Genomic DNA, 72,089 nt, shown 5'->3' on the forward strand with positions numbered 1-72,089 from the left:
GTTTGCATCATATATACACATACACACACATTTATATATAGAAGGTCAAAAACCGTCCATCCATGGTGCATGTAAATGTTTTAACACAAATTTATTGGATGCACAAACAAACAGAATAGGATGGGATCACGTACCAGAATGGGCGGTATGAGAACCGCACACATACGGCGTAAAACGGTGCAGGGACATTGAGAATTGTTAGAGCCGGTTACACTCACTGCTCCTTCCTTGTAGTGACGTTGCTAGGCCACGATCCTCAAGCGAATCGCAGGAGGGCTGCGGGTCGCGGTAGGCCAGCGAATCGCGGCGGGGGGGGGGTGGTCGCGGGTGTCTGGTGGGGGGGGTTTGCTGGCAGAGAGGGGGGGGGTGGTGCGGAAGTAATGGTGGATGGTGGCTGTGGAGAAATGGTGGATTGTGTGCGTGTACTGTAGTCCTAGCTGGCTGGGGGGAGGTGATGTCAAGGGGGTGGGGTGAGTAGAACACTGGTCTTTTCCCTAGGGGGGCGGGTTTGTGTATCCCACTGGGCGGGAACGTTATATACACAGGTGATGAGTGACAGATCTGGCTAAACATATAAGAGATATATTCTGGTTACCACCTCATCCCTTTAATTCCAGACACATTAATTACACAGGTGTAATTCCATTAGGTACAAAACGCTCTCTATCTGAACTTCCTTGACAGTGACAGTTACAGAGGTAGGACTGCACCACTGTCCAATATTCAAAAAGGGGAACCACACCTACTGCCACCTCAAACATCACTGTCCTGGACTCACTGACAGTTGATGTGACCCCCCCCCCCCCCCGCTTTGAATTCTGGACTGTGCTGGAGTCCCACCTCTGTAACTGTAATATATATATATATATATATATATATATATATATATATATATATATATATATATATATATATATACACAATTGGATAGAGGGGATATTTCCATTAGAGCAATGAACATTTATTGCTGAATATATGAGATGATCCATCCTTAAATTAATAATGTATTTATTTATTCATTTTATCTGTCACCTGCAGACATGATGAAAGATATTCTAACTGCTGAACCAATCACAGAGGTATGAGATGAAAAAAAAAAAAGAATCATATGTATTATGACATCACAGTGCAGTGATGTCACATGCTCTTGGTGTTGCTATATAAACTCCCCCCCAAGGCAAAGGCCTCAGAGCTGTTATGAAGAGGATGAGGATGAGGATGACAGCGACTGTGTGTGTGCGAATCGTATACTGTGAGTATAACAACCTGGTATAAGTAACATTATATTATATTTGTCAGGTAACCAGATAGATCCCGGCGCATTAGCCATCTTTCTGTACATAGGTGACGCCTATTCCTGGGATAAATACATTTTATAGTTTGTCCCAGAATATCCCAGACCCCTGTGTATAATATCCCAAATCTCAGCATGTTCCCCTGTAGTCATGCAGAGAGCACAATAGTAAATGATTAGAGAGTACAGTTATATGTTCTCTGTTTGTATATAGTGGAAGATATAGGTGAGGGGGCGGTACAGGAGCGTGGTGACCGAGACTCATCAGCGTAACCACACCCACTGCTATATAGTTCAGCGATTAGTGGGGGGGCGGGGCTAGGATGACGTTTGATTTAATCTATTGTTTTTGTATTTCAGTTATTGCGTTATTGCCATTGATATATGGTCAGATTCCTGACATGGAGGATCTGAATGTAAGTATAGACATTTAGTTTGTTCACAATTTTGTTTATGTGAGTCACAATGTTATTTTTGTATCTTTATAGCTGTGTCGTTGCTTAATACTTCTTTATCTTTTATATTATAGAATACCGAATTACCACCAGGAATACAAGTGGAAAGTGACATCGGGGAGATCACCGACATCTCCGGCTACATGAAAGAGGATGAGGACCTCAGCGCAGGAGTAGCAGCGCCAAGAGTGCACAGCAGCAGCATGCTGAATGTGGATGAGGACCTCAGCGCAAGACTGGGAGGAGTGCTCAGTATGCCGGAAGAGACCAGCGCCACACCGGGAGAGGCCATTGAACCCACTGCCAGACTGGGAGAGGCCATTGACCCTAGTGCCAGACTGGAAGAGGCCAGCACCCCCAGCACCACACTGGAAGAGGCCAGCGCCCCCAGTGCCATACTGAGAGAGGCCACGTTTCCCAGTGCCTTATTGATAGAGGCCAGCACCCTAAGTGCCTTACTGGTTGAGACAAAGCCCTCCAGTGCCAGACTGGAAAAGGACAAAACTAGACTGGTAGAAGCCAGCACCAGCCTGGAAGAAGGAAGCACCAGACTGGGAGAAGCAAGCACTCCCAGCATTACCATCGGAGAGGCCAGCACCCCCAGCACCAGTGTGGGGGAGGTCAGCACCCCTACTGCCACCAAGGAAGAGGCCAGTGCTTCCGCCATGAGGATTATATTATGTGTGTTACTCGCGGTGCTTATCATCAATTTAATTATTATGTCGTTATTAACGTATCGCATGAAAAATCAGCAGAAGGAGTGCGATATCGAAAGTGGGGATCTGTGATTGTCTCCCCATCATCAACGTAGGAGAAGTCAGGGTCCCCATCAGCATCTGACAAACCCGCGGGCCCCCAGCACCATCTGAGGGGCCAATAAATAAAATCTGATGTATTTAGTAACACAATTCTGTTTTCCGCATGTTATTGGTATTGTGAGCGAGTGGCGCGGAAGCAGTTACATCGCTGACAGTTATACTGGGGGTTTTATGTCATATAACATATATACATATACGTGATATGGGTTTTTTACTTAAGAATTTAAGGGGGGGGGGGACGACACACCATGGTTTCGGGTTAATACAGGCATGTCCAAACTATGGCCCTCCAGCTGTTGTGAAACTACAAGTCCCATCATGCCTTGCCACAGTTTTGCTATTAAGGAATGCTAAAACTATGGCAAGGCATGCTGGGATGTGTAGTTTCACAACAGCTGGAGGGGCATAGTTTGGACATGCCTGGGTTAATACCTTTGCAGTGTCCAGATAGACAGTGAATAAGTCGACACCAAAAAGTTGGCGAACAATAGGTCAACAGGGTGAAAAGGTCAACATGAAGAAGGTTGACATGTAATCGGTCGGCTTGGTCAAAAGAAGGGGTCTGAACAGTGGCGTAGCTATAGCTCCGCAGCCCCCGCGGTGGCGGGGAGGCGCAGAGAACCTGTGGGCGCCGGGGGTCTGCGGGGCTATAGCTACCACTTACCCGCTGCTGTCTGGTGCCCTGCCGTCACGGTCCCGTATCTCCCGGCGCCGGCTCCTGCTGCTATAATGAAAACGGACTCTTAGAAAATGGCTGCCCCCATACTGCAGACAGTTTTCTGTCTGCAGTATGGGGGCAGCCGTTTTCTAAGAGTCCGTTTTCATTATAGCAGCAGGAGCCGGCGCCGGGTGAGACGGGACCGTGACAGGCAGATGCGGCCGGGCAGGTACGTCGAGGGGAGGGAGGGGGCCGAGGGGAGGGGAGCGCCGAAAAATATGCGGCGGGGGGGGGGGGGGGGCGACAATTAGGTAGTTACGCCACTGGGTCTGAACATTTGCAGCCTAGCGAAGAGGTGTGAATCAGCCCCTTTATCTCTCTCCAACCAAGGCTAAGTACAGAGACCCCATTGACACTGGTTCCCCACAAGGTACTGTATGCCAATTCATCCTGCTACACCAATGCTATAGAAGGTTCTGAGAAAAAGGTTCTATATTAATACAAATAATTAAATACATGTTTAGGAAACCCAGGTCCCTGTTACATTGTCACCTCCCTGTAGCCACTGTCACCAATATCTAAATACAGGGGGACATTTACTAAGATGGGAATTAGACTTCACATGTGATGTTGCTATGGGCAACCAATCAGATCATGTCTACTATGTTCTAGAGCAGGCATGTCCAAACTGTGGTCCTCCAGCTGTGAAACTACACATCCCAGCATGCCTTGCCATAGTTCTAAAATTCTTTATTAGCAAAATTGTGGCAAGGCATGATGGGATTTGTGGTTTTACAACAGCTGGAGCGCCTGTTTAGAGCCTTGATGGCTAACCTTGACACTCCAGCTGTTGTTGAACTACACATCCCAGCATGCTCTGCATCAGATTTAGCATGGCCAAATAGCAAAACTGAAGCAGGGCATGCTGACATGTGTAGTTCAACAACAGCTGGAGTGTCAATGTTAGCCATCAAGGGTATAGATGGTGCTAAATAAATAAGAAGTAGATTCTAATTGGTTGCCCATAGCAACATGTGTTCTCCATGACTCAGAATCCAGACAAGTCAGTGCAGCAGTGGATGAAAGATGCAAGGGTCTTTCAGGAGACCAGAAACTCACTGACCATTTATACACACAGACTGATTACAAGCAAACAGATCACAGGTGAGGATGGTTACCTTTAGTAGCCATTCAAACCCGTTTGTGTCAACTTGTGTGCATGTTATCAGGCCAAAATCCCCAGGAGTAAACTACAGAATTTGTCAGAATTCTCTGACAAATGGCCAGAAAATCACAAATTCTGCTAGGGTATGTAAACTTATGAGCACAACTGTATATGTGTATATAGATTGTTTATCTACGCCCTTACGACTATCCATAAATTACATCCATCTTTCACTTGTTCTTCAGTTTGTGTCCGATAAGTGTCCTATGTCCCCCTTTCCTCTTCCCATGATGCTGAGAGTCAGTGAGTGGGATGGGGCAGGAACGGGTGAGGCTCAGAGACTTATCTGGGTGCTAGAGATAACGTTTGCTAGTCAGTCACCCAGCTGAGGGGTGTGTGGGGAGCTCACTGTCTCAGCACTTTGTGTGACAGACCGGGGATAGCACTGTTTAACCCTTCCCCTGCCAGGGAGCTGGTCGGTAACTGTATCTATTAATCCTTCAACCGCTGCAGCTCCGCGTTACTTGTAGGGATGTGCAACGGCCACTTTTCGGGTTTTGGGTTCTGATTACCTTGAGGTTTTGGGTTCTAATGGGTTTTGCCAAAACACCTCCTAAATGTTTTGTGTTTGGATTTTTTGGGTTCTGATTTTTTTGTTAAAAAAGCATAAAAACCGCTAAAATCGCAGAATTATTATTATTTTTTTTTTGCTCCTACGCTATATTAACCTCAATAACATTCATTTACACTCATTTCCAGTCTATTCTGAACACCTCACAATATTGTTTTTAGGGCAAAAGATTGCACCGAGGTAGCTGGATAACTATGCTAAGCCACACAAGTGTGCGGCACAAACACATGGCTCATGTAAGAGTGGCACTGCAGCGCTAGATACGGCAGTACTAGGCACCAGACAGGTAGATACGGCAGTACTAGGCACAAGACAGGTAGATACGGCAGTACTAGGCACAAGACAGGTAGATACGGCAGTACTAGGCACAAGACAGGTAGATACGGCAGTACTAGGCACAAGACAGGTAGATACGGCAGTACTAGGCACAAGACAGGTAGATAAAGCAGTACTAGGCACCAGACGGTAGATACGGCAGTATTATGCAGTGGGCCCCAGACCAGACGGTAGATACGGCAGTATTAGGCAGTGGGCCCCAGACCAGACGGTAGATATGGCAGTACTAGGCACCAGACAGGTAAATACGGCAGTACTAGGCACAAGATAGGTATATACGTCAGCAATACTAGTATGTGCATCAGCAGAATTTATAATAATTAATTTTATTATTAGGTAGTGGCACACGTCAGTGCACCAGCAGCATGGAATTATTTTTTACAGTCCCACGCAGCACAAGTATTATTTTTTTATTAAATTATATATAGCAGCCTAGTATGTAGTTGTACTACTAGGTAGGTACCCTTAGGCAGTAACACTGCCAGTGGCAACAGTGGACTGAGTAAATAATACTGGCAACCTCTATTCACAGTATTCAGTGCAGGCAGCACCAGTGGACTATATATAATTCAATTAATTAAGTATTAATAATATAGCAGCCTAGTAGGTAGAGAAAATAAACTACTAGGTAGGTAGGCAGTAGCACTGCCAGTGGTCACCACAAAAGGTAGTTACACACCACCAGTAGCTTTTGTAATTGTAAATTGTAAATTTCTCCATTGTGAGACGAATAAAGGAATTCTATTCTATTTATGCAGTGCACCAGCAGAATTTATAATAATTAATTTTATTATTAGGTACTGCTTGGCAGTGGCACTCAGTGGCACACGTCAGTGCACCAGCAGCATGGAATTAATTTCTACAGTCCCACGCAGCACAAGTATTATTTTTTAATTAAATTATATGGTACTTTTGTAGTTTCACGGCGCCAGCATGGCGCCGTGCACCTGAGTCCCCTTGCGGGGCTCGCTTCGCTCGCCCACGCTGCGGGCTCGGTGGCTCACTACGCTCGCCACGCTATTTAAAATCAACTCCATGCCAACATGGATAGTGGAGGTATGAACTATCCATGTTGGCATGGAGTTAAGTTACTTTTTTTTAACATAGTTTGTGGCGAGCGTAGAACCGCTGGCACTGTGAAACTACACAAGTACCAATTATATATATATAGCAGCCTAGTATGTACTAGGTAGGTACACTAGGTAGGCAGTAGCACTGCCAGTGGCAACAGTGGACTGAGTAACTAAATAATACTGGCAGATTCAGTGCAGACAGCACCAGTGGACTATATATAATAGAATTAATTATTTATATAATATATATCACAGCACAGCTCCAGAGGTAGGCCCCAGCACAGAGGAGACAGTAGTACTACAGGTACACAGTTAGACTGTCCTCCTTGCTAAGGAGAGCCCACCCTAAGCAGAGAGGAGAACAGAGTACACACAGGGGCGTAACTATAGCACCGCAGCCCCCGCCACTGCGGGGGGGCGCTGTGCATGTGGGGGCGCCGGGGGCTGCGGTGCTATAGTTACCCCCCCAATCCCCCGCAGACTTACGTATCTCGCTGGTCCCGGCGGCTCCGTTCTTCTGATGAGGACCACCACAAAATGGCCGCACCCATATAGCACACTGTTCTCTGAAACTGTCTGCTGTATGGGGGCGGCCATTTTGTGGTGGTCCTCAGCAGAAGAACGGAGCCGCCGGGACCAGCGCGATAGTTAAGACTGCGGGGGAGGGGGTTAGCATGGGCGGCGGGGGGGGGTGCTTGACGGGGCGGCGGCGGGGGGTGGGTATGGGCGCCCCCCCCTAACGGCGGGGGGGGGGCGCTTAAAACGTAGCTACGCCACTGAGTACACAGCAGCACTGAGAGAGACAGCCCCAGCGAATAAAATAATTACAGCACAGCACACCAGAGGTAGACCGCACAGAGGTCTACCTCTGGTTCCCATGTGCAATGGGGTGCCCCACGCCCCTCTCCGCCCCCTGTCTGCACACTTGGGTGTTCGCCGTGCACACACGCACCCGGCACCCACCATCGATGCTCTTACACATGTTCTGGACCATGCAAACGGACCAGACTAAGGGCTATAGTCAATATTGGCTTGTCTGCATGTCTATTTATTCATGTGATATCGACCTTGTGGGGCCGCGTATCCATATCCAAAGCAGGGTTAACGCGGTGCGATTTGGCCAACTTACTATATGATTTTGACTATATAGACACATTGTAAGCCAAAATCTCACCGTGTGTACGCACCTCAAGGCTTTAAAAGTGAGAAAGTATCAGCTCCTAGCTGCCAAGTTAAAACGCCAGTAAAAAAAGCGGTAAACGCCGCCCAAGCCACGCCTCCTCCCCCCACCCCTGTGTGCACCGCTGTGAATGTATTTGCAGCCATGCACACAGGGGGGAAAATCGCTCACTATCAAATGATTTTTCCCCTGCTCGCAGCGCTGAGTACTAGGTGCTGCGAAGGCCGTAGGGAGTAGGGGGCTGCATCTGACATCTGCAGCCCTCCCAAATGCCGGGGAACTCCTACATCGGCTCTATGACAGGTGCAGCTTCTCCCGGTGATCTGGCCTCCTATTTCAGTGGCCACTTTCACCAATGCACCCAGCAGTCAAACAGTTTTCGTGTGTACTTCTTTCTACCTCCTAGTCAATGTCCAGCAGCGCCCATTGCTTCCTTAGGAAGGTTCATAAAGTTTTGCGCAGTTGCAAAAAATTGCTGAACTACGTAAATATTGATGTCAATACGCGTGAATTACATGCAACACAGATCCAAACCCTAACAGTGATCAGGTGTACGCTTTTCTGGTTTGTAAATGAAACCTATGGGGGGGGGGGGGGGGGTATTGAAATGTTTCTGGCAACAGGTGTGTACATATCTCTTCAGCTTGCTAATCCCAGGGACCAGGGGGTAGCGAGCTAAAAGACCAGAAAAGTCACCTGTTTAGACACCCGTCTTTTCGCATTGCGCCCATTAGCTTGTTGGGTTTAGGCACTTTGCGCACCTATACCCGACCTTAATGGGCATCATATATACGTGATAAAATTCATCGTTTGACTATTGCCCCGTGATCTCCCGATACTTTAGACAAGAGTTTGGGCGCGTAAAAACGTTTCGTAATAGGGCACTGCAGATCCCTGGTTCTCTGCCCCCTGATACGTATGTCAGTGCCGCCTGCTGATGCAGCTATGGCTATGTGCCCTGTACTTGTCCTCTATTGTATACAGCTGTAAGTCACTGTCTCCTGGGTTATATACTCTGTAATAGGGCACTGCGGATCCCTTCTCTGCCCCCCTGATACTTATGTCAGTGTCCTCTGCTGATGCAGCTATGGTTATGTGCCCTGTACTTGTCCTCTATTGTATACAGCTGTAAGTCACTGTCTCTTGGGTTATATACTCTGTAATAGGGCACTGCGGATCCCTTCTCTGCCCCCCTGATACTTATGTCAGTGTCCTCTGCTGATGCAGCTATGGTTATGGGCACTGTACCTGTCCTCTATTATATACAGCTGTAAGTCACTGTCTCCTGGGTTATATACTCTGTAATACGGTGCTGCAGATCCCTGGTTCTCTGCCCCCTGATACGTATGTTAGTTCCGCCTGCTTATGCAGCTATGGTTATGTGCCCTGTACTTGTCCTCAATTGTATTCAGCTGTAAGTCACTGTCTCCTGGGTTATATACTCTGTAATAGGGCACTGTGGATCCCTCGTTCTCTGCCCCCTGATACTTATGTCAGTGTCCTCTGCTGATGCAGCTATGGTTATGTGCCCTGTACTTGTCCTTTATTATATTCAGCTGTAAGCCACTGTCTCCTGGGTTATATACTCTTTAATAGGGTGCTGCGGTTCCCTTGTTCTCTGCCCCCTGATACTTATGTCAGTGTCCTCTGCTGATGCAGCAATGGCTATGTGCCCTGTACTTGTCCTATATTGTATTCAGCTGTAAGTAACTGTCTCCTGGGTTATATACTCTGTAATAGGGCACTGCGGATCCCTCAATCTCTGCCCCCGATACTTGTGTCAGTGTCCTCTGCTGATGCAGCTATGGTTATGTGCCCTGTACTTGTCCTTTATTATATTCAGCAGTAAGTCGCTATCTCCTGGGTTATACACTCTGTAATAGGGCGCTGCGGATCCCTTGTTCTCTGCCCCAATACTTATGTCAGTGCCGCCTGCTGATGCAGCTATGGTTATGTGTCCTGTACTTTACCTTTATTATATACAGCTGTAAGTCACTGTCTCCTGGGTTATATAGTCTGTAATAGGGCGCTGCGGATCCCTTGTTCTCTGCCCCCTGATACTTATGTCAGTGCCACCTGCTGATGCAGGTATGGATATGTGCCCTGTACTTGTCTTCTATTGTATTCACATGTAAGTCACTGTCTCCTGGGTTATATACTCTGTAATACGGTGCTGCAGATCCCTTGTTCTCTGCCCCCTGATACTTATGTCAGTGCCGCCTGCTGATGCAGCTATGGTTATGTGCCCTGTACTTGTCCTCTATTGTATACAGCTGTAAGTCACTGTCTCCTGGGTTATATACTCTGTAATAGGGCACTGCGGATCCCTTCTCTGCCCCCCTGATACTTATGTCAGTGTCCTCTGCTGATGCAGCAATGGCTATGTGCCCTGTACTTGTCCTATATTGTATTCAGCTGTAAGTAACTGTCTCCTGGGTTATATACTCTGTAATAGGGCACTGCGGATCCCTCAATCTCTGCCCCCGATACTTGTGTCAGTGTCCTCTGCTGATGCAGCTATGGTTATGTGCCCTGTACTTGTCCTTTATTATATTCAGCTGTAAGTCGCTATCTCCTGGGTTATACACTCTGTAATAGGGCGCTGCGGATCCCTTGTTCTCTGCCCCAATACTTATGTCAGTGCCGCCTGCTGATGCAGCTATGGTTATGTGTCCTGTACTTTACCTTTATTATATACAGCTGTAAGTCACTGTCTCCTGGGTTATATAGTCTGTAATACGGTGCTGCGGATCCCTTGTTCTCTGCCCCCTGATACTTATGTCAGTGCCACCTGCTGATGCAGGTATGGATATGTGCCCTGTACTTGTCTTCTATTGTATTCACATGTAAGTCACTGTCTCCTGGGTTATATACTCTGTAATACGGTGCTGCAGATCCCTTGTTCTCTGCCCCCTGATACTTATGTCAGTGCCGCCTGCTGATGCAGCTATGGATATGTGCCCTGTACTTGTCCTCTATTGTATACAGCTGTAAGTCACTGTCTCCTGGGTTATATACTCTGTAATACGGTGCTGCGGATCCCTTGTTCTCTGCCCCCTGATACTTATGTCAGTGTCACCTGCTGATGCAGCTATGGTTATGTGCCCTGTACTTGTCCTCTATTGTATACAGCTGTAAGTCACTGGGGCGCATTTATCATTATATTGCGATGCCGGCGTGATGACATCGCCGGGCATCGCATTGCGGTATCATCTAATACCGCCGAGATGTATCAATATAGGGACACAGGGACAGGGCTCCAAAAGGAGCCCGTCCCTGCGAAGCCCTGACCCGGAAGCTGGGGGGTCTGCGCATGCGCGGTTATGCTCTGACCCCCGCCGACCCCTGTGACCGCACTGCCCCGCTCGGCAGTGCGATGTGTAGCCATAGGCTACAATGGGCTATCGCCATATCAGAATGGCGATAGCCCAGGGGTGCGATGCCGGGCTATCCGATGTTGATACATCGGGCAGCTTCGCATCCCCCATAGAAACCTATGGGGGATGTGGCCGGCGGCGGTGCAGGGGGGGATCACAGCAGGGATCGGAGATTCCTGCTGCGGTCCCCTTTAATACATTTCGGTGATACATAATATTTGCGGTTAACCCCCGAAAACGGGTGTTTTCGGGGATTTAGCCGCAAATGTTACTTGATAAATGGGCCCCACTGTCTCCTGGGTTATATACTCTGTAATAGGGACCTGTGGTTTCCTTGTTCTCTTCCTCCTGATACTTATGTCAGTGCCGCCTGCTGATGCAGCTATGGCTATGTGCCCTGTACTTGTCCTCTATTGTATTCAGCTGTAAGTCACTGTCTCCTTGGTTATGTACTCTGTAATAGGGTGCTGCAGATCCCTTGTTCTCTGCCCCCCTGATACTTATGTCAGTGTCCTCTGCTGATGCAGCTATGGTTATGTGCCCTGTACTCGTCCTCTATTGTATTTAGCTGTAAGTCACTATCTCCTGGGTTATATACTCTGTAATAGGGCACTGCGGATCCCTTGTTCTCTTCCTCCTGATACCTATGTCAGTGCCGCCTGCTGATGCAGCTATGGATATGTGCCCTGTACTTGTCCTCTATTGTATACAGCTGTAAGTCACTGTCTCCTGGGTTATGTACTCTGTAATAGGGTGCTGCGGATCCCTTGTTCTCTTCCTCCTGATACCTATGTCAGTGCCGCATGCTGATGCAGCTATGGATATGTGCCCTGTACTTGTCCTCTATTGTATTCACATGTAAGTCACTGTCTCCTGGGTTATATACTCGGTAATAGGGTGCTGCGGATCCCATATAAATAAATGATAATAATGTAAACCCTGCTTTTGCATGGCTAAATTATTAACCTGTTAAATTTACCGAATAGAAGTACTCCTTCAGTCTGTGCTTTCCACCAATGTCTTCCTATCATCAGCCTGCCCTATTTATTCCTTTTGCCCATGCGTATGTTACAGAGCTGATATCCTGATACAGTGAATGGAGTACAGATCAGTGCTTTATCATTTCCACTTGCAATTGCAATAAATATTACTGGAGGATATCAGTGCCAGGCTGAAAAGCATAGAAAAGCGATAAAATCTGCCCTTGTGCCCGTGGAAGCCATTATATTTGTATTTCATAAGAAGTTGGAAGACACCTTTTGATGTGAATACCCCCAAAGGGGTATAATCTACAGTGGACACACTAGTGATCACCTCACCCTGCTATCCTGGAGCTGGACAAGCAGAAAATGTTCTGCAGCTTTGTGGTTGTTGCCATTCCTACAGTCCCGGGAGAACGCAGAGAAGACTTTATTCCACCAAAGATGGTCAGAGCGTTGTCCCTGCAGCACAGAAAGGGTTAATTGTGCTGCTTGGGGCTGTCTTCTGTGGCTAGGCCAGTGGCTGGTCCCTTCTCCTCCCAGCTGGCTGCTCAGCGGTGATAAGATGCTATCTGATTGCTAGAGACATGTTTGGCACAGACTGACATCAGTTACAAGAGGAGGGTGTTGCGGGGATGAGAGGAGGGAGAGCAGGGTGAATGTCTAAAAGTGAGACCAAACCGCTGCAGAACGGGGGCAGTTTGCAGAGCGTTGGGCACTGTGGAAGGCTGGCATCCAATGGGGGTTGTAGTAGTTGTCTGTACTCGGAACCCCAGAACATTTCTCCTGACACAGTATGCCCAACAAATGCATCAACCAACCACCCTCACAGCCAGCACCACCTGAATTAACCCTTATTCTGCCACGTTCCACTTCTCATGCAGGATCGTTCAACTTTAACTCCTGTCCTGCCAGAGTCCTCCATAGCGTCCCTGAGGCCTTGTGACGGCTCTTACGGTGCCATCTCCTTCTGCGCCCTATGGTCAATGACGGGGGTTACAGGGAGATCATATGCACAGCCCCATACTTGCGCCATTGCTAACCAGAATGCCCACGCCCCCTTCCGATTGCTCATTCCACATCGATATTAAATTGCACACTGCGTAATGTATCATTAGAAGATCCAGGGTCTCGTGCCCTTGGCTGTCACAGAAGGAAATACATTTTGGGGTACAAAGCCTGTATAGGTGTCATGGTATTAATGCCAGGGTGGTATATGAGTCATTATACTATAAGGGGGCATATGTGTTACTGGCCCCACCGCCCCAGCCCCAGACAGCAGGACGTTGCTATGACGAGGGCGGAGCCATGGGTGGGATCTGCTTATATCATCATGGGACATTATTGACTATAAGGGCTCAGGGTGCGAGAGGGAGAAGTAGTGAGGCATCGCAGGACCACTGGTGACCAGAGATTAATAGTCGTTAAAGGGCAGTTAGTGGCATCCATGAGAAGGAGGGGGGAGCGCCAGTACCAGAGGGCACCAGAGTGTGGGCGTAACACCAGAAATTTGGGGTGAGGGCCAGAGAAGGAGTTTGACAGCTGTCCCCCTGCAGTAGGTGAGTTATGGAAGTTGTGTGTGCATATATCTATCTATCTATCTATCTATCTATCTATATATATATATATATATATATATATATATATATAGATAAATCTAGATAGATATATCTATATATATATATCTATATCTATATATATATATATATATATATATATATATAGTTATATCTATCTATCTATCTATCTATCTATCTATTTATTACACATCTCTTTTATTACCCAGTCTTGTTGCATTATTTTCATGCCTTTGCGTGTACTAGAATCCTCGGCTGTATATAGATCAGTGGAATTGCTCATTATTACAGGACTGTACACCTGTAGACACAATGCATGCTGCCACCCTCACCCCTTCCATAGTCTCACCCTGATCATTGGCATCTTGCTCTGTTACTGCCCCAAACTCTATGCCCAACATTGCACCTCCTGCACCAATAGCCGTGCACTCTCCTCCCTGGGTATTTGTAATGGAAACGATTTATTTAATGGAAGGGGAGTTTACCCCACGGTGTACCTTTCTGGATTTATCTGCATGCATTTAGCTTGTGCAGGGGTCTAGTAGTGAAGAATAAATACAATTCATTGTATTGAATATAACTTCGATCCACTGTCCGCAGATGCAGTGCCTTTGGAATGCTGCCACAGAGTAAATTGCAGCAGATAGTATGGTGTTAGTAAACTGCAGCCTGTAGTACGTGTTAGTAAATTGCAGCCCCTAGTCTGGTGTTAGTAAATTGCAGCCCGTAGTACCGTGTTAGTAAATTGCAGTCCGTAATCCGGTATAAGTAAATTGCAGTCCGTAGTCTGGTGTTAGTAAATTGCAGCCCGTAATCCGGTGTTAGTAAATTGCAGCCTGTAGTACAGTGTTAGTAAATTGCAGCCCATAGTACAGTGTTAGTAAACTGCAGCCTGTAGTACGTGTTAGTAAATTGCAGCCCCTGGTCTGGTGTTAGTAACTTGCAGCCCGTAGTACCGTGTTAGTAAATTGCAGCCCGTAGTACCGTGTTAGTAAATTGCAGCCCGTAGTACGGAGTTAGTAAATTGCAACTCATAGTATAGTGTTAGTAAATTGCAGCCCGTAATCCGGTGTTAGTAAATTGCAGCCCGTAATCCGGTGTTAGTAAATTGTAGCCTGTAGTACGGTGTTAGTAAATTGCAGCCCATAGTACAGTGTTAGTAAATTGCAGCCTGTAGTACGGTGTTAGTAAATTGCGGCCCATAGTACGGTGTTAGTAAATTGCAGCCTGCAGTATGGTGTTAGTAAATTGCAGCCTGTAGTACGGTGTTAGTAAATTGCGGCCCATAGTACGGTGTTAGTAAATTGCGGCCCATAGTACGGTGTTAGTAAATGCAGCCCGTAGTACGGTGTTAGTAAATTGCAGCCTGTAGTACGGTGTTAGTAAATTGCAACCCATAGTACGGTGTTAGTAAATTACAGCCCGTAGTACGGTGTTAGTAAATTGCGGCCCATAGTACGGTGTTAGTAAATTGCGGCCCATAGTACGGTGTTAGTAAATGCAGCCCGTAGTACGGTGTTAGTAAATTGCAGCCCGTAGTACGGTGTTAGTAAATTGCAGCCCATAGTATGGTGTTAGTAAATTGCAGCCCGTAGTACGGTGTTAGTAAATTGCAGCCCATAGTACGGTGTTAGTAAATTGCAGCCTGCAGTACGGTGTTAGTAAATTGCAGCCTGCAGTACGGTGTTAGTAAATTGCAGTCCGTAGTACGGTGTTAGTAAATTGCAGCCCATAGTACGGTGTTAGTAAATTGCAGCCTGTAGTCCGGTGTTAGTAAATTGCAGCCTGCAGTACGGTGTTAGTAAATTGCAGCCCATAGTACGGTGTTAGTAACTTGCAGCTCGTAGCACAGTGTTTATAAATTGCAACTTGCAACCAAAATACCGACAAGGTCAAAATACCGATATTTTAAAATGTCGACAGGTCAAGAAGTATACACACGTTTTTCATATTTTTTTGGGTCTGTATGTTGACATAGGTCGACATGAACCCAGTATGAGTGTACTGCATACGCTCGTCATGCTTCAGGCAAGGCACTATTATATCCACCCCCCCCCCCCATATCCACTGGGATGGTAAAGTATGAACAAGTCGGTTTCAATTAAAAATATCCTAAAAACACATGTCGACTTTTTGACCTGTCTCCTATCGGTATTTTGACTGTGCTGACATTTTAAATGTCGGTATTTTGACAGTCTGGATTTTGATTGTATTAGACCCAGTTGACTTCAGCCTGAGATCTCGGAAGGAATGATCCACGACATATAGCTGCAAAATATCAGGGGGATTTTTGAGCATTAAGGTCTTGATTCTGGTTCACTTGCAAAAGCAAATTCTCTCTCTAATAGACAAAACCATGCTGCACTGCAGGGGGGCAGATGTAACATGTGCAGAGAGAATTACATTTGGGTGCGGTTTGTACTTCAAACTGATATCTATATTGCAGTGTAGAAATAAAGCAGCCAGTATTTACTCTGCACAGAAACAAAATAACTCACACATCTAACTCTCTCTGTACTTGCTACATCTGCCCCCCTGCAGTGCAGCATGGTTTTGCCCATTAGAGAGAGAATTTGATTTTGCAAGTGAACCAGAATCAGGCCCATCTATCAGATAACGGTGTATGTCGTCAGACCTCGAGGCACGCTGACAGTCAGACATGTTTTAAGAGTAGTCTTGTTTGAGCAAAGATAGTTAAATATTTGCTCAAACATGGCACTAATTCAGGGGGCGATTCTCTAAGACAGAAATGCGGTAAAAACCCTGTTATCGGGTTTTTACCGCATTTCTGTATGCTCTAACCCCCCCTCGGCAGTGGCAGCGCTGCGGAGGGAATCGCCAGCAAAAGCTAGCAATTCCCTGCAGAAGCCTATGGGCTTCTTACCGCAGCGCTGTTTGAGGGATCTGTCACGGATCCCTCCCAGCATGCCCTGCGGCCGGCGCGTCTCACTGCGCATGCGCCGATGGACTCCCGGGTCACAGACCCGGAAGTCCAGTGCCGGCACCGCATCGCAAGGGACAGCTCTTATCGCAAGAGCTGTCCCTTGCGTTAATAAGCGCATATGTTAGAACATATGCGGTTATTAATAATGCGGTGGCCGGCGAAGGGGGGCGAACAGGGCTGCGGATGTTACAACATCCCGCCGTAAGCCACCTGAGCTCCAGTAGGACTATCCTTAAAACCTGGACAGTTAGGGGCAAATTTACTAAAGCTTCTAAAAATGAAAAGAGGGGATGTTGCTCGTAGCAAGCATCTAGCATGCTAGAAAATAATAGACAGAGGGTCTGATTCTAATTGGCTCAGTAAGGAGCGAAGTTTGGGGAATATATGATCATTTACCTTTATTCTCACATATTAATGGCTAAATGTATATATATAGATTGTAAACTTGGGTGCAGGACCCTCCGACCTCTTTGTCTGTAACTGCCCTGTTTGTTGTATCACTGTTTCCAATTGTAAAGTGCAAAGGAATTTGCTGCACTATATAAAAAACTGTTAAATAATAATAATAATATATTGCTCGTATCAATTCCAAATAATAATCTAACTGGACAGTTTTAAAATTGCACTCAACTACACAGTAAACCTAAAGACGAGCTATTGCTCTCTGTTATCAATTGTGTTTTGGATACTGATGACTCTGGCTGTATTGTCCTGGGGCCGGAAGTCTGCTGTGTGTATGGAAAATATCTCAGTACTTTATCTACAGCATCTACAGTTCTGATAAGCTCCCAAAACGTATATATATATATATATATATTGGATAACGGATTATTCCTTATTTCGGAATATTTTTATATTTCGATGAGGTATCTTGCATTTATGATGTACAAACACATCAAACACATGAAATACACACTAATATAAAATATTATTTGTGCATGAAACAAGGTTTTAAAAAAGATGAAACAAAGTTTGTATAAAATCTCAGACACTGAATTTGAATGCCAAGCAATCATGTCCTTGCATATATTTAGTGCCAGTTACATGTTATTTCCCCAGTAGTGCCAGTTACATGTTATTTCCCCAGTAGTGCCAGTTACAGAGGTTTTTAGCAAAAAAAATAACAGTACATTTTGGATACTATGGTTTTCGGAATAATTATCTATCTATCTATCTATCTATCTATCTATCTATCTATCTATCTATCTATCTATCTATCCGATTGGTAAAATGATTTCTGTATCAGTGCATGTAACCATTCTTGGAATGTAATATGAGATATTTGATATATGAATATTTGTGACATCACTGGAATTACGGGTGATGTCATCTTTTGCGGGTGACCCATGTAATCATTTTTTATATATTTGGCATGATTTGCAGCTGGCTGCAAAGTGACGCAGCACTCATATTTACTTATACTATGGGGCTGATTCAGACACATTTGGACTGGCTGTGAATTTGTACGTTCAACGGGGAAGCAGAGACCTGCTCGCTTGGCTCCAAACACTCGCAGCAGTGGACTGAATCAGGCCATATATGCCTATGACCATCGGTTAGACATTACAATTTTAAAGTGTCAAGATAGAGAGTCAATCGGCGACACCAAAATGACAACATGAATAAGGTCGATATTGACCAATCATCGACGTGGAAAATGTTGACACATTAAAGGCCAACATGAGTTTTTCAGGTTAATTGGTGTTGATGTCGACATGTGAGCACGTGCACCCCCGATTAGTGTAGCCCATACCGGTGTCTCACTGCGATTGCCACACTCTTTCCATCCACGTGCTCTCTGACTGGGATCAATAAAGTTATGGAAAAAAAATAATATGAGCAAAAGAATCATGAAACTAATGTCAAACTTTTCAGATGTCAACCATTGTCATGCCAACCTTTTTGTTTGTGTCGACCTTTTTTTCAATGTCTACCTTCTGCATATTGACCAACATGTAGGTTAACATGGGGTGCCGGACGGGTTCCCGACAGTCGGGATCCCGACAGTCATTTACCCGACGTCGGGATCCCGACTTTCAAAACGCCGACAGCCGGGTGCCCGACGGCCATCCGCTATTTTCCCTCGTGAGGGAGAATAGAATAGGTGGCTCGTGTAGCGAGCCACCGTGCCCGCAGCGTGGAGAGCGCAGCGAGCCCGCAAGGGGCTTTTTTGCGCTCACCATGGTGTCTGACTCCGGGCAGTCGGGATAATGACTGTCGGGATCCCATACCACACCCGTTAACATGCACATGTATTTCCTGCTGCCGACTGAACAATATAGTGATTTAGTTCTAATAAAACGCAGACTCAGACAACTTCATTTTCTACAGTTTCCCGGGGGATTTCTTCACAATTAGTTTTACGTTCAATTCCTCCGAATTCTGAGGTTGGCTGCGCTCCCACTTCCCTTTTCAGACGCTGTAGGTAGTTTGTGTAATATCTTTCCCTCTTATTTGGTACTTTGCAAAAACTGCGCAATTGTAATTCTTCGTTAAATTTTAGCAACAAAACAGGACATTTGAGAAAGAATAGCAGCGCTGTATTGGGAGGCGGAAACATCCACAGATCGAGGGAGATTAATGTGAGACTCTATTACACGGAAGGCGGGGGGATGTGGTACAGAGACGGCAGGGTGGGGAATGTGGTACACAGAAAGCAGGAGAATGTGGTACACAGAATGCAGGGTGGGGAATGTGGTACGCAGAAAGCAGGGGGGAATGTGGTACACAGATGGCAGGGGCAATGTGGTACACAGAAAGCAGGAGAATGTGGTACACAGAATGCAGGGTGGGGGAATGTGGTACACAGAAGGCAGGGTGGGGAATGTGGTACGCAGAAAGCAGGGGGGAATGTGGTACACAGAAGGCAGGGTGGGGAATGTGGTACACAGAAGGCAGGGTGGGGAATGTGGTATGCAGAAAGCAGGGGGGAATGTGGTACACAGATGGCAGGGGGAATGTGGTACACAGAAGGCAGGGTGGGGAATGTGGTACGCAGAAAGCAGGGGGGAATGTGGTACACAGATGGCAGGGGGAATGTGGTACACAGAAGGCAGGGTGGGGAATGTGGTACACAGAAGGCAGGGTGGGGAATGTGGTACGCAGAAGGCAGGGTGGGGAATGTGGTACGCAGAAGGCAGGGTGGGGAATGTGGTATGCAAAAAGCAGGGGAATGTGGTACGCAGAAGGCAGGGTGGGGAATGTGGTACACAGAAGGCAGGGTGGGGAATGTGGTATGCAGAAGGCAGGGGGGAATGTGGTACACAGAAGGCAGAGTGGGGAATGTGGTATACAGAAGGCAGGGTGGGGAATGTGGTACACAGAAGGCAGGGTGGGGAATGTGGTATACAGAAGGCAGGGTGGGGAATGTGGTACACAGAAGGCAGGGTGGGGAATGTGGTACGCAGAAGGCAGGGTGGGGAATGTGGTACGCAGAAGTTAGGGGGAATCTGGTACACAGAAAGCAGGGGGAATATGGTACACAGAAGGCAGGGGGATGTGGTACACAGAAGGCAGGGGGAATGTGGTACACAGAAGGCAGGGTGAGGAATGTGGTACACAGAAGGCAGGGTGGGGAATGTGGTACGCAGAAGGCAGGGTGGGGAATGTGGTATGCAAAAAGCAGGGGAATGTGGTACGCAGAAGGCAGGGTGGGGAATGTGGTACACAGAAGGCAGGGTGGGGAATGTGGTATGCAGAAGGTAGGGGGAATGTGGTACACAGAAAGCAGGGGGAATATGGTACACAGAAGGCAGGGTGGGGAATGTGGTATACAGAAGGCAGGGTGGGGAATGTGGTACGCAGAAGGCAGGGGGGGATGTGGTACACAGAAGGCAGGGTGGGGAATGTGGTATACAGAAGGCAGGGTGGGGAATGTGGTACGCAGAAGGCAGGGTGGGGAATGTGGTACGCAGAAGGCAGGGTGGAGAATGTGGTACGCAGAAGGCAGGGTGGGGAATGTGGTACGCAGAAGGTAGGGGGAATGTGGTACACAGAAAGCAGGGGGAATATGGTACACAGAAGGCAGGGGGATGTGGTACACAGAAGGCAGGGGGAATGTGGTACACAGAAGGCAGGGTGAGGAATGTGGTACACAGAAGGCAGGGTGGGGAATGTGGTACGCAGAAGGCAGGGTGGGGAATGTGGTACGCAGAAGTTAGGGGGAATGTGGTACACAGAAGGCAGGGTGAGGAATGTGGTACACAGAAGGCAGGGTGGGGAATGTGGTACGCAGAAGGCAGGGTGGGGAATGTGGTACGCAGAAGTTAGGGGGAATCTGGTACACAGAAAGCAGGGGGAATATGGTACACAGAAGGCAGGGGGATGTGGTACACAGAAGGCAGGGGGAATGTGGTACACAGAAGGCAGGGTGAGGAATGTGGTACACAGAAGGCAGGGTGGGGAATGTGGTACGCAGAAGGCAGGGTGGGGAATGTGGTATGCAAAAAGCAGGGGAATGTGGTACGCAGAAGGCAGGGTGGGGAATGTGGTACGCAGAAGGCAGGGTGGGGAATGTGGTATGCAGAAGGTAGGGGGAATGTGGTACACAGAAAGCAGGGGGAATATGGTACACAGAAGGCAGGGTGGGGAATGTGGTATACAGAAGGCAGGGTGGGGAATGTGGTACGCAGAAGGCAGGGGGGGATGTGGTACACAGAAGGCAGGGTGGGGAATGTGGTATACAGAAGGCAGGGTGGGGAATGTGGTACGCAGAAGGCAGGGTGGGGAATGTGGTACGCAGAAGGCAGGGTGGAGAATGTGGTACGCAGAAGGCAGGGTGGGGAATGTGGTACGCAGAAGGTAGGGGGAATGTGGTACACCAAAAGCAGGGGGAATATGGTACACAGAAGGCAGGGGGAATGTGGTACACAGAAGGCAGGGTGGGGAATGTGGTACGCAGAAGGCAGGGTGGGGAATGTGGTACGCAGAAGGCAGGGTGGGGAATGTGGTACGCAGAAGGCAGGGTGGGGAATGTGGTACGCAGAAGGCAGGGTGGGGAATGTGGTATGCAAAAAGCAGGGGAATGTGGTACGCAGAAGGCAGGGTGGGGAATGTGGTACACAGAAGGCAGGGTGGGGAATGTGGTATGCAGAAGGTAGGGGGAATGTGGTACACAGAAAGCAGGGGGAATATGGTACACAGAAGGCAGGGTGGGGAATGTGGTATACAGAAGGCAGGGTGGGAAATGTGGTACGCAGAAGGCAGGGGGGAATGTGGTACACAGAAGGCAGGGTGGGGAATGTGGTACACAGAAGGCAGGGTGGGGAATGTGGTACACAGAAGGCAGGGTGGGGAATGTGGTACGCAGAAGGCAGGGTGGGAAATGTGGTACGCAGAAGGCAGGGTGGGGAATGTGGTACGCAGAAGGCAGGGTGGGGAATGTGGTACGCAGAAGGTAGGGGGGAATGTGGTACACAGAAAGCAGGGGGAATGTGGTATACAGAAGGCAGGGTGGGGAATGTGGTACGCAGAAGGTAGGGGGGGAATGTGTTACACATAAGGCAGGTTGGGGAATGTGGTACGCAGAAGGCAGGGTGGGGAATGTGGTACGCAGAAGGTAGGGTGGGGAATGTGGTATGCAGAAGGCAGGGTGGAAAATGTGGTATACAGAAGGCAGGGTGGGGAATGTGGTACGCAGAAGGCAGGGGGGAATGTGGTACACAGAAGGCAGGGTGGGGAATGTGGTACACAGAAGGCAGGGTGGGGAATGTGGTACGCAGAAAGCAAGGGGGAATGTGGTACACAGAAGGCAGGTTGGGGAATGTGGTACGCAGAAGGCAGGGTGGGGAATGTGGTACGCAGAAAGCAGGGGGAATGTGGTACAGAGAAAGCAGGGTGGGGAATGTGGTACACAGAAAGCAGGGGGAATGTGGTACGCAGAAAGCAGGGGGAATGTGGTACACAGAAAGCAGGGGAATGTGGTATGCAGAAGGCAGGGTGGGGAATGTGGTACCCAGAAAGCAGGGGAATCTGGTACACAGAAGGCAGGGTGGGGAATGTGGTACACAAAAGGCAGGGTGGGGAATGTGGCACACAGAAGGCAGGGGTAATGTGGTATGCAGAAAGCAGGGGGAATGTGGTACACAGAAAGCAGGTGGTAATGTGGTACGCAGAAAGCAGGGTGGGGAATGTGGTATGCAGAAGGCAGGGGAGGCGATGTTGTACACAGAAGGCATGGGAGGCGATGTTGTACATAGGAGGCAGGGAGGGATGTGATAAAGGGAAGGGAGAGGGAGCATCAGGAAGGTAGGAAGATGGGAAGGGAGAGGGAGCATTACGAAGATGGGGAAGGAGAGTGAGCATCAGGTAGGTAGTAAAATAGGAAGAGAGAGGAAGCATTAGGAAGAAGGTGAGGGAGAGTGAGCATCAGGAAGGCAGTAACATGGGAAGGGAGTGGGAGAATCAGGAAGGTAGGAAGATGGGAAGGGAGAGGGAGCATCAGGACAGTAGGAAAATTAGAAGGGAGCATCAGGAAGATATGCAAATGGGGAAGGATAGGAAGCATCAGAAAGGTTGGAAGATAGGAAGGGAGAGGGAGCATCAGGAAGGTATCAAAGAAAAGGCATGGGTCAAAAATGGGTTAGAAAATATGTACGCAGAAAATAAAGGTAAATGGAGGAGACAGGGCTACACAGAGGATACAGGAATGATTCTAATGGAGTCTCACAATAGATGCTTCTCATGGCATCTCTAAATTTAAGTGGTTTTGGAATTTGCCTACCCAGATGAGTCATTAATAGATCCACTTTGCCCTGTTTGGTGAAAAAAACTGGAAAACACGTTACATTACGGCTGCCGTACAGCTGATGGCACAATACACAATCTGCACATCATGTACCCAGTTTAGCCATATAAAATGAGAATAGTGAGCGATACTCTGACATAGTTCTCTAGATCTTGGGCAGATAAGTATAATAAGGAAATAAATTCTTACTTCCTGTAACGGACCAATGTTTGATGTTGTCAGACAGCAGTAAGCCGCCATCTATAGACATAGTTGCCTACCCTGAATTCTGCAGGAGACTCCCTGAAATAGCAGCAATCTCCCTCTCTCCCTCATTAGTCTACCAATCTCCCTCATTTCACCTACTGTAGCTCATATTACACTGTTAAATTTTTAGGGAAAATAGCACCATCATCACCATTTCCCAGCACTTTACCAAGTATAGTAGCTCTTACTAACTGCTTTGGGGTTATCTACATTTGGATATAAGTCATTTTAAAAGATTCCTCTCAGATGTAGCAGTACACACCAATGATTCTAGGTGTCACGTTCACAATCTCTTTTCCCAATCTCTCCATATATAGAACTAGGCACGCCCTTTGGGTGGAGCATGACACACCCCCTCAATGCAAAATTCTACTACCAACTGTAATCTCCCTGAAACTAGTGTACAAAAAGTAGGTAAGTATGTCTATAGATAATAGTGTTTTTGGATATATAACATACACCATTAATCTATTACAGAGTAGGTCACCCATAATGCCCCAAAACAAACAAGATGCAGATGTTAGTGCAATGGAACAATCCTCTAAATCAGAGGTGGGGAACCTTTTTTGTGCCAAGGGCCGTTTGTATGGGGAAAAAATCCTTCGGGGCCATAAGTAAAAATTTCTCTTACAAATTGTCCTGCTGCAGCCGTCCCACGATCCAGCGGCTGCCGCTGAATAGGACTGACAGTCTCCGGCTGCTGTTCATTAAGAGGAATCTCGCGAGAATTCCCCTGTACTTGACTCCTGGCAAAGCCGCCGGGCAGGATGGAGGACCACTCAGACCGGCTACGGGGGCCGCATATGGCCCCCGGGTCTGAGGTTCCCCACCCCTGCTCTAAATCCACAAACTGAGATCATATTGTATCACTACCCTGTACCCACTCTCAGTCACCTCTGCCCTGTGCTCCTGCTCCCTGTACACACTCCCGTCACCTCTGCCCTGTGCTCCTGCTCCCTCTACCCACTCTGTCACCTCTGCCCTGTGCTCTTGCTCCCTGTGCCTGCTCACAGTTACCTCTGCCCTGTGCTTCTGCTCCCTGTACCCACTCACAGTTACCTCTGCCCTGTGCTCCTGCTCCCTGTACCCACTCACAGTTACCTCTGCCCTGTGCTTCTGCTCCCTGTACCCACTCACAGTTACCTCTGCCCTGTGCTCCTGCTCCCTGTACCCACTCACAGTTACCTCTGCCCTGTGCTCCTGCTCCCTGTACCCGCTCACAGTTACCTCTGCCCTGTGCTCCTGCTCCCTGTACCCACTCAGTCACCTCTGCCCTGTGCTCTTGCTCCCTGTACCCACTCACAGTCACCTCTGCACTGTGCTCTTGCTCCCTGTACCCATTCAGTCACCTCTGCCCTGTGCTCCTGCTCCCTGTACCCATTCAGTCACCTCTGCCCTGTGCTCCTGCTCCCTGTACCCACTCACAGTTACCTCTGCCCTGTGCTCCTGCTCCCTGTACCCACTCACAGTCACCTCTGCCCTGTGCTCTTGCTCCCTGTACCCATTCAGTCACCTCTGCCCTGTGCTCCTGCTCCCTGTACCCACTTACAGTCACCTCTGCTCTGTGCTCTTGCTCCCTGTACCCACTCACAGTCACCTCTGCCCTGTACTCCTGCTCCCTGTACCCAATCACCATCACCTCTGCCCTGTGCTCTTGCTCCCTGTACACACTCACAGTCACCTCTCCCTGTGCTCCTGCTCCCCCTGTACCCACTCAGTCACCTCTGCCCTGTGCTCCTGCTCCCTGTACCCACTCACAGTCACCTCTGCCCTGTGCTCCTGCTCCCTGTACCCACTCAAAGTCACCTCTGCCCTGTGCCTTTGCTCCCTGTACCCACTAACCATCACCTCTGCCCTGTGCTCCTGCTCCCTGTACCCACTCACCATCACCTCTGCCCTGTGCTCCTGCTCCCTGTACCCACTCACAGTTACCTCTGCCCTGTGCTCCTGCTCCCTGTACCCGCTCACAGTCACCTCTGCCCTGTGCTCCTGCTCCCTGTACCCACTCACCATCACCTCTGCCCTGTGCTCCTGCTCCCTGTACCCATTCAGTCACCTCTGCCCTGTGCTCCTGCTCCCTGTACCCACTCACAGTTACCTCTGCCCTGTGCTCCTGCTCCCTGTACCCGCTCACAGTTACCTCTGCCCTGTGCTCCTGCTCCCTGTACCCACTCACAGTCACTTGTGCCCTGTGTTCCTGCTCCCTGTACCCACTCACAGTTACCTCTGCCCTGTGTTCCTGCTCCCTGTACCCACTCACAGTCACCTCTGCCCTGTGCACCTGCTCCCTGTACCCATTCAGTCACCTCTGCCCTGTGCTCCTGCTCCCTGTACCCACTCACAGTTACCTCTGCCCTGTGTTCCTGCTCCCTGTACCCGCTCACAGTTACCTCTGCCCTGTGCTCCTGCTCCCTGTACCCACTCAGAGTTACCTCTGCCCTGTGCTTCTGCTCCCTGTACCCGCTCACAGTTACCTCTGCCCTGTGCTTCTGCTCCCTGTACCCACTCACAGTTACCTCTGCCCTGTGTTCCTGCTCCCTGTACCCGCTCACAGTTACCTCTGCCCTGTGCTTCTGCTCCCTGTACCCACTCACAGTTACCTCTGCCCTGTGCTTCTGCTCCCTGTACCCGCTCACAGTTACCTCTGCCCTGTGCTCCTGCTCCCTGTACCCACTCAGAGTTACCTCTGCCCTGCGTTCCTGCTCCCTGTACCCACTCACAGTTACCTCTGCCCTGTGCTTCTGCTCCCTGTACCCACTCACAGTTACCTCTGCCCTGTGCTCCTGCTCCCTGTACCCGCTCACAGTCACCTCTGCCCTGTGCTCCTGCTCCCTGTACCCACTCACCATCACCTCTGCCCTGTGCTCCTGCTCCCTGTACCCATTCAGTCACCTCTGCCCTGTGCTCCTGCTCCCTGTACCCACTCACAGTTACCTCTGCCCTGTGCTCCTGCTCCCTGTACCCGCTCACAGTTACCTCTGCCCTGTGCTCCTGCTCCCTGTACCCACTCACAGTCACTTCTGCCCTGTGTTCCTGCTCCCTGTACCCACTCACAGTTACCTCTGCCCTGTGTTCCTGCTCCCTGTACCCACTCACAGTCACCTCTGCCCTGTGCACCTGCTCCCTGTACCCATTCAGTCACCTCTGCCCTGTGCTTCTGCTCCCTGTACCCACTCACAGTTACCTCTGCCCTGTGTTCCTGCTCCCTGTACCCGCTCACAGTTACCTCTGCCCTGTGCTCCTGCTCCCTGTACCCACTCAGAGTTACCTCTGCCCTGTGCTTCTGCTCCCTGTACCCGCTCACAGTTACCTCTGCCCTGTGCTTCTGCTCCCTGTCCCCACTCGCAGTTACCTCTGCCCTGTGTTCCTGCTCCCTGTACCCGCTCACAGTTACCTCTGCCCTGTGCTTCTGCTCCCTGTACCCACTCACAGTTACCTCTGCCCTGTGCTTCTGCTCCCTGTACCCGCTCACAGTTACCTCTGCCCTGTGTTCCTGCTCCCTGTACCCACTCACAGTTACCTCTGCCCTGTGCTCCTGCTCCCTGTACCCACTCACAGTTACCTCTGCCCTGTGCTTCTGCTCCCTGTACCCGCTCACAGTCACTTGTGCCCTGCATGGCAGTGGGGTAGTGCTGCAGCTTCACCTATCTGCCAATGTGATAATGATTAACCCCTTGAGTGGTATGCCCGGGCACATCACTAATATAGAATAGGTTTGTGCAAGTAGTGTCCAGGTGTGCACCACTGACGCAGCACCTCTAGAGCCCCCCGCCCACCCTTCCAGTCCCCCCCGCAGCCCCCCCCCCGTCACCTTCGCTCCGGCGATCGGTACGCCGGAGCTCCGTTTACCCGCCCACCAGCCGTCACTCTCTTTACAGTGACGTCGGCACGGCTCGGGGGGACTCGGGAGCACTCAGGCACCCGAGTCCTCCCGAGCCGCCGCAAACATCCCCCAGCCTGCTGCCGACGTCACTGCTGAATGTGACAGGCGGCTTAGGCAGGGGGACAGCGGCAGCACTGCAGGGAAGCTCCGGCGTACTAATGCCGGAGGGGAGGTGAGGGGGGGGGGGGGGGCTTACAACTTTATGTGGTGGGTTTTGCTGGGGCAGGACAAACCTGCCCTGATAGGTTTGTCCTGCCCCAGCAAAATCCACCACTCAAGGGGTTAATGGTGCTGAACATCGAGAGCCAGATGACACTACTGTAACTGCACAAGTTTATTACTGGGAGTTGACCCATGAGACTTTGCACAAGAGGTCAGAGGCTGAGAAACTTGTGCTGAGCTCTGATTGACGGAGGTCATCACATGCTTCTCAGGCCCATGGAAGACAGCAGCAGCAGTGGGCTCATCATGGGAGGATTTTTAATTAGAGGCAGCGCTGAGCCTGTAAGGTCTCTTAAAGAGTAATGTACAGAGGGACCCCCCTGACTAAAGTGATCCGGGCACCCCGTAGGCTTACTTTGCCCTGTGCTCCTTCTCCCACTGTACCCACTCATATTCACCTCTGCCCTGTACTCCTGTTTGCCCTGTACCCATTCAGGTTCAGTCACCTCTGCCCTGTGCTCCTGCTCACTGTTCCCGCTCACAGTCACCTCTGCCCTGTGCTCCTTCTCCCCCTCTAAGCGCACACAGTCACCTCTGCCCTGTGCTCCTGCTTTCCCTGTACCTGCTCACAGTCACCTCTGCCCTGTGCTCCTGCTTTCCCTGTACCTGCTCACAGTCACCTCTGCCCTGTGCTCCTGCTCCCCCTATACCCGCTCACAGTCACCTCTGCCCTGTGCTCCTGCTCCCCCTCTAAGCGCACACAATCACCTCTGCCCTGTGCTCCTGCTTTCCCTGTACCTGCTCACAGTCACCTCTGCCCTGTGCTCCTGCTCCCCCTATACCCGCTCACAGTTACCTCTGCCCTGTGCTCCTGCTCCCTCTATACCCGCTCACAGTCACCTCTGTTCTGTACTCCTGTACCTGCTCACAGTCATCGAATATTGTATATTAGGTACTTGTGTATTATCTGTGCGCCCGATTTTTTTCATCGCACCTTAAAATCGCGTTGTATCGCATCGCATACAATCATATTGCATGCGATGCGATTTGACCCGATTTTTGTACCCGATGTACAGGCACCCAGATGCCTGTTTCATATGTGAAATGGCCCCCCAGACCCAATTTTTTATTGTATACCCACCCTGATGGCTAAATGCCCCCCATTTTTAATGCCACCCCACTATCAACGCCAACCCGAATCGTGGCGCGCGCAGCGAGCCCGCGAGGGGTGGCGGTACGCGCCCTCCGACCTTTTCATACCCCCACTATCCACGTCGGCGTGGAGTTGATTTTATTTAGTGTGGCGAGCGCAGCGAGCCACCGAGGCCGAAGCGTGGCGAGCGGCCGCAAATGACATGTGAAGTAATACGCATCCCCACGCTTTGGGCTCGGTGGCTCACTGTGCTCGCCACACTATATAACATCAACTCCACGCAAACGTGGATAGTGGTGGTCTGAAAAGGTCGGAGGACGCATACCGCCACCGCTCGCCACGCTTCGGGTTGGCGTTGATAGTGGGGTGGCGTTAACAATGGGGGGGGCATTTAGCCACCAGGGTGGGTATACAATTAAAAATGGGGTCTGGGGTGCCATTTCACATATGAAACAGGCATCTGGGTGCCTGTACATATAAAAATGGGGGGCATTTAGCCAAAATCACGTCGCGTCGCACTGTATACCATACAATAGCATACAATGCGACGCCATTTTGTCTTCAAGGGGATTTCGAGGGAAATCGCGTCAAATCGTGTCGCATCGCATACTTTCGGTAGTGGCATACAATTTCAACATCGGGCACCCAGATAATACACAAGTACCGTATATTATTATTATAATTGTAATATATATATGGTACGTATATGTTAGTTGGGCGCCCACTATAGTTAGTACGCTCATACCCCCACTATCCATGTTGGCATTGAGAGAGAGAGAGAAAGAGAAAGAGGGAGATATAGAGATATATATACAGATAGTGGTAGATGCTCAATTAGCTCAGTAATACCACTCAGGTGCATGAGGGAGGGGTTAATACTGAGTAAGTAAAAAATACTTATGTATAATAATACTGTATTACACACTGCACTATGTATGGCTGGCACTACTGCCGCATATACCGGGTCACTGTGATCACTGTATATCTGATGTATTACACACACTGCACTATGTATGGCTGGCACTACTGCCGCATATACCGGGTTACTGTGATCACTGTATATGTCTGATGTATTACACACACTGCACTATGTATGGCTGGCACTACTGCCCCATATACCGGGTTACTGTGATCACTGTATATGTCTGATGTATTACACACTGCACTATGTATGGCTGGCACTACTGCCGCATATACCGGGTTACTGTGATCACTGTATATGTCTGATGTATTACACACACTGCACTATGTATGGCTGGCACTACTGCCCCATATACCGGGTTACTGTGATCACTGAATATGTCTGATGTATTACACACACTGCACTATGTATGGCTGGTACTACTGCCGCATATACTGGGTTACTGTGACCACTGTATATGTCTGATCTATTACACACACTGCACTATGTATGGCTGGCACTCCTGCTGCATATACCGGGTTACTGTGATCACTGTATATGTCTGATGTATTACACACACTGCACTATGTATGACAGGCACTACTGCCGCATATATACCGGGTTACTGTGATCACTGTATATGTCTGATGTATTACACACACTGCACTATGTATGGCTGGCACTACTGCCGCATATACCGGGTTACTGTGATCACTGTATATGTCTGATGTATTACACACACTGCACTATGTATGGCTGGCACTACTGCCGCATATACCGGGTTACTGTGATCACTGTATATGTCTGATGTATTACACACACTGCACTATGTATGGCTGGCACTACTGCCGCATATACCGGGTTACTGTGATCACTGTATATGTCTGATGTATTACATACACTGCACTATGTATGGCTGGCACTCCTGCTGCATATACCGGGTTACTGTGATCACTGTATATGTCTGATGTATTACACACACTGCACTATGTATGACAGGCACTACTGCTGCATATATACCGGGTTACTGTGATCACTGTATATGTCTGATGTATTACACACACTGCACTATGTATGGCTGGCACTACTGCCGCATATACCGGGTTACTGTGATCACTGTATATGTCTGATGTATTACACACACTGCACTATGTATGGCTGGCACTACTGCCGCATATACCGGGTTACTGTGATCACTGTATATGTCTGATGTATTACACACACTGCACTATGTATGGCTGGCACTACTGCCGCATATACCGGGCGGGCTACTGTGATCACTGTATATGTCTGATGTATTACATACACTGCACTATGTATGGCTGGCACTACTGTCGCATATACGGGGTTACTGTGATCACTGTATATGTCTGATGTATTAGACACACTGCACTATGTACGGCTGGCACTACTGCCGCATATACCGGGCTACTGTGATCACTGTATATGTCGGATGTATTACACAAACGGCACTATGTATGGCTGGCACTACTGCTGCATATACCGGGTTACTGTGATCACTGTATATATATGATGTATTACACACACTGCGCTATGTATGGCTGGCACTACTGCCGCATATACCGGGTTACTGTGATCACTGTATATGTCTGATGTATCACACACACTGCACTATGTATGGCTGACACTACTGCTGCATGTACCTGGTTACTGTGATCACTGTATATCTCTGATGTATTACACACACTGCACTATGTATGGCTGGCACTACTGCCGCATATACCGGGTTACTGTGATCACTGTATATGTCTGATGTATTACACACTGCACTATGTATGGCTGGCACTACTGCTGCATATACCGGGTTACTGTGATCACTGTATATCTGATGTATTACACACACTGCACTATGTATGACTGGCACTACTGCCGCATATACCGGGTTACTGTGATCACTGTATATGTCTGATGTATTACACACTGCACTATGTATGGCTGGCACTACTGCCGCATATACCGGGTTACTGTGATCACTGTATATGTCTGATGTATTACACACTGCACTATGTATGGCTGGCACTACTGCCGCATATACCGGGTTACTGTGATCACTGTATATGTCTGATGTATTACACACACTGCACTATATATGGCTGGCACTACTGCTGCATATACCGGGTTACTGTGATCTCTGTATATGTCTGATGTATTACACACACTGCACTATGTATGGCTGGCACTACTGCCGCATATACCAGGTTACTGTGATCAGTGTATATGTCTGATCTATTACACACTGCACTATGTATGGATGGTACTACTGCTGCATATACCGGGTTACTGTGATCACTGTATAGGTCTGATGTATTACACACACTGCACTATGTATGGCTGGCACTACTGCCGCATATACCGGGTTACTGTGATCACTGTATAGGTCTGATGTATTACACACACTGCACTATGTATGGCTGGCACTACTGCCACATATACCGGGTTACTGTGATCACTGTATATGTCTGATGTATTACACACTGCACTATGTATGGCTGGCACTACTGCCGCATATACCGGGTTACTGTGATCACTGTATATGTCTGATGTATTACACACACTGCACTATATATGGCTGGCACTACTGCTGCATATACCGGGTTACTGTGATCACTGTATATGTCTGATGTATTACACACACTGCACTATGTATACCAGGTTACTGTGATCACTGTACAGATAGGGCAGGCCTTATGCTTGCTGGCGAATCCGCCAGCAACACGGCGCGCCATCTGACTGAGACGCGCGTGCGTCCCCCACGCACGTGCGTCTCAGTATCCGGGCGGCCGGCGGGCGAGGCGGACGCAATACTGTCCGCCTCCCGCTCGAGGGGGGCTGGGGGGACCCGAGGAGGCTGTGGGGGGGTGCGGGCGCCCGGTGTGGGCACCGGGCGACCGTCGGAAGGGGACGGCAGCACCGTCGGAAGGGGACGCGCGCGCACCTCGTGCGCGCGCGTCCCCTTCCGACACACAGATGGCGCGGGAGCAGGGAATGGCGAATGGCGTCGCCATCGCCATCCCCTGCAAAGATGAGCCCGGCCCCATCTGTATATGTCTGATGTATTGCACACTGCACTGTGTATGGCTGGCACTACTGCCACATATACCGGGTTACTGTTATCTCTGTATATGACTGATGTATTACACACACTGCACTATGGCCCTTATTCTGGTTGGTGCGGTAATGTCCGCGTGCGTTCGGCCCGCCGATGTTTTGTGTCTGCGCATGTGCAGAGGCGTCTCTGCGCATGTGCGAGCGGGGCGTACGCCCAAATCCCGCATGAAATGTGAACACTCCGAACAGGGGGTGGAGAGGGGCGTGAAGGGCTATTTGGGCTCATTACCATATGCGTACGCCCCGCGTTTCATTGGCGTTCCCATGCAAACGCTGGGCGTACGTATGGTAATGTGGCCGTGACGCACGTGTAGGGGGCGGACATATGACATCGCCGATATACCGGGTTACTGTGACCACTGTATATGTCTGATGTATTACATACACTGCACTATGTATGGCTGGCACTACTGCTGCATATAACGGGTTACTGTGATCACTGTATATGTCTGATGTATTACAAACACTGCGCTATGTATGGCTGGCACTACTGCCGCATATACCTGGTTACTGTGATCTCTGTATATATCTGATGTATTACACACACTGCACTATGTATGGCTGGCACTACTGCTGCATATACCGGGTTACTGTGATCGCTGTATATGTCTGATGAATTACTCGCACTGCACTGTGTATGGCTGGCACTACTGCTGCATATACCGGGTTACTGTGATCGCTGTATATGTCTGATGAATTACTCGCACTGCACTGTGTATGGCTGACACTACTGCCGCATATACCGGGTTACTGTGATCACTGTATATATATGATGTATTACACACACTGCGCTATGTATGGCTGGCACTACTGCCGCATATACCGGGTTACTGTGATCACTGTATATGTCTGATGTATCACACACACTGCACTATGTATGGCTGACACTACTGCTGCATGTACCTGGTTACTGTGATCACTGTATATCTCTGATGTATTACACACACTGCACTATGTATAGCTGGCACTACTGCCGCATACACCGGGTTACTGTGATCACTGTATATGTCTGATGTATTACACACACTGCGCTATGTATGGCTGGCACTACTGCTGCATATACCGGGTTACTGTGATCACTGTATGTCTGATGTATTACACACACTGCACTATGTATGACTGGCACTACTGCCGCATATACCGGGTTACTGTGATCACTGTATATGTCTGATGTATTACACACACTGCACTGTGTATGGCTGGCACTACTGCTGCATATACCGGGTTACTGTGACCACTGTATATGTCTGATGTATTACATACACTGCACTATGTATGGCTGGCACTACTGCTGCATATACCGGGTTACTGTGATCACTGTATATGTCTGATGTATTGCACACTGCACTATGTATGGCTGGCACTACTGCTGCATATACCGGGTTACTGTGATCACTGTATATGTCTGATGTATTGCACACTGCACTGTGTATGGCTGGCACTACTGCCGCATATACCGGGTTACTGTGATCACTGTATATGTCTGATGTATTACACACACTGCACTATGTATGGCTGGCACCACTGCCGCATATACCGGGTTACTGTGATCTCTGTATATGTCCGATGTATTACACACTGCACTATGTATGGATGGCACTACTGCCGCAAATACCGGGTTACTGTGATCGCTGTATGTCTGATGAATTACTCGCACTGCACTGTGTATGGCTGACACTACTGCCGCATATACCGGGTTACTGTGATCACTGTATATATATATGTATTACACACACTGCGCTATGTATGGCTGGCACTACTGCCGCATATCCCGGGTTACTGTGATCGCTGTATATGTCTGATGTATTACACACTGCACTATGTATGGCTGGCACTACTGCCGCATATACCGGGTTACTGTGACCAGTGTATATGTCTGATGTATTACTCGCACTGCACTGTGTATGGCTGGCACTACTGCCGCATATACCGGGTTACTGTGATCACTGTATATGTCTGATGTATTACACACTGCACTATGTATGGCTGGCACTACTGCCGCATATAGCGGGTTACTGTGATCACTGTATATGTCTGATGTATTACACACACTGCGCTATGTATGGCTGGCACTACTGCTGCATATACTGGGTTACTGTGATCACTGTATGTCTGATGTATTACATACACTGCACTATGTATGACTGGCACTACTGCCGCATATACCGTGTTACTGTGATCACTGTATATGTCTGATGTATTACACACACTGCACTGTGTATGGCTGGCACTACTGCCACATATACCGGGTTACTGTGACCACTGTATATGTCTGATGTATTACACACTGCACTATGTATGGCTGGCACTACTGCCGCATATACTGGGTTACTGTGATCGCTGTATATGTCTGATGAATTACTCGCACTGCACTGTGTATGGCTGGCACTACTGCTGCATATACCGGGTTACTGTGATCGCTGTATATGTCTGATGTATTACACACACTGCACTATATATGGCTGGCACTACTGCCACATATACCGGGTTACTGTGATCTCTGTATATGTCTGATGTTTTACACACTGCACTATGTATGGCTGGCACTACTGCCGCATATACCGGGTTACTGTGATCGCTGTATATGTCTGATGAATTGCTCGCACTGCACTGTGTATGGCTGGAACTACTGCTGCATATACCGGGTTACTGTGATCACTGTATATATATATGATGTATTACACACACTGCACTATGTATGACAGGCACTACTGCCTCATATACCGGGTTACTGTGATCGCTGTATATGTCTGATGAATTACTCGCACTGCACTGTGTATGGCTGGCACTACTGCTGCATATACCGGGTTACTGTGATCACTGTATATGTCTGATGTATTACACACACTGCACTATGTATGGCTGGCACTACTGCCGCATATACCGGGTTACTGTGATCACTGTATATGTCTGATGTATTACACACTGCGCTATGTATGGCTGGCACTACTGCCGCATATACCGGGTTACTGTGATCACTGTATATATATATGATGTATTACACACACTGCGCTATGTATGGCTGGCACTACTGCCGCATATCCCGGGTTACTGTGATCGCTGTATATGTCTGATGTATTACACACTGCACTATGTATGGCTGACACTACTGCCGCATATACCGGGTTACTGTGATCACTGTATATGTCTGATGTATTACACACTGCGCTATGTATGGCTGGCACTACTGCCGCATATACCGGGTTACTGTGATCACTGTATATATATATGATGTATTACACACACTGCGCTATGTATGGCTGGCACTACTGCCGCATATCCCGGGTTACTGTGATCGCTGTATATGTCTGATGTATTACACACACCGCACTATGTATGGCTGGCACTACTGCTGCATATACCGGGTTACTGTGATCTCTGTATATGTCTGATGTATTACACACACTGCACTATGTATGGCTGGCACTACTGCCGCATATACCGGGTTACTGTGATCACTGTATATGTCGGATGTATTACACACACTGCACTATGTATGGCTGGCACTACTGCCGCATATACCGGATTACTGTGATCACTGTATATGTCTGATGTATTACACAAACGGCACTATGTATGGCTGGCACTACTGCCGCAAATACCGGGTTACTGTGATCGCTGTATATGTCTGATGAATTACTCGCACTGCACTGTGTATGGCTGGCACTACTGCCGCATATACCGGGTTACTGTGATCACTGTATATATATGATGTATTACACACACTGCGCTATGTATGGCTGGCACTACTGCCGCATATACCTGGTTACTGTGATCTCTGTATATATCTGATGTATTACAGACACTACACTATGTATGGCTGGCACTACTGCCGCATATACCGGGTTACTGTGATCACTGTATATGTCTGATGTATTAAACACACTGCACTATGTATGGCTGGCACTACTGCTGCATATACCGGGTTACTGTGACCAGTGTATATGTCTGATGTATTACTCGCACTGCACTGTGTATGGCTGGCACTACTGCCGCATATAGCGGGTTACTGTGATCACTGTATATGTCTGATGTATTACACACACTGCGCTATGTATGGCTGGCACTACTGCTGCATATACTGGGTTACTGTGATCACTGTATGTCTGATGTATTACATACACTGCACTATGTATGACTGGCACTACTGCCGCATATACCGGGTTACTGTGATCACTGTATATGTCTGATGTATTACACACACTGCACTGTGTATGGCTGGCACTACTGCCGCATATACCGGGTTACTGTGACCACTGTATATGTCTGATGTATTACACACTGCACTATGTATGGCTGGCACTACTGCCGCATATACTGGGTTACTGTGATCGCTGTATATGTCTGATGAATTACACACACTGCACTATGTATGGCTGGCACTACTGCCGCATATACCGGGTTACTGTGATCGCTGTATATGTCTGATGTTTTACACACTGCACTATGTATGGCTGGCACTACTGCCGCATATACCGGGTTACTGTGATCGCTGTATATGTCTGATGAATTACTCGCACTGCACTGTGTATGGCTGGCACTACTGCTGCATATACCGGGTTACTGTGATCGCTGTATATGTCTGATGAATTACTCGCACTGCACTGTGTATGGCTGGCACTACTGCCGCATATACCGGGTTACTGTGATCACTGTATATGTCTGATGTATTACACACTGCACTATGTATGGCTGGCACTACTGCTGCATATACCGGGTTACTGTGATCTCTGTATATGTCTGATGTATTACACACACTGCACTATGTATGGCTGGCACTACTGCCGCATATACCGGGTTACTGTGATCACTGTATATGTCTGATGTATTACACACACTGCACTATGTATGGCTGGCACTACTGCCGCATATACCGGATTACTGTGATCACTGTATATGTCTGATGTATTACACAAACGGCACTATGTATGGCTGGCACTACTGCCGCATATACCGGGTTACTGTTATCTCTGTATATGACTGATGTATTACACACACTGCACTATGTATGGCTGGCACTACTGCCGCATATACCGGGTTACTGTTATCTCTGTATATGACTGATGTATTACATACACTGCACTATGTATGGCTGGCACTACTGCCGCATATACCGGGTTACTTTGATCACTGTATATGTCTGATGTATCACACACACTGCACTATGTATGGCGGGCACTACTGCCACATGTACCGGGTTACTGTGATCACTGTATATGTCTGATGTATTACACACTGCACTATGTATGGCTGGCACTACTGCTGCACATACCGGGTTACTGTGATCACTGTATATGTCTGATGTATTACACACTGCACTATGTATGGCTGGCACTACTGCCGCATATACCGGGTTACTGTGATCACTGTATATGTCTGATGTATTACACACACTGCACTGTGTATGGCTGGCACTACTGCCGCATATCCCGGGTTACTGTGATCGCTGTATATGTCTGATGTATTACACACACTGCACTATGTATGGCTGGCACTACTGCCGCATATACCGGGTTACTGTGATCAGTGTATATGTCTGATGTATTACACAAACGGCACTATGTATGGCTGGCACTACTGCCCCATATACCGGGTTACTGTGACCACTGTATATGTCTGATGTATTACACACACTGCACTATGTATGGCTGGCACTACTGCCCCATATACCGGGTTACTGTGATCACTGTATATGTCTGATGTATTACACACACTGCACTATGTATGGCTGGCACTACTGCCGCATATATACCGGGTTACTGTGATCTCTGTATATGTCTGATGTATTACACACTGCGCTATGTGTGGCCGGCACTACTGCTGCATATACCGGGTTACTGTGATCGCTGTATATGTCTGATGTATTACACACACACTGCACTATGTATGGCTGGCACTACTGCCGCATATATACCGGGTTACTCTGATCACTGTATATGTCTGATGTATTACACACAGTGCACTATGTTTATGGCTGGCACTACTGCCGCATATACCGGGTTACTGTGATCACTGTATATGTCTGATGTATTACACACACTGCACTATGTATGGCTGGCACTACTGCTGCATATACCGGGTTACTGTGATCACTGTATATATCTGATGTATTACACACACTGCACTATGTATGGCTGGCACTTTTGCCGCACATACCGGGTTACTGTGATCACTGTATATGTCTGATGTATTACACACACTGCACTATGTATGGCTGGCACTACTGCCGCATATACCGGGTTACTGTGAGCTCTGTATATGTCTGATGTATTACACACAGTGCACTATGTTTATGGCTGGCACTACTGCCGCATATACCGGGTTACTGTGATCACTGTATATGTCTGATGTATTACACACACTGTACTATGTATGGCTGGCACTACTGCCGCATATACCGGGTTACTGTGATCTCTGTATATATCTGATGTATTACACACACTGCACTATGTATGGCTGGCACTACTGCTGCATATACCGGGTTACTGTGATCACTGTATATGTCTGATGTATTACACACTGCACTATGTATGGCTGGTACTACTGCCGCATATACCGGGTTACTGTGATCACTGTATATGTCTGATGTATTAGACACACTGCACTATGTACGGCTGGCACTACTGCCACATATACCGGGTTACTGTGATCGCTGTATATGTCTGATGTATTACACACACTGCACTGTGTATGGCTGGCACTACTGCCGCATATACCAGGTTACTGTGATCACTGTATATGTCTGATGTATTGCACACTGCACTGTGTATGGCTGGCACTACTGCCACATATACCGGGTTACTGGGATCCCTTTGTATGTCTGATGTATTACACACACTGCGCTATGTATGGCTGGCACTACTGCCGCATATACCGGGTTACTGTGATCACTGTATATATATATGATGTATTACACACACTGCGCTATGTATGGCTGGCACTACTGCCGCATATCCCGGGTTACTGTGATCGCTGTATATGTCTGATGTATTACACACTGCACTATGTATGGCTGACACTACTGCCGCATATACCGGGTTACTGTGATCACTGTATATGTCTGATGTATTACACACTGCGCTATGTATGGCTGGCACTACTGCCGCATATACCGGGTTACTGTGATCACTGTATATATATATGATGTATTACACACACTGCGCTATGTATGGCTGGCACTACTGCCGCATATCCCGGGTTACTGTGATCGCTGTATATGTCTGATGTATTACACACACCGCACTATGTATGGCTGGCACTACTGCTGCATATACCGGGTTACTGTGATCTCTGTATATGTCTGATGTATTACACACACTGCACTATGTATGGCTGGCACTACTGCCGCATATACCGGGTTACTGTGATCACTGTATATGTCTGATGTATTACACACACTGCACTATGTATGGCTGGCACTACTGCCGCATATACCGGATTACTGTGATCACTGTATATGTCTGATGTATTACACAAACGGCACTATGTATGGCTGGCACTACTGCCGCAAATACCGGGTTACTGTGATCGCTGTATATGTCTGATGAATTACTCGCACTGCACTGTGTATGGCTGGCACTACTGCCGCATATACCGGGTTACTGTGATCACTGTATATATATGATGTATTACACACACTGCGCTATGTATGGCTGGCACTACTGCCGCATATACCTGGTTACTGTGATCTCTGTATATATCTGATGTATTACAGACACTACACTATGTATGGCTGGCACTACTGCCGCATATACCGGGTTACTGTGATCACTGTATATGTCTGATGTATTAAACACACTGCACTATGTATGGCTGGCACTACTGCTGCATATACCGGGTTACTGTGACCAGTGTATATGTCTGATGTATTACTCGCACTGCACTGTGTATGGCTGGCACTACTGCCGCATATAGCGGGTTACTGTGATCACTGTATATGTCTGATGTATTACACACACTGCGCTATGTATGGCTGGCACTACTGCTGCATATACTGGGTTACTGTGATCACTGTATGTCTGATGTATTACATACACTGCACTATGTATGACTGGCACTACTGCCGCATATACCGGGTTACTGTGATCACTGTATATGTCTGATGTATTACACACACTGCACTGTGTATGGCTGGCACTACTGCCGCATATACCGGGTTACTGTGACCACTGTATATGTCTGATGTATTACACACTGCACTATGTATGGCTGGCACTACTGCCGCATATACTGGGTTACTGTGATCGCTGTATATGTCTGATGAATTACACACACTGCACTATGTATGGCTGGCACTACTGCCGCATATACCGGGTTACTGTGATCGCTGTATATGTCTGATGTTTTACACACTGCACTATGTATGGCTGGCACTACTGCCGCATATACCGGGTTACTGTGATCGCTGTATATGTCTGATGAATTACTCGCACTGCACTGTGTATGGCTGGCACTACTGCTGCATATACCGGGTTACTGTGATCGCTGTATATGTCTGATGAATTACTCGCACTGCACTGTGTATGGCTGGCACTACTGCCGCATATACCGGGTTACTGTGATCACTGTATATGTCTGATGTATTACACACTGCACTATGTATGGCTGGCACTACTGCTGCATATACCGGGTTACTGTGATCTCTGTATATGTCTGATGTATTACACACACTGCACTATGTATGGCTGGCACTACTGCCGCATATACCGGGTTACTGTGATCACTGTATATGTCTGATGTATTACACACACTGCACTATGTATGGCTGGCACTACTGCCGCATATACCGGATTACTGTGATCACTGTATATGTCTGATGTATTACACAAACGGCACTATGTATGGCTGGCACTACTGCCGCATATACCGGGTTACTGTTATCTCTGTATATGACTGATGTATTACACACACTGCACTATGTATGGCTGGCACTACTGCCGCATATACCGGGTTACTGTTATCTCTGTATATGACTGATGTATTACATACACTGCACTATGTATGGCTGGCACTACTGCCGCATATACCGGGTTACTTTGATCACTGTATATGTCTGATGTATCACACACACTGCACTATGTATGGCGGGCACTACTGCCACATGTACCGGGTTACTGTGATCACTGTATATGTCTGATGTATTACACACTGCACTATGTATGGCTGGCACTACTGCTGCACATACCGGGTTACTGTGATCACTGTATATGTCTGATGTATTACACACTGCACTATGTATGGCTGGCACTACTGCCGCATATACCGGGTTACTGTGATCACTGTATATGTCTGATGTATTACACACACTGCACTGTGTATGGCTGGCACTACTGCCGCATATCCCGGGTTACTGTGATCGCTGTATATGTCTGATGTATTACACACACTGCACTATGTATGGCTGGCACTACTGCCGCATATACCGGATTACTGTGATCAGTGTATATGTCTGATGTATTACACAAACGGCACTATGTATGGCTGGCACTACTGCCGCATATACCGGGTTACTGTGATCAGTGTATATGTCTGATGTATTACACACTGCACTATGTATGGCTGGCACTACTGCTGCACATACCGGGTTACTGTGATCACTGTATATGTCTGATGTATTACACACTGCACTATGTATGGCTGGCACTACTGCCGCATATACCGGGTTACTGTGATCACTGTATATGTCTGATGTATTACACACACTGCACTGTGTATGGCTGGCACTACTGCCGCATATCCCGGGTTACTGTGATCGCTGTATATGTCTGATGTATTACACACACTGCACTATGTATGGCTGGCACTACTGCCGCATATACCGGGTTACTGTGATCAGTGTATATGTCTGATGTATTACACAAACGGCACTATGTATGGCTGGCACTACTGCCGCATATACCGGGTTACTGTGATCACTGTATATGTCTGATGTATTACACACTGCACTATGTATGGCTGGCACTACTGCCGCATATACCGGGTTACTGTGATCACTGTATATGTCTGATGTATTACACACACTGCACTATGTATGGCTGGCACTACTGCCGCATATACCGGGTTACTGTGATCAGTGTATATGTCTGATGTATTACACAAACGGCACTATGTATGGCTGGCACTACTGCTGCATATACCGGGTTACTGTGACCACTGTATATGTCTGATGTATTACACACACTGCACTATGTATGGCTGGCACTACTGCCCCATATACCGGGTTACTGTGATCACTGTATATGTCTGATGTATTACACACACTGCACTATGTATGGCTGGCACTACTGCCGCATATATACCGGGTTACTGTGATCTCTGTATATGTCTGATGTATTACACACACTGCACTATGTGTGGCCGGCACTACTGCTGCATATACCGGGTTACTGTGATCGCTGTATATGTCTGATGTATTACACACACACTGCACTATGTATGGCTGGCACTACTGCCGCATATATACCGGGTTACTCTGATCACTGTATATGTCTGATGTATTACACACAGTGCACTATGTTTATGGCTGGCACTACTGCCGCATATACCGGGTTACTGTGATCACTGTATATGTCTGATGTATTACACACACTGCACTATGTATGGCTGGCACTACTGCTGCATATACCGGGTTACTGTGATCACTGTATATATCTGATGTATTACACACACTGCACTATGTATGGCTGGCACTTTTGCCGCACATACCGGGTTACTGTGATCACTGTATATGTCTGATGTATTACACACAATGCACTATGTATGGCTGGCACTACTGCCGCATATACCGGGTTACTGTGAGCTCTGTATATGTCTGATGTATTACACACAGTGCACTATGTTTATGGCTGGCACTACTGCCGCATATACCGGGTTACTGTGATCACTGTATATGTCTGATGTATTACACACACTGTACTATGTATGGCTGGCACTACTGCCGCATATACCGGGTTACTGTGATCTCTGTATATATCTGATGTATTACACACACTGCACTATGTATGGCTGGCACTACTGCTGCATATACCGGGTTACTGTGATCACTGTATATGTCTGATGTATTACACACTGCACTATGTATGGCTGGTACTACTGCCGCATATACCGGGTTACTGTGATCACTGTATATGTCTGATGTATTAGACACACTGCACTATGTACGGCTGGCACTACTGCCACATATACCGGGTTACTGTGATCGCTGTATATGTCTGATGTATTACACACACTGCACTGTGTATGGCTGGCACTACTGCCGCATATACCAGGTTACTGTGATCACTGTATATGTCTGATGTATTGCACACTGCACTGTGTATGGCTGGCACTACTGCCACATATACCGGGTTACTGGGATCCCTTTGTATGTCTGATGTATTACACACACAGCACTATGTATGGCTGGCACTACTGCTGCATATATACCGGGTTACTGTGATCACTGTATATGTCTGATGTATTACACACACAGCACTATGTATGGCTGGCACTACTGCTGCATATACCGGGTTACTGTGATCACTGTATATGTCTGATGTATCACACGCACTGCACTGTGTATGGCTGGCACTACTGCCGCATATACCGGGTTACTGTGATCCCTGTATATGTCTGATGTATTACACACCCTGCACTGTGTATGGCTGGCACTACTGCCGCATATACCTGGTTACTGTGATCCCTGTATATGTCTGATGTATTACACACTGCACTATGTATGGCTGGCAATACTGCTGCATATACCGGGTTATGGTGATCAGTGTATATGTCTGATGTATTACACACACTGCACTATGTATGGCTGCAGTGTAAGACTTGCCTATAAGGGTGCAGGGTAAATCCATATAATTAATCGGTCAGTGCTGGGATAGAAGTGATGTCATTTATCTATATATAGTGTGCTTTACCTATTACAGGTGCCGCGTCTCTTCTCGGGTGCTCAATTATGGACTTCACAACCATGTCAGGACAGGAACCCATCACTCAGTTCTCTGACCCTGCCCTCGGCCGCAGCAATGAGGAGACAGACTTCTTCTATAACATGGGTAGCGATGGCAGCCCATCTCAGTATGGGGTAGCGGTGGCCAGTCGTACGGTTACAGGCTTCCGTCATTCTCCAGGTAGGTTCTCCGCCTGAGACACTGTACTGTATGCCCCCTAATGGTAGGTTTGCAGTAGGGAGACATACCGAGGCCCCCTGAGCAGTGGTTGGGAAAACTTTGCAGCAATTCTAAGTTCTGAGCCCCCTGCGGACGTATTGACCATGTATCACTTGGTCAACAGTCAACAAGTCAAACCCAAGGATTCTCCGTAGAGTCCATGTCCACCCATTCTTTGGCCATGGGTGACCTGCAAGGTCCTTGAAAACTATGAAGCCCACCTCTCTGCTCCAGTATGAACAATAATGATGCCTTTTTTTTGTAGGAACTCAGGTCTGAGTTACGCTCAGGAGACTATCTTTGTCTTTCAGTTCTTCAGACGTTCCCATCTCCATGGCCAGAGAGCAGTTCTGGATTTCCCCACAGTCTGGTCACCTATGGAAGAAGTTCTGGGCCATTTCCTCTCTACACGTCAGGCACCTCCCCTTTAGCGCCGCTTGCCTCTCCCCCTTTATACTCATCGGTACCATTCCTGCTGAGCCCAACAGAACGTGAAGGAAGCCCCAAGTTTCTGGAGACTTTAAAGACAGAGAGGATGAGCCCCCTGGCCAGTGATCTTGTCACCCTGGAAACAAGAAGTCCCAACAGTCAAGCTGTAAACCAGATGGGATATATAACGACAGTGCAGGACTTCAGTAATAGCCCGTTCCAGTCAACAGGTAAATTGCCATAAAATGCTGATACTATGGGGAGTTGTGATTCAGGAAAGTTTGGTAACCACTGGAATAGACAGGCAGTGACTTCTGTTAGTCACAGATACTACAGGCAGTCTCATTGGGCCAAATTCTCTAAGCTTCAAAAGTGATAAAATGGAGAGTGATAAACAGCCAGCCAATCAGCTCCTGTCTGACATTTTTCAAACACAGTCTGTGACATGGCAGGTAGGAGCTGATTGGCTGGCTGTTTATCACTCTCAATTTTATCACTTTTGAAGCTTAGAGAATCTGGCCCTCTGTGAGTTGTTTCATCATCAGGGACTGCCAGTCCGGGCTGTGATAAGCAGAGAGCTGGTTTCCTGTATGCAGCCGCTCCATGCCCGATTGTCAGCCCTAGGAGGCTTCTATGGGCTGCTGCTGTTGCAGTCCATAGAAGCTGTGGGTTTGTGCATGCACAGTAGCAACGTGGCTTCTGCACATGCACCGGTCCCAACGCCTGCCAGATCCATTGCCTAGGGGCTGGTTGTCTCGTATCCAACTTGGGCATGAGGTAGTGGCAGCACCCCTACTAAAAGTAATAGGCAAATACGTTCATATCGTTTCTGTGTAGAACAAATACTGGCTGCTTTTCAGTAGCGTAACTATAGCTCCGCAGCCCCCACGGTGGCGGGGGGGTGCAGAGAAATTGGGGGCGCCGCCGGGGGGGCTGCGGGGCTATAGTTACCCGCGGTCTGCGTCTCGCCCGGCTCTCTGTCGGGACCTTCCTGACGTCACGGTCCCGGCCGGCTCCTGCTGCAATGAAAACTGACAATTAGAAAATGGCTGCCCCCATACTGCAGACAGTTTTCTGTCTGCAGTATGGGGGCAGCCATTTTCTAAGAGTCCGTTTTCATTGTAGCAGCAGGAGCCGGCCGGGACCGTGACGTCAGGAAGGTCCCGACAGAGAGCAGGCGAGAGTCGGACGCAGACCGCAGGTAAGAAGGGGGGGCAGTTTAGGTGGGGGGCGCCGAATAAACGTGCGGCGGGGGGGGGGGGGGGGGGGGCGATAAATAGTTAGTTACGCCCCTGCTGCTTTTGCATGTAGCCCACAGATGTTAGACAACTATCCTTATACTACAAATTAAGATTTCAGTTTGAACACACCCCACCCAAATCTAACTCTCTCTGCACCTGTTACATCTGCCCCCCCCTGCAGTGCAGCATGGATTTGCCCATTTGCCTGCTTTTTTTGCTTAGCTAACAAAGCTAAATGAGGCCCTATATCTGGCGTGTGGTCACTTCTGTTGAATTACAAATGTTTGGGGATGCCTCATATACCCCCATATACCCCTCTGGGCTGTGCAGACTGGGTATATGGAAGGTGCAGCATTGCTAGGTGATCTCGTCCTATATCTATCTGTCTATATACAATTTATCCTCCTTTATGTCCAGAGGATCGGGAGTGTGTGAACTGTGGAGCCACGGTGACCCCTCTGTGGCGGCGGGACGTCAGCGGCCACTACCTGTGTAACGCCTGCGGTCTCTATCACAAGATGAATGGGCAGAATCGCCCGCTGATACGACCAAAGAAACGACTGGTATGTATTCATGGAAAGTATGCACCCGACTGATGCAGAACGGGAAGATGGGGGTGGGGGATGTAGAGTTAAGGAATCTTCATATTTATTCCTAGATTCCATTTATAGAACCCCCTTGTAATAAGCACAATCCACCTGCTATCACAAACCCGGTCCTATATATGATGGGCAGCTATCTCAGCACCGGTCACACTGCCCACATCCGCAACGGTCACTCCCATCTGCCAGGAGTGACGCCCTGTTACATTGCAGCTGATTGGTCATTAACCCTTTGAGTGAATTTGTCAAAATAGCTGTGAAAATTGCCAAGAGAACATTTTTGTTCAGTTTTTGAGAAAGAGAAGGCTGTCATTAGTGTGGCGCACTGGTAAAGAGAGGTGGTTTTAATAAAAATTAACTTTTAAATATTACATCTTAAAATGGCGATATATAAAACACATAACATACATGGGTAAAGTTTTGACAAGGTAAAGATAAAAAAGGAATGAATCCTTGCTTAGTGTGTTTCGATATCCCTTAATGAAAGTTATGGACAGTGGTTGTATCAGTGCCACACTCGATGGGTGCACTGATCACTGCCTTCAATAATATCACAAGTATCCCCACTGTTCGGGCCCCCTCACATTTATTTTATGATGATTTGGTGTGTCTTGTTCAAAATCACCTAGTGTGTATCCACACGTAATTTCGTATGCAATAAATTGGTTGGATATGGAGTATTATACTTCCTCAATTAAATTGCATTATAACAGAAAGATATGCCACTGTAGGTGTATGAAAGAGGCCACAGCGAGGTTGGTGAGGCGGATTCGGGTATTTTGCCTATAGCATATGCCGCTCATACACTACCAAACTCGGGCTTTAATAAATACAGTTGGTTGGTTGGCTGTGGATATGGTGTAAGACACTGTTTATGATGCGTTTAGTTCACCAATCATCATTGTATTGTAGAAACAAGTGTGGGGATAATATGCAGTGGGCCCCTACTGGGTGAGTCCCCTTAAAATTATTATCATGTGATTAAATGCGTCTTATCACAATCGCCCAGTGTGTACCCACAATGGAGATTGGTACAATAAATTGGTTGGTTCATACATTCAAATTTTTACTGAATATTACAGTTTATTTATTTGTTTAGGTAGCACTTCGGCTGTAAATACGTGGAGGAGCTCCTAACGGCGAATGAGGTCGGCAGGAGTATTGCTTATAGCATGCCGCTCATACGCCCAGGTTCTCTCTGTACACCTGGCTGTTCTCCGGGGATACACACAGGCAGTGTTATTGTAGTTTGTATGCCGGTGTTACACTGGGAGACACTGCAGTGTGATGGTCACAGTGCGGCTCCCCCTATCAGTGCAACTTTGTATTCCGGTTACACGCTAATGTTACAGGTAGGCAGTATGGACGCCGGACTCCTTTAGCAGCCCAAACAGCTGGCTGCTGTGCAGCAGGAATGGAGGAGATCGTGGTCAGGGTCTGACCCCACGACTCCTGTCCGATAGTCTCTCTGGTACTGCCTGTGGTGCGCAACAATCACAAATCAAAATACATTGTATATTGGGGAAGGGATATGGGAGTTTAACACACATGGGAGGTTATTCTGATCGTAGCGGCCAAACGTGCGTACGTTCGCAATTAACGTACGCTCTCCGTACGCGGCCGTTGGGGTTAGGTCCACCCACAACTCAGCCGCATTCGTACGGCCAGAAACATCGGCAAAGGGGAGTGGCGTACAATTGAGCGTACGCCAACGTACACGGACGGGCCAGCCCTTACACTCCGACAACTGGCGTACAATTGAGCGTACACCACCGTTTACGGACGTCTCTCGTCCGTCTTCCCACCGACTTCTTGCGGCTATCTGAGCGTACGCCAGCTTGCACGGACGGGTCCCTATTGTTTTCAATAGAAAAGTCAGCTTATGTCACCGCTCGTGAGAGTGAGCGTACGTCCGTGTACGCTGACATACCCTTCATATATATGGACCTGCAAATCTTGCCTTTCAACTATAATTATGAAAATTAATTAATTGATTGAATTAATTAATGTGCAAAATAGTGGGCATGGGCTTAAAACATTGCTGAAACATCCTTTGTAGGTGTTAGATGTGGTTTATGTTATTGTATCATAAATACAAAACCTATGTTTGTATTAGAGTGAACACGTTGACACATGTCGACTTGTGTAGATTGAGTGTGCTACTGTGTAAAGTCTATGAAAGCACGTAGTGAATGTGTCGAACTGTGTAACAAATACCTACCTTAGCATATATAAGCAGGTCTTACAAAGATTCTTACCTTAAATTAAACAAACCTTTAAATGTAGAGAAGTATAGAAAGATAACCTTCCAATGTGTTTGAGTGCTGTGTGTGGCTTGCAGGTAGTGAATTCATGGTTTTGACTTAATAGACTGCAGCATTGCTTATTACATTCAGGTGTATGTGTTTGGTAGTAATCCGCGTAAAATAGCTAACCCAGGCGCACGCTGGCATGCGGTATCTGTAGGGGTGGTTTGAGATGGCGGTTGGCGGCCGCCTGTTTTGTGTCCGAAATGAACGGTGCTTTAGTCGATCGTGCGGTAGTAGCACCGCTCATTTTTGGGGCACACCCCCGTGTACACCCATATTTACGCCCATTTTCCCTCATTATTTCGGCCGCTCCCCTCATCACGCCCCTATGCCGCCCCCAATGCCCGTACACTCGCGTATAGGTTTTTTCGCACGTAGAGACCCGGCCGTAAGCGTTGTGGAGTGTTCGCGCCTGCGCATTAGCGAATGTACGCATGCGCAGATCATAAAAAATCCCGGGACGTACGCGTACGGCCCGGCCGCTCCAACCAGAATAAGGCCCTAAGTGTGTGTGGTCCACGCACATATCGCTGTTAGCTTCATCAGGACCTCTTTCATACACCTACAGTGGCATATCTTTCTGTTATAATGCAATTTAATTGAGGAAGTATAATACTCCATATCCAACCAATTTATTGCATACGAAATTACGTGTGGATACACACCAGGTGATTTTGAACAAGACACACCAAATCATCATAAAATAAATGTGAGGGGGCCCGAACAGTGGGGATACTTGTGATATTATTGAAGGCAGTGATCAGTGCACCCATCGAGTGTGGCACTGATACAACCACTGTCCATAACTTTCATTAAGGGATATCGAAACACACTAAGCAAGGATTCATTCCTTTTTTATCTTTACCTTGTCAAAACTTTACCCATGTATGTTATGTGTTTTATATATCGCCATTTTAAGATGTAATAATTAAAAGTTAATTTTTATTAAAACCACCTCTCTTTACCAGTGCGCCACACTAATGACAGCCTTCTCTTTCTCAAAAATGTTATCTATTCTTCTGTTCTAGTGGCAGCACACCCTAAAATAAAGACTTATTTAAAGTCTCATCATTATACAAAAGGGTTATATCACATACACAGATATCCTCACCTGTGCGATTGGAAAAAAGCCTTTTTTTTGTGTGTCCAACATTTTTGTTCACCATAATGACCTGTAGGGGGAAATTTACCAATATGAAAAACCTAGTTTTTCGTATTGGTATTTCCCCTACGACTGCATACGACTGTTTAAGTCGTATGCAAAGTCGTGTTCCGGAGGGGAAATTACAAAGCAGTCATATACGACTGCTTTGTAACCCTCCGATGGTTTAACCATTCGTATTAGCTGGCCATATATACGGCCGCTAATACAAATGTTTCTGGCAGTCTGCACGGATCAGTCAGATCCGTGCAGGCTGCAAGGTGTAAAAAAATTAGAAAAATAAATAAATTTAAAAAAAAAACGGCGTGGGGTCCCCCCCACAGCTGTAACCAGCACCAGGCTGAAGGAGCCGGGGCCGGAAATTAAAAATCAGGGAACCCGACTAATAGGGGTTCCCCGATTTTTAACAACCAGCCCCAGGCTCCAGGTCCGGGGCTGGTTCACAAAATATGGGGGACAAAATGACTAGGGGTCCCCCGTATTTCAAGAACCAGCCCCAGGCCAAACCAGCCAGCAGGGTAATGCCACAGCCGGGGGAGAGACTTTTTTGGCAAGGCGGCCAATAGCGGCATTCGGGAGGCGGAGCCGCACGATGTACACAAACACCGTGCGGCTCCTGCTGTCCGGCTGGTTTCACGTGTCGGTTTGTTTTTTTGCCAAGAACCTTACCTGGACTACGTCGCCCTGGGACAGGTGAGTATGGTTTCCTTCCACAGCTTCCACATGGATTTCGTCGGACTCCAGACGCCATCGCCGACAGCGACGTCGACATGAAGAAGAACGCCGACACAGGACCAGAAGACGACACAGGACCAGGGCTACCTACGGGAAGAAGATAGGTAAGTATTAGTATGTGTGGGCTTTGTATGTATTAAAGTTTTATTTTAAGTGTGTGTCAGTGTGTTTTATTGTACTATTTTTAATACTGTGGCACTACAAGACCCAGCGGGCCCTTTAATGCCCCACAGGCTGGGACTTGTGGTTCTCCAAGTCCCAGCTTGCGGGGGAGGCTTGCTGGGACTCATAGTGCCCCAGTATTAGACAATAGTTTAATCTTTTTTTTACACCACTATCAGCTCGATGCCCACCGCCCAGGAGCATCGAGGACAGCACCAGACTTCAGCCTGGTCAGGTAAGTCCTGGAGGGGGGGGACCCCTTTATTGGGGGGGTCCCCACTCCCCCAGGGCCCCTGGCCAGGCTGACCGGTCAGGGGGTTAATGCTTTGGCCGGGGGGACTTGTATAAAAAGTCTCCCCCCCGGCTGTGGCATTACCCTGCTGGCTGGTTTGGCCTGGGGCTGGTTCCTGAAATACGGGGGACCCCTAGTCATTTTGTCCCCCGTATTTTGGGAACCAGCCCCGGACCTGGAGCCTGGGGCTGGTTGTTAAAAATCGGGGAACCCCTATTTGTCGGGTTCCCTGATTTTTAATTACCGGCCCCGGCTCCTTCAGCCTGGTGCTGGTTACAGCTGTGGGGGGGACCCCACGCCGTTTTTTTTTTTAATTTATTTATTTTTCTATTTTTTTTTACACTAAAGCCTGCACGGATTTGACTGATCCGTGCAGGCTTAAAGCAAATACAACAGGGAAAGCAAGGTGTATTTTCCTGTCGTATTTGCGTGGGTGTTTCACACCACTTAGCAGCCGTATTATTAATACGGCTGCTTAGTACATCAGGAACCACCATTCTTTTGAATGGTGATTTCTGTCGATGGTGTAGACATTCGTATTTGTAAATACAAATACGAATGTTCCATCTTTAGGAATACGAATTGTTGTATTTTCGGGATTGTAAATCCCGAAAATACAAAGTCGTAAAAAAAAGGTGTATTTCTCCCTACGAATACACCTTTTTTCTACGAATCCATTTTGGTAAATGTCCCCCGTAATGTCACCTTGTATAGGAAATATAATATTTTTTTACACGACGGGGGAAATTTTCTAAGAATACGAATACGACTCAGTCGTATTCGTATTATTTATATGAATGAATATGACCGCCATCGGTCGTATTCTTACTGAAATATGAATCGTAAATAGGGTAGATTTAGTAATCTGACGTATTTACTGATTCATATTTGGCCGATGGCGTAGGTGGGCCGAATTAACTCCTGATTGGCCGCTAGGCGGCCAATAGCGCTAATCGTGGGGAGGAGCAACAGAAACAAAGACATGCGGCTCCAGCAGTTCGTGCAGGGATCGCGTACAGTGTTTATATTATTTTGCCAAGTACGGTGGATGCCTACATGGACCAAAGAGGACGAGATCTTCACCATAGGACCCTGGTGAGTATAGTTTCCTTCCACAGGTGAGTATCTGTATGTATGGGTTATGTGTGAAATAAAGGTGTATTTTTCATGTGTGTGTGTTTATTTGCTATTGGTTCTGCTGTGGAACAAAGATTCCCAGGAAGCCAATTAATGGGCCACATCCTGGAACTTGTGGTTCTCCAAGTCCCAGTATGCGGCCAGGCTTGCTGGGACTCATAGTTCCACAGTAGAACCCAATAGGTTAACCTTACTTTTATACAAACATCAGCCCGATGCCCACAGCCCAGGGGCACCGGGGACAGCCCCAGGCTTCAGCCTTTGCAGGTAAATTCTGGATACGGGGACCCCTTCATTGGTAGGGTCCCCACTTCCCCAGGATCCCTGCCTAGGCTGACTGGTCAGGGGGGTTAATGCTCTGGCCGGGGGCTTGTGAGATTACCCTGCTGGCTGGTTGGGCCTGGTACTGGTTCTCAAAATACGGGGGACCCCTACTCGTTTTGACCCCTGTATTTTGAGAACCAGGAACGGTTCTTGAGACTGGTGCTGGTTTTAAAAAAAAACAGGGGACCCCTATTTCATTTGCCCCCTGATTTTTTTAAACCAGGACTGTCTCTGAGCCCGGGGTTGGTTATGACCGTGGGGGGGGACCCCACGCCGTTTTTTTAAATTATTAATTTTTTCTATTTTATTTTATTTACACTGCAGCCTGCACGGATCCTTCTGCGAAATACGCCTGGAAAATGTAGAGTAATTTGCAGGTGTATTTTTGCGACAATTAGCTGCCATATCACTGCAATTAACTTCCAATATTCAAATGAATGGTGATTTCTACACGTATTCTGTCAATGGCGTATACATTCGTATTCGTAAATACGAATATGAATGTGCCTTCCACACGAATACGCGTATTGTCAACACAGTAAATGCTAAAAAACCTGTAGGCAGTCGGATCTGCATACCACGCACGTATTTTTTTTAGTTAATTTTCCCCTAACATGTTTTATTTGAGTTTATATACCAAATGCGAGCGACGTTGGCATTTTTAGCAGATATTTTGCACATCTCTGACAGAGATATTGGCACTCAAAGGGTTAATATCCACGTTCTGCATTACAGCAATGCGCAGCGAATAATCCTGCCTGCAAGAACTCCGATACATCTCTGCCACAATCATCTCATTTAGGGGGAGAGTTATCAAACCTTCAAAACAGCAAAAGTATAGGCGTTGCCCATAGCAACCAACCAACCAATCAGATACAATACACTGTAGTAGAGAAATAAGAGACAGAATCTGATTGGCTTCTGTGCCCACCTGCTTGAACTTTTTTTGGTATTAAAAAGTAAAAAAAAAAAAAATTAAAATAATCCCCCAGAAAATCATGTGGACCTTTTCATGCATCCACCCTCGCCATGTTCCCCTTTCATTCCTTGTGTCTGCCTTTTGACCATCTTGACCATATGGTGCTGACTTATCACCATGAAGTCACTTTTCCTCCCAACTGTACTTCGCAGATTGTCAGCAAGAGAGCCGGGACTCAGTGCAGTAACTGCCACACCAGTACCACCACCCTCTGGAGACGCAATGTGAATGGGGATCCCGTGTGCAACGCCTGCGGGCTGTACTACAAGCTGCACAATGTAAGTAACTGGGGGCTGCTTGGCCCCTGTGCTAGGGTGACCAACTCATCCCTTTAATCCGGGACACATATTAATTACACAGGTTCTGTGGCAGTTTAAAACCAGGTGAAATGGAGTCTTGAGGTGTGGCAGTTTAAAACCAGGTGAAAGCCAGCCACAGAACCTGTGTAATTAATATGTGGATTAAAAGGGATGAGTTGGTCACCCTACCCTGTGCCCTTCTCACAACTAGATATGTGCACCACCAATTTAACATAATTATGTTAAAAAAAAAAAAAAAGTGATAAATAAAATAAAATAAATTTGCAATACCAAATATGTTTACAGCTCTTTACATATTTGGTATTGTAAATTTATTTTATGGTACTTGTTTCCTAGAACGGCCACAGCGATTTAGATTGCGGGCATCGCGAGTAAAAAAAAATTGCGTCGGTTGCATCGCATGCGGCTAAAACACATGTGATGCGACCGACGCGATGCCCGCGATTTTACATAGGGAATAATGTTAAATGGATAATTGAACTCAATTTACATAGGGAACAATGTTAAAGGCACCCTGAAGTGTGAAATGCCCCCCCCCCCCCCGATTGTTAAGGCCACCCCACGATCAACGTGAACCCGAAGCGTGTCGAGCGCAGCGAGCCCGCGAGGGGCGGCGGTTCGCGTCCTCTGACCTTGTCATACCCCCACTATCCACGTCGGCGTGGAGTTGAGAATAGAAAGTGTGGCGAGCGGACGCGGATACCTTCACAGGTATCCGCGTCCCCTTCGCGGGCTTCACAGGTATCCGCGTGCGCTCGCCACGCTTCGGGCTTGGTGGCTCGCTGCGCTCGCCACACTTTCTATTCTCAACTCCACGCCGACGTGGATAGTGGGGGTATGAAAAGGTCGGAGGATGCGTACCGCCGCCGCTCGCCACGCTTCGGGTTCACGTTGATCGTGGGGTGGCGTTAACAATTGGGGGGGCCATTTCACACTTCAGGGTGCCTTTAACATTGTTCCCTATGTAAATTGGGTTCAATTGCCCATTTAACATTGTTCCCTATTTAAATTGAGTTCAATTATTCATTTAACATATAAAATCGCGGGCATCACGGTCAATATACATTTAACATTATTCTCTATGTAAAATCGCGGGCATCGCGGTCATCGCGCATGCCATTATAAATTACCCGCGATGCCCGCGATTGTGGCCGTTCTAGGAAACAAGTACCTATTTTATTTATTTTATTCATCACATTTTTTATTACTTTCATCCTTGTTTTTAGCCCTTTATTTTTTAACATAATAACTACATATATAAAGGTACAAAGCTGCTGACATAGTATCATTGGCGCAGAATTAAATTCTACATTCTCAGTAACTTCAGCATACAGGTTTAGTACCCCTTATCCGAAATGCTCGGGACAACAAGCATTTTGGATAAGGGATTTTTCCGGTTTTTGGAATTTTTTTTTTTTAACTTACACACCTGGTCCCATGATGGTGCACCGATGGTCCCCCGGCGTCCACGGTGTCGACCAGCATCCACCGCGGCCTTCAGGATCCTCTTCAGTGGTCCCAGGGGTGCATTGCGCGAGTTTGCAGGCGCTCTGGAGACGTTGCACTGTCTGGGACCGGAGATGCCGCTGAAGAGGATCCTGAAGACCCGCCGTGGACGCCTGGGGGCGTGGTAAGTATGAAAAAAGGGGGTGGGGGTGGCAAAACCCAAAATATTCTGAAAAACCACAGAATATTTCGGTTTCTGGATAACCTGTAATTGTTTTTTTTTTTTTTTTTTTTTAAGATCAATAAGTTTTTATTGAAAGAATATATATATATATATATATATATATATATATAATGTCATTCATATAGGTTTGTTATGCATAATTGTCCCTGTAATTGACGTTTGGAATTATCCTGCCTCAGGTGAACCGCCCCTTGGCGATGAAAAAGGACGGGATCCAGACGCGCAACCGCAAAGTGAGCAGCAAGTCCAAGAAGAAGAAGCAGCAGCAGACTGACGACTGTACCCTGGATCCCCTCAGGATCAACCCAGAGGACCAAGCCATGTATTCATTTGGATCCATTTTTATGCCCAGCCAAATACCCATGGGGCACCTGATGCCCTGCACGCCGCAGCACCACCTGATTGCAGCTTCCAGGATGCCTCACTCGCCCCCACACCTGAGTTACCGGCCGCACATGGTCCCGGGGGTGGCACAGGCTCTCAGCTAAAAAGGGCATTTGTATAACTGGTCTCCAGAGACAGTGCCCCATTGCTTCTCCTGCTGGACTGACACCCCTATATCTGTGACCAGGGAACCCTCAGATAAGGGGGAGGGCAGTTCCTTAGCCAACGCCGCTTCCAGTCATCTCCGCCATCTGTGGTGCCACCGCCTCTCAAGGAATATCGACAGCACCCCCATAACATACTCCATTTTCCTGGAGCCCACTGGATACACCGCCATTATTAGACTATTTCAGCCTCACGAGAGCCGCTCATATATATATATATATATATATATATATATATATATATATATATATACATATATATATAAAATCTGTTTTATGTACATTATTTTTGAACAATATTTTATAAAAGTGTTCAATAAAAATGTGTGCATCTTATTAGTGAGATAGAAGCGAGTGGTGACTCCCTGTTCTGGGGGCTCGTTATTTCATAAGGCCGCCAATGTGCCAGTAAGATCCTTCGTACGATCAGAGGATACAGCGGCGTAAGTTCACACCGGACACCTGGAGGTGAAATAGAAGGTGCGTCTGCTCCAGCCAGTGTCCTCTGATTGCACATGTGCTGATGTCCCAGCGACTCGCCAGTGGCACATCTGGGAGAATAGATCGCTGGGCTGCGAATGTTCAGAGCCCAGTGAGCAGGTAAACGCCAGCCCGTCACGGTCCAGCCCCCCCCCCCCCCCCCCGTGCAGGGCTGCGAATACATTCGCTGACACAGGGGGAAAACCATTCGCAATCAGTCACCATCGGATGGTTTTCGAGCTAGGAGTTACTCAGGGCTGCGATGGCTGAAATAAGATGTTAGTTCACTGAGTTCAACCTATCTGACAACTGGGAAATTTCTGGAAGCAGCCCTAATGGGCGTGGCCATGTGTCACTTGGGGGTGTGGTCACATGAAACTAGGGCAGTGGCTACATGACAATAGAGGGGTGGCCACACACCGTAATGCCCATTACACATTATGCCACACATTTTCATGCCCCCTACATATCATGTCACACACCATCATGCCCATTACATATTATGCTATGCAACATAATGCCCATTAGATATTATGCCACGCAACGTAATTCCACTTATGCATAATGCCCCCACCAGTACCTCTTAAACATAATGCAAGTGGCAGGCAGGCTGTGCAGTCAGTCACCAGCTGGCAAAGCCTGTATGGTGTTCCGCCGTGTCCTGCCATCAGGGCTGGCAACAAAGATCTTGGGGCACTGTACTGTGAAATCTCTGGGGCCCCTCTCAATATACAAATATTATATGATATGTGTTTTTTTTGCTAGTCACTGTAGGTGAGGAAGAGACCTGAGGGAGAGATGAAGGACAGAGAGAGCAGGGGCAGAGAGAGAGAGAGAGAGAGTGAGAGAGATAAAGTGACAAGGGAAAGGGAGAGAGAGACAGACAGACCAGGTAGATAGAGACCAGGGAAAGAGCGACAGACAGACCAGGGAAAAAGAGAGACCAGGAAAAGAGAGAGGCAGACCGGGGAAAGAGAGACCAAGGAAAAAGAGAGAGAGGGACCAAGGAGAGGGAGACCAAGGAAAGAGAGAGAGAGACCAAGGAAGGAAAGAGAGACCAAGTAAAGAGAGAGACAGACCAGGGAGAGAGAGAGACAGGCAGACCCCAGAGAGACAAACCAGGGAAAGCGAGGGAGAGACATACCAGGGAAAGAGAGAGACAGGCCAGGGATAGAGACATTGAGAGAGAGTGAAAGACAGGCCAGGGGCACAGAGGTGTTTTGACACCTCACTGACACAGCTCCAGGGAAAATATTATTTTCTGTCCCTCTGGCTGCTACTGCTGGGGATGGCACAGCTCCTCCTGCTGAACTTACTGAAGCCATGCTGTCTGCTTTCCCTGCTCTGAAACTGAAACTAACCTCAGAGAGAAGCTGATTGGTCCAACGTCGTGCTTGCTGATCTCTCAGTGCTGGACTGGTGCTGGATCTCTGCACATCCTGCCAGTGGTGCTGCTAAGTGCTGACACACCACAGTTTCTCCTCAGCTCAGGCTCAGCCCTCCGCTGTCTTCAGGCCACTCACGCTGCCCTCTGGTGCTGCTCCTCTCTCCATGCTGCTCTTCGGCGCCAGGAACTGGAAGAGACAGCCAGGTAAACAAGAAATACAGTACAAGCGCAGGGTAATGACATTGTAACATTGCGGAGAGCGGGCAGACAAACAAGGTAGCGGATTTATCTCACACAGGGTGGGCCGGCTGCGGACATGGCGTTAATTAGACTTTTAAAAAAAATAAACAAAATGACAGTGGGCTGGAGGGTGGAGAGGACTCACCAGCATACACACACACACACACACCACAAAGCTCCATGGGAGGAGCTGTGTGCAGCCACACATGCGCAGCAGCCCTTCCGTGGTCATTTTGACTATTGTCAAAACGGCCCAGCCGAATGTGTGGCCATTTTTTATTTGGGCAAGCGCTGCAATCCCCAGTCAGGGTGGAGAGCGGCCGGCCCAGTTCTGTGTCTTATGGGCCAGCCGACCTGAAAATGGCCCGGTTTCCCGCCAAGGCCACTCCGCCCCTGACTGTATAATGCATCAATTTTGAAAAACAGTCAGCTATCTGTTATTAATGATAGTTCCCAGTTTTAAGGAGATCTTCATGGCAGCTCCCAAGTAAAAGCCCAGATTACACAAATCATACAAAAGGATGGTGTATAATCTTCAGGGGCTCACCTAAAAAATTCTGGTAGTTAGGATGCCTACAATTGGAATCCTAAAATCGAAATCCTGGAGCAGAGAATGCCAACAGCTTCTTGGCATTTTATCCCTAACCCTCCCTGCTGGCGACAGGTCACTTACGGCAAGGGGAGCTGGCGATAGGTCACGGCCGCGCCGGGGAAGCTGGTGGTGAGTCACAGCAGGCATCCGCGCCGTTCAGCCTCAGGGAGGCCAGCGCGCGAACACTGCCACTGCTGCGCTGCCTGCCGGGGAGGGAAGAAGACGGAGTCGTGAGCCATCACTCACGAGCTCCGCTAATGACCATGGGAGGAGCTGTGCGCAGCTGCGCATGCACAGCAGCCCTCCCATGGCCATTTTAGATATGGGCAAAAAGCCGCGGCCGCTAACTGCTGGATTGCGGTAATGTGGTCCGCGGCCCAGCCAGAGTGGAGAGCGGCCAGTTCCAATGTGTTATGGAACGGCCCACCGGGAAATCTCCCGGTTTCACGGTGGGCCAATCCGCCCCGCCTACTGACTTGAGTAAATCATATCTATAGGATTCCCTTAGTGGCCAAGAATATTTCCAGTTTTAAATTCATGAACAGTAGTTGCTGTAATCACCCCCACCGGCAATGAGTTCCAGAATGTGACTGCTCTAATGGTAAAGAATCCTCTTCTTAATTCAGTACGGAATTTCGTTTCCTCGAGCCTCAGTACATGCCCGCGTGTCCTAAGTATAGGCATGTTAGTGACCAATCATCTCCCAGTTCCATATGATTCCCAGTCCTGTATTTGAGCATATTAATCATATCACCTCTCAACCTCCGTTTCTCCAGTGATAACATATTCAGCCTGGGTAACCTATCCTTGTATTCTAGTGATTCGAGACCTTTTACTAGCTTAGTCGCCCTTCTCTGTACCTGTTCCAATTCATTTATGTCCTTTTTAAGGTGCGGTGCCCTGAACTGAACACAGTATTCCAAGTGTGGTCTCACCAATGCTCTGTAAAGAGGCACTATCACATTGGCATCCCTTAAATCCATTCCCCTTTTAATGCATGCCACTGCTGCACTTGAGCAATGTGCACTTTTACTCAATTATTCATGTATGATGACCCATAAGTCCATCTCTACAGCAAAATTCTCTATAATAACTCCATTTAGTCTATAAGGAGCTTGTTAATTTTTGTTCCCATAATGAATTACTTTACATTTATCAACGTTAAACTGCATTTTCCACCTTTCCGCCCACCTTTCCAGTTTAATTAAGTCACTTTCCAGTGTATGCACATCCTCTCCTGAGTTCATTTCCTTACTCAATTTCGTGTCATCCGCAAATATTGTAATTTTACTAACTATGTCACTTCCTGTATCATTAATGAATATATTAAACAAGTGGGTCCCAATATTGAAACTCCACTTTGGACATTACCCCAGCTGGAATGTATTCCATTTAGCACCAATCTCTGTCCCAGATTGTGCAACAAGTTTTTAATCCAGTTAAAGATTCGAAATCATCGATGGTTCATGGCCGATGTCGAATACTTTTTCCATCGATGTGGGAGAACCAGATGGTTTCCCTCCATCGATGGAACAGCATAACTATGTTTTGCTTTTTTGAAAGTGCCGGGACACGGAGCATAGCTCCGCCCCCGAAACCCGCGAAGCCCCGCCCCCATGTTTTGCTTGGCCCACAGTCCAATCAATGAAACACAATGGATGACCATCGATATGTAAAAATATATATGGTCATCCATTGCATAGTTTAGCACTATCGATGGCCAGTTGCAGAATTGCCATGGATGGCAACCATCAATGGCAACGATGGCCATCCTTAGCGGCAACTGTCCCCAAAAAGTGGGACAGTTGGGAGGTATGTATTGGTCACCTTCTCACTGAGCCACCCCATACCCTCCAATACCCCTGACGATGTTACAAGTTATACATACCTGGGCCTCATTCTCCAAAAACTACTGACATGCCAATATTTGTGAACATATATAGAAAAGACGTCGTTCGCATATACCCCTTTTACACCAAAACGCCGGGTCGCTCTTGAGATTTTGGACCCAGGTTTAACGCCTTTTTCAGCAGCGTGCCCACCCAGCATAAGGCCAGCAGGTGGTGTTGGCAAAGGCGGGTCCTCCTCCCTGACTCCACTGCAGCCTGCATTGTACAGCAGGAGATGCTGTGTGCGCCTCTTGCCCAACCTCCGCACTGATCGCAGGACTCTACGCCCAGGAGGTATGGGCACCCACATTGGTGTAAACGGGTCCACCCATTTACACTGCCTCCGGACCCGGATTTCACCCGTGTTCAATCCGGAACATTTCCCGAGTTGATTTGGCGGGTAACAGGACCCGGATTATTATTATTATTTTAGGTAATTTGCACCAAGCACTTATTTGTTATTAGTTATTTTTGTACTGTACAAGAGGCATACATATTGGGGTACTGACCTGCTGACGGGCTTGTGATATATCGTCAATTCCCCTTATCTCTGTACAGATCTACAGATCCCTTCCCTGTTATGTGAGGGGAATCACCATGATAGCGTAATGCTGGCCAGATAGATGACTATGAATCATCACTACTAATATCGCACATGGCACTGGACGAGGAGGAGGGGGGCATATATACACATAGAGGTGGGCACGCAGGGAATGATATGGGGCACACAGGGAATGATCTAGGTATATGGGGCACCCAGGGAATGATCTGGGTATGAGGGGGCACAGAGAATGATTTGGGTATGGGGGGGGGGGCACAGGGAATGATCTGGGTATTGGGGGGCACAGGGAATGATCAGGTTATGGGGAGCACAGGGAATGATCTGGGTATGGGGGTCACAGGGAATGATCTGGGTATGGGGGGGCACAGGGAATGATCTGGGTATGGGGGGCACAGAGAATGATCAGGGTATGGGGGGGCACAGGGAATGATCTGGGTATGGGAGGCACAGGGAATGATCTAGGTATGGGGGGCAAAGGGAATGATCTGGGTATGGGAGGCACAGGGAATGATCTGGGTATGGGAGTCACAGGGAATGATCTGGGTATGAGGGGGCACAGAGAATGATCTGTTTATGAGGGGCACAGGGAATGATCTGGGTATGTGGGGCACAGGGAATGATCTGGTTATGGGGGATTGCACAGGGAATGATCTGGGTATGGGGGGCACAGGGAATGATCTGGGTATGGGGGGCAAAGGGAATGATCTGGTTATGGGGAGCACAGGGAATGATCTGGGTATGGGGAGCACAGGGAATGATCTGGGTATGGGGGGCACAGGGAATGATCTGGGTATGGGAGGCACAGGGAATGATCTGGGTATGAGGGGGCACAGGGAATGATCTGGGTATGGGAGGCACAGGGAATGATCTGGGTATGAGGGGGCACAGGCCAGGGGAATGATCTATTCTGGGATGAGAGGCACAGGGATTGAATGGGCAGTGCGCATGCGCAGTAAGGGGAATGGCAGGGGCTGGGTATGGGCGTAACGGCGCCGCTGCCTCTGTCTGTCACGTGACCGGTAACCGCTCTGCACGGCCGACAGCAGGAGATGTCTTCTACCGGGGGGCGCCCGTCTCCTGGGGGGAGAGGCACCGGTACATCCCCCGCAGCAGCCACTTCCCCGGTATGATGTACTGTCTGTGTGCGCGTGTATATATATGTGTGTGTGCTGCAGTGGGTATGTATATATGTATGTATGCTGTAGTGTGTGTGTATATGTATGTATATGTATGTATGTATGTATGTATGTATGCTGTAGTGTGTGTGTGTATGCTGTAGTGTATGTATGTGCTGTAGTATGTGTATGTATGCTGTAGTGTATGGATGTGCTGCAGTGTCTGTATATATGGATGTGCTGCAGTGTCTGTATGTATGCTGTAGTGTGTGTGTGTGTGTGCGCAAACGCTGCACTCTGTGTGTGTGTGTATATATATGTGTGTGTGTGTGTGTGTATGCATGTATACTGTAGTGTGTATATGTATGTGCTGCAGTGTGTGTATGTATGTATGTGCCGTAGTGTGTGTGCTCCAGTGTGTGTGTATATGTATGTGCTACTGTGTGTGTATATGTATGTGATGCAGTATGTGTGTACACGTGCGTGCACGCTGCACTGTGTGTGTGTGTATATGTATGTGCTGCAGTGTGTGTGTGCACGCTGCACTGTGTGTGTATGTATGCTGTAGTGTGTGTGTGTGTGCTCCAGTGTGTGTATGTATGTATGTATGTGCTGCAGTGTGCACGCTGCACTGTGTGTGTATATGTATGTGCTGCAGTGCTCCACATTTACTAAAATCCCACTGTAATGTAGGGTACACACCAGGACGACCCGCTCGCGATGCACATCGTGAGCAGGTCGTCAGTGGCTCGTCCGACCCGCACACGGTGACGCAGGGGGGGCACGACCCGCTCACGATGTGCACCGTGAGCGGGTCCGATCTGATGGCGACCCGCACCCGGCTGTATGGTTGTCATTGAGATCCTACCTGCAGCAGGTAGGATCTCAATAACGACCGACCAACCCGCGGGACCGCGCATCGGATCGGTATCGGTCCACACCAGGTCAGAAAAGGGCCCAATCAGCACACAATCTACATCCAATTGGTCGGAATTGGATCTAGATTGTGGGGATCGGGCCCTAGTCGTCCTGGTGTGTACCCAGCATTACACCCCAGCCCTGTGACAATGATGTGATCTACATGTGGAGTTATCATGGCTTCCCCTACTGCGGCACAGCCGCCTCATGGCAAATACAGTATTACCAGGAGACAGTCTGAGCTTCCTCGCAGCCGGTGTCCCCGCTTCCGATAATAACATCCTAGCCATGTATTTCATTACCCCAATGTGCATCTGCCCCGTCCCGCCTGCGTCTGGTGCTCCCATGTGTCTCTCTGTGTGAGTTCTTATCTGTGTTTGTCAGTATATCTGGGCTCTGACGGACATGGTAACTCTGTTACAGTCCAGTTACTCTGGCGTGTTCTAGGTCATTGGTCTACATGTCATAGGACACTGAGATCAGCAATCCTGGTTACTTAGCTGCTGCTCAGTGGGGACAAAGTTCTTGCCGAGCTCTGAACCTGATCATTCATCCAGATCTGCATTCCTCCGCTGGATGACTTTCAAGCAAATGGACCATATGTGTCTCGAGTTGCTCATCGTACCCGGTATATGATGTCGTTCAGACGTGACATGAGCTGTGTAGCGCGGGCTGGCCACTGGCGGTCCGATGACTTCCCCTACACTTGCTGTAGGGACTGGGACTCATTCAGAGGCAGTACTAGGTCATCACCTATGGTGGTGATATTACTCTAGCCATTGTATATATGAATGACGTGGTCCCAAACTAGTATGTTGTCTTAATCCAGCTCAATGTTGCGGGAATAGCCCTTATATTGGATTTATTACGACCCCCTTTATTATTTTTCGGTAAATAATGTATTTAAAGGTCTCTCTTTCTGTTGGCTCCTGCTTGCTGTTACGGCTGCTGCTGACTTCTATCATTTGCTGGTCTGAGTACATGTAGTTAAGGCATTGTACCTAGGGATAAAAGTGGATAACGTTAAATGTGGATTATATGGGATTTCAGAAGAAGCCCAGTAAGAAGATGTCTCCTCAGTGCCCCTCCAACCTGCAGGAAGCAAAGAAGAGAGGCCACCGGACCAGGAAGACCCCGGAGAAGGAGATCTGTGAGCAGCTAGAGGGACTGGTAAGAAGATCTGCCCCAGTGTACCTCCCCGAGTGCCCAGTTACCTGGATCTGGCACCCAGCGCGCCATCCACCGCATACCGGATCTGCAGCCTTTACTGACCCCTCTTTCTCTTGCAGCATCTAGATAGACAGACGCCCGTGGAAGGAACAGGGCTGGTATACGATGACCGGATGACAGAGTCCTACTGCCTGTGGGATGACAAGTAATATACTGCAAAGGACGGGACATTCGTCTTCTGTCTCTGACTTAGTAATGGGGACAGCTGTTTCCTTATGCGGGATTCATATGCGTAATCTGGCTTCCAATAGCCACATCCCACTGATAAATCACATGTCCTATTATCTGCGATCATTGCTGCTCAGTAGAGATCCATTTTCACATTATTTTTCCCATAATGCCCTTCTGTTTTTCCTAAGCTTGGACCTATGACCACATGAGCAGGTGTGTAGTCTTCAGAGGAGTTTCGTAGGGCGGTATTCAATTCCGGACCCTATTTCTGCAGGCAGAATAAGCGCCCGTCATCATTTCAATGTAGTTTCCGACAAAACAATCCGACTTTAAAACAAGTAGGATCTGTTTCGTAGGAAACGGCTGCGGATCGTCAAATTCAGAGCCATGTCTTCGAAATCCGTGGCCGTTTTCAGTGATTTGCGGACTTTCCAACACATTGAATGGTGACTATCGCGTTCATGTTGTAAGGGATGAAAAAAGTCCCAGATTCCGACTGTCAGGACATCCAGATTGAATACCCTCCTTCATCTCGGTGATACATTGAAACAATACATTTAATAAATTAAAGGGACACCAATCTGGAAGAGGAAGGCGATCTTTGCCTGCGCTGTGGTTGTACTGCGCATGTACCACTGTACCTTAGTGCTGCCGCTCATGGCGAGGGTTATTTTGCACAGTGATTGGCAGCCAGGGACTGTTTTTAGGGTGATTATGGGGTGTGACTGCAAAAACGCAGATGAGTTGTCGCCATGTTTGGTTCTACATCTGCTACCCCATATGCAGCGAATACAGCCCCTGCATTTCAGTTCAAACGCCCATCGCGCCAGGTTACTCGGATGGTCGCTTACCCACACTGTCTGCGGCCACCGCTGGGGGTCTGTCAAGCCTCTGGCGGACGTCTCAGCCCATCGTTTTAATTTGAATTTTTGCGCAATCTGCTGCGTACGAGATCGCATGAGCAAATGCGTTAGCCCCCGTTGAATTAGGCCATACATAAGTGTATTGAAATCATTTTTGGAGGTTATTTCGGAGAGTGTGGTGGAGGATTAGGTATAACACCCTCTGCTCTCCTGCCAGGTTCCCCGAGTCGCCCTCTCGCCTCCTGGCTGTGAAGGAGAAGCTGGCTGAGTACGGACTGCTGGATCGCTGTGTCCCGGTGTCAGTAAGTGGGGGAGGGCGTGCGAATTGTGCATTGTGTGGGACTGGTCGAGCGGCGTAACTGTGACTATGTAACTTACATTATCTACAGGCCAGAAATGCTTCTGAGGAAGAGATCCTACTGGTTCACAGGTACACAACCCCCTCAGATACGCCCGCGTCACTGCTGACGTCTCCTGTCTCGGATTAGGGCCTGACTGATTATTTCCTCTCTGTTTCAGTCCCGAGTTTGTGGCGTTGATGAGATCCACACAGGATATGACTGAGGAGGAGCTCCGTTCGCTGTCCGATCGGTATGACTCGGTCTTCTTGCACCCGGTAAGTGTACCGGGCTCCCTTTAAATCAGGAATGTCAGACAGCTGTTATGGGGTAGTTTGTGTTCCTCTTTGTATATTAGCCCTGTCAGAGATTGACCTGTCGATAAAGTTTTCTGTCCTGCATGTGTGTTGCGCTATAACATGTCCCCTCTGTTGCCCCTAGATGTTGTTCACCGGTTCCTGTCTGGCCACGGGCTCAGTGCTACAGTTAGTTGATAAGGTTCTAAGGGGTGAAATCCGCAATGGTCTGGCGGTGGTTCGGTAAGTGTCTGGGGATCTATAGTCACATCACGGATAAAGGGTTACACTTTAGTGATCATCCTAGCACCCTGCAGGTTTCATAACCCGTTCAGATCCTCTTCCCTGCCTGGGGTGCCGGTCTCTGCTGTGGTGGTTCTAGCACAGTGTGATCTGTATTTCAGCGCTGATCTACAGACCAGACATGTGCTGGCAGCACCGCATCAGAGAGCGACACCCCAGGCGGAGAAGAGGAACTGCACGAGTTATAAAAGATGCAGGGTGATAGAATGAACCTTTAGAACACAAGTGTAACTTGGGTTTCATGTCCCCGTCGGCAGGCCACCAGGACACCACGCTCACACTGACCAGATGAACGGTTACTGCATGTTTAACCATCTCGCCATCGCCGCCAGATACGCCCAGCGCATGCACGGTGTGAAGCGGTAAGGTTGGCTGCTTTTGGCCCTGCGGTTGATTGTCTGCTCTGTACAGTGTGTAATTATTCATCGTCCTCCTCAGGGTGCTCATCGTGGATTGGGACGTCCATCATGGGCAGGGAACACAGTTTATATTCGAACATGACCCAAGGTTTGTAATGTTACTGATGTTCTAGAGGGGCTGCGTTTGGGTGGGGCGACGGCTCCTGACTAACACAAGTTTATTTCTCTTTCAATGGTCCTGGTGACACAGCTTCACATTGGGATGTAGGAGGGTCCGCAGGAGCCAGGCACCTATCCTAAAGCTTTTGGAGGGTAGGCTCCTCCCCTACTGCATCCCAGATTCCTCAGTTCGTGTTAGGTGCCCACTGGAGTGGGTGCTATTCTAAAGGGCTGCTGGAGCAGCCGAAGGAGTAGAGTTAGTTAGGGTTTTTATTATTTTATTAACTTTTACACTAGCTAGGTAGGCACAGTGTGAGGATTCTCATTAGTGAATCCTCACACTGCTAGCGCAGCAGGAGCTGACAGAAGCGCGTCCTGTCAGCTCACTGTGCACATGGGAGACGCTGTCTGGCCTCCCTGTGCAGCGCTTACAGCTTCTTTTAAGAAGCTGCCTGGGCTCCGGAGCGCTCTGAAACCGGCTTCACGCTAGGTGGGGATCATGGGGGACAGGCGCTCCGTGATGGCGGCGGCCATTTTCTGCGGAGCTTACACACTGAGCTCCTGATATGAGAGGACAGCAGTGTTGTTACAGGCATGTTCCGAGTGGTCCCCAGCTGAGGGGGAGATACTGGAACGAGGAGATCCTACAATGGGAGCGGCTGTCTGGGGGTAGTTGGCGCCAAAAGTCACAGACCCCGCAGCAGCAGGGACTTGGTCCCTTCCCTCACTCTGTTTTGGCGCCATTCAGAACGCTTGCAGCGGAGCTGAGCTGGCTTACAGATCCTGACAGAGTGATTGGATTTCCTGGGCATCGCTTTCCCCATTCTGAAGACTACAGAAAGCTAAGTGAACTGAGTATTGGTTCTGTATATAATGTTTGTACATTTAATGCTGTGACTGTGTTAATGGAGAACATCATGTCTGAGCAACAGTCTGTGGTTTTGGGAGAGGGAGCCTTTAATGCATTGAGCGCTTGCAGTGGTTGTACACTGTAATTTGTCCCTGAGCAGATAAGGGGGGCTTATGTATTGTTGCGCTGCTGTGAAACCCATGGGGAGTGAACCCCAGAGGGTAGTGCATCGGAACTTGCGAGGGCTAAGTCCCTGAGGCAGGTCTGAAAATGCTTTGGTGCATTACTGGACAGGCAGAGTGATGGCTGGTAACTTCCCTAGACCATTGCCATTCTCTCAGCAGTCCGTCTAGCTCTTTGCCTCGGACCCAGACAGATCCTGACTTATACAGGTCATGCAGGATACTGCTATGGGAATCAGCAGGTTTAAATTACTTGTTTGACAAGCTTTATGGTTATTCTGGGGGGACCCCTAAAAGGTCTTATTCAGTGCCATTATTAGCTGCTGATGAGGAGGGAGAGTACACAGACATACCCTGGGTTCAGGGTGATGTTTCTGAAGAGTCCTCATCCTCAGGGGTGGAGAATTTGATTACTGCTGTTAAACAGGCATTGAATTTGTCTGTGAAGTAAAAACTCCTACTAAGGTTGTTTTTAAGAGACAGCGTGAGGGAAATGATATCTCTCTGCAGACAAGGGTTTACAAGATTTATTGGAAAACCCCTGATAAAAGGCTTTAGATGCCTAATAGATGGTTAAGCCTGTATCCCATGCCTGAGGATCATGCAGACCTCTGGGAGAATGTTCCAGTGGTAGAGGCTTCTGTGGCATGCTTGTCAAAAGCCACTGTGCTACCAGTGCAAGCCTTCAAGCAAGGCAATGGTTAAAAGGGTGGACTACACTCCGCCCTCTGATTGCTTCAGTCTGGGTCTCTAAGGCCAGGATTGGTGGGTCAGTGACCTGTGCTCTAGTTGACATACTGTTTTTTGTGTGTTGTTACTATGCAGAGAAGTCTAATGCTGCTGCAGAAATGTGATTCAGGCTGAGCAGGAAGCTCTCAAAATGGCTGCCAGAGTTTCCTCAGTGTCTGTGAATGCCAGGAGAGTACTCTGGCTTATAGTTTGGAAGGCAGATAACAAGTCTAAAAAGGCTTCGAGGCATTAGCTTTTAAAGGAAAGCTGTTATTGGTTTAGAACTGGAAGAGATTAATAAGCAGGCCACAGGTGGAAAAAAGCACTTTCCTGACTACCCCTGCAGCCAAGCAGACATCAAGGTTTTCTGCTTTCAAGCCATCCTTTCGGCTCTCCCCTAGAGGAGGTGCGTCCTTTTGAGGACAGTCTTTTAAAGGGATAGTCTCAGTCCTCCAGGGGCAAGGCCCCAAAGTCAAAATTTGGTTTTTTTTATAAGAAACCAAAGGAGAGGAAAAATCCTCCGCATACTGCCAGGGGTTTTGCCCGGCGGTGTTTAAGGAGGGGGGACGTCTGTCACTGTTCAAAGACGCAGGGGCACTGTTAGACCGGACCTCTTGGGTTAGAAATATAACCCAGGGTTAAAAGATTCCCTTAAAAGTTCTTCCACCGAGAAGGTTCATTCCTACACCACTACCAAAGGAGGCTCGGCTCCGTACAGCTCTCTTGGGAGCGGCCCATTCTCTTTTAGAGAAGGGTGTGGTAGTCCCGGTCCCCAGAGCGGAGGGAAAAAAAGGCTTTTATTTCACTCTGTTTTTGGTGCCCAAACCAGACGGGTCTTTCAGCTGATCCTAAACTTAAAGGCATTAATAGCCATTTGTGGGTAGACCATTTCAAAATAGAGTCTCTACGGTCTGTGCTGCTAAGCCGGGACCAGGGAGAATTTTTAGCGTCAATGAAGGTCCAGGACGCATACTTGCAGGTTCCTATCCACCCAGAACATCAGGCAACTATTGGGGTGTGCAATAGGAGACCTTCTCCTGTAATTACAGGCGTTGCCTTTCGGTCTGGCCATAGCGTCAAGGGTATTCACCAAATAATGTCAAAAATGGCGGCTGTGCTTCGACTGAGGGAAATCATGGTGATTCCAATTTTGGACGACCTGCGGTTTAAAGCGGAGTCAGCAGACAAGTGAAGAGTCACTTGGCAGAAACCATAAGGTTTTGCAGATTCACGGCTGGCTTTTAAATTTACAAAAGTCTCAATCGGTGCCGTCACAGAGACTCCAATTCTTGGGGATTGTTTTGGATACCCAGTTGCATCGGGTGTTTCTACCAGAGGCATAGGCCAGGGATCTGGCTGCCTTGGTACAGGAGATCCTCGGGTCTCAGAGCACATCAGTATGGAGGTGCCTCAAACTGCTGGGGAAGATGGTGGCGTCTTTCGAGACGTTACAGTTCGCCAGGTTCCACTCTAGAGTGTCCCAGTGGAACTTTCTGACAGGCTGGTCAGGAAACACTCAGGTCAGAACAAATGGTGTTGTTTTCAGAAACTCGATCCTTCCTAAAATGGTGGATGGAGGTGGATTCCCTTCGGGGGGGTCGGTCCCTGCAGTCCTGGAGCTGGTTGGTAGTCACTACCGACGACAGTCTCAGAGGCTGAGGGGCAGTAGTCATGGACCTGCGTCTGCAGGGCTTGTGGACTTTAGAGCAGAAAGACTGATACTTTACAGTCTGCCTTACTGATCAACATCGTGGAACTGAGGGCTGTGTGGAAGAGGTTTTCTCTGGCGGGAGAAAAGATTACAAGAGCTCCCTTTTAGGCATTCAGACCGACAACGTCACAGCTGTGGCGTATCTGAATCACCAGGGAGGCGCACACAGCAATCTGGCCATGTGGGGGTGTCCCGAATCTTCTTGTGGGCGGAACAGAATGTTCTAGCATTATCAGCAATATTCATACCAGGAGTGGAGAATATAGAGGCCGACTTCCTGAGCAGGTAGAAACTGATGGAAGGGAAATGGAGGCTGAATCCACAAGTATTCCACTAGATTACAATAAGGGGGGATCCCCGGATAGGGACCTGAGGGCATACAGGTTCAACCATCAGGTACCCAGGTTTTATGACAGGACGTGGGATTCACTGGCAGAAGCAGTGGATGCCATGACTATCCCCTGGGAGGGGAATCTTCTTTATGATTTTCCGCCAGTTCCAATGCTGGCAAGAGTGTTGAAAACAATACAGGCCCAGACAATTCCAGTAATTTAGTGGCCCCAGATTGGCCAGGGAGATCCTGGTACTCGAGGCTTCAGAGATTCTCTGTGGACTCGTGGCGTCTACTTCTGAGGTCAGACCTTCTAAAACAAGGACCGTTCAACCAGCTGGATTCAGCTCGATTAATTTTGACGGCCTGGCTGTTGAAAACGCCATTTTGAGGAATATAGGATTCTCAGAGACGGTGTTAACGCAATGAGTAAAGCCAGAAAGTCAGTGTCTTCTGTAAATTATTATAGGGCCTGGAAGACCTATATTTGGTGGTGTGTAAGACAGAAGTCACACACATCGAGATTTAAAATGGCTAAATTGTTGGAGTTTTTTACAGGAGGGCCTTTCCTCTGGGTTAGGCCTTCAGT

At 48.1% G+C, this 72,089-nt stretch overlaps 2 protein-coding genes across 5 annotated transcripts in view; both read left to right on the forward strand.

The window, feature by feature from the left end:
- The first annotated feature begins 12,704 nt into the window (after positions 1 to 12,704).
- LOC146037211 (GATA-binding factor 1-B-like) lies at positions 12,705 to 57,206 on the forward strand. Of its 3 annotated transcripts, XM_083161203.1 has the most exons (7): positions 12,705 to 13,526; positions 23,797 to 23,893; positions 44,623 to 44,826; positions 45,177 to 45,524; positions 46,953 to 47,098; positions 54,390 to 54,515; positions 56,427 to 57,206. In XM_083161203.1, exons 2-7 carry the CDS (start codon positions 23,839 to 23,841, stop codon positions 56,733 to 56,735), a joined length of 1,188 nt encoding a protein of 395 aa, XP_083017329.1. In that variant the 5' UTR covers positions 12,705 to 13,526; positions 23,797 to 23,838; the 3' UTR covers positions 56,736 to 57,206. The 3 variants fall into 3 exon arrangements, with proteins under 3 accessions (XP_083017329.1, XP_083017330.1, XP_083017331.1); XM_083161204.1 differs by lacking the exon at positions 23,797 to 23,893 and having other exon boundaries at positions 12,710 to 13,526; positions 56,427 to 57,201; XM_083161205.1 differs by lacking the exon at positions 12,705 to 13,526 and having other exon boundaries at positions 23,808 to 23,889; positions 56,427 to 57,204.
- A 5,705-nt stretch (positions 57,207 to 62,911) lies between these two features.
- Positions 62,912 to 72,089, forward strand: part of HDAC6 (histone deacetylase 6) — a 34,256-nt gene continuing 25,078 nt past the window's right edge. The window contains exons 1-9 of one of the 2 annotated variants that reach the window (XM_083161206.1): positions 62,912 to 63,069; positions 65,029 to 65,148; positions 65,268 to 65,353; positions 66,460 to 66,544; positions 66,632 to 66,672; positions 66,762 to 66,858; positions 67,022 to 67,119; positions 67,437 to 67,541; positions 67,618 to 67,686. In XM_083161206.1, the coding sequence (XP_083017332.1) occupies positions 62,995 to 63,069; positions 65,029 to 65,148; positions 65,268 to 65,353; positions 66,460 to 66,544; positions 66,632 to 66,672; positions 66,762 to 66,858; positions 67,022 to 67,119; positions 67,437 to 67,541; positions 67,618 to 67,686 (776 nt within the window). In that variant the 5' untranslated portion in view covers positions 62,912 to 62,994. The remainder of the gene's footprint in view (positions 63,070 to 65,028; positions 65,149 to 65,267; positions 65,354 to 66,459; positions 66,545 to 66,631; positions 66,673 to 66,761; positions 66,859 to 67,021; positions 67,120 to 67,436; positions 67,542 to 67,617; positions 67,687 to 72,089) is intronic. The other variant, XM_083161207.1, reaches the window with a different exon arrangement.

Source organism: Crinia signifera, chromosome 9 (genome assembly GCF_055691185.1).
Source record: "Crinia signifera chromosome 9, ASM5569118v1, whole genome shotgun sequence".
In the NCBI taxonomy this organism is placed as follows: Eukaryota; Metazoa; Chordata; class Amphibia; order Anura; family Myobatrachidae; genus Crinia; species Crinia signifera.

Excerpts from the sequence above, each read along its gene's own strand:
- LOC146037211 (XM_083161203.1), top strand. The coding sequence starts at position 23,839 with ATGCAAAATTCTACTACCAACTGTAATCTCCCTGAAACTAGTGTACAA. Across the intron at positions 23,894-44,622 it reads AACTAGTGTACAAAAAGTAG|GTGCCGCGTCTCTTCTCGGG; the intron begins GTAAGTATGTCT and ends TACCTATTACAG. Across the intron at positions 45,525-46,952 it reads TAGCCCGTTCCAGTCAACAG|AGGATCGGGAGTGTGTGAAC; the intron begins GTAAATTGCCAT and ends CTTTATGTCCAG.